Source organism: Barbus barbus (assembly GCF_936440315.1).
Source record: "Barbus barbus genome assembly, chromosome: 15".
Classification (NCBI taxonomy): Eukaryota; Metazoa; Chordata; class Actinopteri; order Cypriniformes; family Cyprinidae; genus Barbus; species Barbus barbus.
Window position 1 is genome coordinate 22,791,807 of NC_136743.1, and position 69,082 is coordinate 22,860,888.

Here is a 69,082-nt window from a genome sequence, read left to right on the forward strand (position 1 = left end):
TAAAAACTTTTTAAGTGTATAATGATCCTGGCTAGCATTTATTGCCTGTTATCATCCCAGCAGTGTGTGATGTTCTTCTTGTAATGTTTGTAATAACGAATGAGAGGGAGACAGAGAGGAAGTATTGTTTGACAGCAGAACAAGCTATCAGCCATATCAGCCCTGTTTGTCTTTAACTGAGGCAGAGTTCAAGGTGTCTGTACTAATTAAGTAATGTACAGCCTCATGTTTTCATGCCTGAATTAGACATGTTGGAATCAAGGCCTTCTAATTTAATCTCTCTGTGCTCCATTGTCTGGTAATTACCCTGCTTTCTAAAGTGCTGTTGTTTATGTCCCAGTGGAAATGCGGGATCTCTAATTAGAAATGGACAGTGTCAGTCTGCTGCGCCTGTGGTAGTGCTTAGCCTGTGAATCCCAAAGAGCCACAGTGAAATGAGGGGAAAATTGCTTAATGTCCTGAGAGGAAATGAATTCGGGCTGCATCCACATGCTACTGTCAATAGCTGACAAATAAAACTCTCCAGCTTGATAAAAGCCTTGGGTTGTGCCGCTTGCTTTATTTTGAGAGCAGTGTCATTTAATGTTGTTAGCCTGACCACACTCAATTAGCCAGCTCACCATCCTCTTTCGTTCAGACAGTCACCCATTCACTCATTTAGTCTGCATCAATTTTTTTTCTTTTCAAAGTGTCAGCTAGAAATGAATTTTATGGCATTATACAATCTTAACTCACTAAGATTGTATATTAAAGTCACACAGGCATCTATTATTGAGTTAAAGAGACAACAGGGAAATGTGATACTTAAATTTCTACCTGCTCAAATTCTCTGAATTATTTCATTTTCCAATCTTATATGTAAAATATACTACTGAGTTAATGCAATATTCTTTTCATTATAGTATAATAAAATCCCATTCACATACACAAAGCTATGTCTGAAACTAGACTGAAAGCTAAGAGACAAAGAGCTTTGCCATTTAGATACTTCATTATTCAATACTAGGTGCATTTAGCATCTCTCTATTAACAATAAATTTAGCACTGGCCTTAAAGGGTTAGTTCATGTGACATCAGTGGTTCAAACATAATTTTATGAAGCTATAAGAATACATTTCGTGAATTCTCAATTCTCAAATAGTTGAATTTTTGTTTTCTTTGCACACAAATAGTATTCTCGTAGCTTTATAAAATTATTGAACCACTGATGTTGCATGGACAATTTTAACAATGTCCTTATTACGGTTCTGGGCCTTGAACATGGTAGTTCCATTGCTGTCTCTCTGCAGGGTCAGAAAGCCCTCGGATTTCATCAAAAATATCTTAATTTGCGTTCCAAAGATGAACGAAGGTCTTATGGGTTTGGAACGACACGAGGGTGAGTAATTAATGCCAGGATTTTCATTTACGGGTGAACTATCCATTTAAGAACAAATGGGTATTATTCCTGCATCTTGCCAGCTGAGGAGACACAAGACAAACAATTGTAATATCTCCCTAACCAGATGCTAATGTTACCACAAATTCCTTAGAGGAGCAATATTGCTACAAGGAGGCTGTTAGTCACCCAAGCACCATAGCATTTGAGCACATCTACAAATGATTCATGCTATCTTTTTTTTATATGGCTTACAATTTTGAGAGAAGTGATTTGCTAAATAGTCCTTAAAGAGACAATGCTGCTATACAACATAGAGATTTATGGTATGTAAAGCAGTAGCGCTAATGTATGGTCTGTTGTGAAGCTATTGCAACTTACTGTGAGAAGTGCATGAGAAGCTCTTCCATCTAAGATGGTATTCGTTTTTCAACAAAATAAATTAAAGTCTTATATGTTATATGTCATTTTTTTTGGTTACTATTTATTTTAGATTTATTTCAAACAATTCACATTTCTATGCATGGCTTCTAACAAAAAAACTTTCAACAACAAACATTTACCTGTGAAAGTTAGATCATTACCTTTGTTTTCACTGTATTTTTGTCTATAAGACAATTGTAAAACTAGCTTACTATGTACTGACTACTTGTGTATTGTATTCTTTACTGCTTACTTTATTAAAAAAATGAAACAGTAGCTATTAGTATTATTGCTATTTTCATTCATGTAGCTCAACCAGCAGAGTATTGTCCCTGTTGAAAAAAAACAGCATATGCTGGTTAGTAGGGATGTGCATCTCCATAACTGAGGCCGATGCGATACGCATCTCGATGCATATAGCAATATGATACATTGAAGATACATATGAAGCAGCTAGCGATGCGATACAATTCACCCCTATTACGATGCAGTGCAATTCGATTTCGATTCAACACCAGTGCCGATCCTAGACTTCTGGGGGCCCTACGTAAAACTGTGGGGGTCTGGTTGGGATGAAAGAATGGATGAAACGCATTTGTCTGTTTCACTCAGTCTCGAATCACGCTCACGGAAAACGCTCGAGAAACAGTATCTCTTACGCGGTTCGGTACACTTTCAAATCGTTTTTTTTTTTTTTTTTTTATATATATAAGAGCAAGAGTACGACATTCACCTTACATGATTTGGCTGATTTTTATGTAGAGCGTGACAGCGCACCGCATTAAAAGAAATGATTATTCATGTTTTCATAATCGCTGGCCAAATTAAAAAACGAAACAAAAAAAACATCTTTGAGAGCAAGGGGGCCCCCTGGTGTTTCGGCGGCCCTACGCAGCTTGCGTATTCTGTGTATAGGGAGGATTGGCTCTGTTCAACACAATGCAGAAAAAAAATGTGATCGCTTTTATTTCTTTGGTTCAGACAGACAGCAAATCATAAATTAACTTGTGTCTTCTGACTTCTAACGCCTCGAGGCCCATTTCATAAAACAAGTATACCAAATAGGCCAGGCTTATTTCAGTTAGTCTGACTCATTGTCATAATGATTTGGTTCCATAAAGCAGTGGTTCTCGGCCCGCGGCCTGTCACGAATCCAAATACGGCCCACCATGCTGAATGTTACAGTCTATGTGCTGAACACAATTAAAAAACAACTTTCAGTTTTACAATTCATTTTAGTTTTTATATTAATTTAAAAATGTACTAAACAAATACAAGCTATAACATTTTTGTTATGTAAAATAATTTGGTTTTTCATATATTATTTTCAGACATGAGCAGACCATGTAGGCTACTCACGTAATTAGTGTTACGCATTTAACGAACACTTACAAGCGTGCACTTTGGCAGAATTCAATTCAAGTAGTCATCATCAGCCATTAGTTCTGTAAAATTGAGCATCAGAATGGACAAATTTGTTAAGGGAGAAAACGAAATGTGGAAAATGCCAGGGAAGGTACGCATTCAAACAAGAATAGTCGCAGCATCAGCAGTGAAGAGAGTGCTGGACTTTCGGCATCAACTTTCGGTTTGCCCCGCCACTCATTTGAAGATGTTCAGGCAAAAAGAAACACCCATAGGCTACTACACAGCAATCATCCTTAATTACAGAAATGTGGCAAAACATCTCTGGAGAGAACCTCAGATTATTAAATTCGAAAATGTTTTCCATATTAAACCTCTACCCCCACACTTGACTAGGAAGGAGTAAAAGTTCCCGTCTCTGTAACCCCTTATCTAAGATAAAACAATGTTAAAGCATGAGCGTGCAATTGGTTCAGCACTTGCCCTTGGTTGTCACAGTTATGTATAATACAATAGAAGTAAACATCAAAACATAAAAATTGTAACATCACAAAAAATAACAGTTGATCTTCAGCCCAGACACTTTGCGCATCGTAGAGGGCCACCCTTGGGCAGAGGTTAGGCTAGTACTTACACCCAGGGTATGGTTCATCTTTATACCTCTTCTTCATCCTCAGTTGGGGTACTATAGTCTTCGTCATTTGTCAATGTTCGTGACTTCCAGTTGTGTGTATAAGGCCAGTCCTGGTATTGTGCATTTTGATTACTCTTCAAATTCCATTTCTCATCATCTTGACATCTTAGCATTTCCATTTGCCTAGCTGTGGCTTTGACAACTAGTGACCTCAGTATAGGAAGTACACAGCAAAACAGTAATCCTCCTATCAATACTGCAACTTCTAAAAACATTCCTAATTTAGCTAACCATGCTCCCCATGCTCCTAACTTTAGATCAAACCAGTCCCACATTTTACTATCTGTCCCAGCGTTAATTTTAAATTCAATCCTTAGATTTTTCAATTTGGTCATTACTTCAGTGAATGCTCCTTCTGGAGCAGTATTAGTTGGTATAAAAGTGCAGCATTGATCCCTAAACATAACACACACGCCTCCTTTCCCAGCTAACAAATAATCCAAAGCTATTCTGTTTTGCCATGTCATTCTGCTTGTTGCATCCAATTGCTCTTCTAAAACAGATAAGGCCTCATTAGTGTAATTAATAAATCTTTGCTAGTTGTAATATATATAGTTTATCCATTCTGTATTTTTATTTTGCGTAATCCAAATGAATATTGATTCAAACCCTGATTTAACTTCATCTTTTGCTTTAAACTCATAAGGTATACCTCTTGGTTGACCAACTGAATCTATATAAACTGCAGGGTCTTTTTCATATACCTTTCTGTCTAACCTGTCCAACCCAGTGAGCCCCGATCTCCCGACGGATGCCGGCTAGAGCACTCCCGGCCAGACAACCTTACCTTTTCAAGTCCCATTCTCGGCGAGGCTTACCCGTCCGACACAGTGAGCCTTGATCCCCCGTCGGATGTCAGCGAGAGCCTTCCAGCCAGACAAACTTACCTTTTCCATCTGCTCGCGCCACAATATCGAACCCTCGTCGAACGCTACATACACATTCGGTCAAGCAATCTCAGCTTTCAGTCCGTTTACCGGCGAGGCTTAACCATCCGACCATCGGATGTCGCGAGAGCCTCCCGACCGGATAACCTTACCTTTTCCTTCTACGTCAGCGAAGCTAACCCATCCAACGGGTGAGCACGCCCACCAGTTGGATGACGGCAAAACGTCCCGACCAAACTTTACCTTTCCGTCTTTACCTGTCTGACACAAGTGAGTCTTTATCTCGCAACGGACGCCGGCGAGAGCACTCCCGGCCAGACAACCTTACCTTTTCAAGTCCCACGCTTGGCGATGCTTACCCATCCAACACAGCGAGTATTGTGCTCCTGTCGGGTGTCGGCGAGAGCCTCCCAGCCAGACATCTTACCATTTCATCCTACGGTTGGCGAGACTTACCCGTTCGACTCAGTGAGTATTGGGCTCCCGTAGAGCATCGTCGACAGTCTCTGGCCACCCACCTAATTTTCCATCCGATGGCGAGACCCAGCCGTCAGTCGCTACGGGTCTCGTCCGCCCACCGAACACTGTCCGAACTTTCTCTTCTATCCTCACACCTTTTCCCCCCGCCTCGCAAGGCTTACCCGTTCGATGTCCTGAGACTCGATCTCCCATCGGAGTCTGTGAGAGCCAACCCAGTTCCGGGTTTTCTTTTCTCCCTACCCGCCTGGCAAGGATTTTCCGTCTGACACCGTAGTCTTGTCATCCATTCAATGCCATTCGTATTGTGCTCCCGTCGGATGTCGCGAGAGCCTCCTTGTCGGACATCCCATCTCTTTTTATCTGCCAAGCCGATAGGACCCACTCATCCGACGACGGAGTATTGAGCTCTAGTCGGAGGCTTCATGGGCCCTCTCGGCCAGATAACCACCCTCTGTCTGCTGATTAGCAGGGGCTGACGGCCAGTAGGGCCCGTACGCCGACTCCGTGAACATGCTGCGTATTACTGATATTAATTATATGGCTCCGCGTTATCGTCCGGGCAGAACTATTGTTCCAGCCACCAAAGACAGATTCACAAATAACCTGCTTGATTTATCTCAACTGCTCTGTGTACCCATAAATACACATGAACTAGACGAAATGACTAGCAACATGGGCACTATCTTCTCTAATACATTAGAAGCTGTTGCCCCCCTCAAATTGAAAAAGGTTAGAGAAAAACGTACTGTGCCATGGTACAACAGTTATACCCATTCTCTCAAGAAAGAAACTCGTAATCTTGAGCGCAAATGGAAAAAACCTAACTTGGAAGTTTTTAGAATTGCGTGGAAAAACAGTATGTCCAGCTATAGACAGGCTCTAAAAGCTGCCAGGGTAGAGCATATCCGCAAACTCATAGATAATAACCAAAACAAACCAAGGTTCTTATTTAGCACAGTGGCTAGATTAACAAATAAACAGACACCGCCCGATCTAAATATTCCCTCACAGTTTAATAGTAATGACTTTATGAATTTATTTACTGATAAAATAGATAACATCAGAAATACAATAACAAATGTAGATTCTACTGTGTCTAGTATTTCAGCTTCATTCACCCAAAGAAACAGCACCCAAAGAAAAACTGCAGTGCTTTACAACTATAGGACAGGAAGAGCTAAATAAACTTATCAGTGCATCTAAACCAACAACGTGTTTATTAGATCCTGTACCCACTAAACTACTGAAAGAGTTGTTACCTGTAGCAGAAGAACCGCTTCTCAATATTATTAACTCATCGTTATCTTTAGGTCACGTCCCAAAACCATTCAAGCTGGCGGTTATTAAGCCTCTTATTAAGAAGCCATAACTAGATTCTAATGAACTAGCAAATTACAGACCCATTTCAAATCTTCCGTTTATGTTTAAAATTTTAGAAAAGGTTGTGTCTGCTCAATTGTGCTCCTTCTTGCAAAAAAATGATCTCTATGAAGAATTTCAGTCAGGTTTCAGGCCTCACCATATAGTACACAAACTGCACTTGTTAAAATTACAAATGACTTACTTCTTGCTTCAGATCAAGGCTGCATCTCATTGCTAGTATTACTTGATCTTAGTGCTGCGTTCGACACTATAGACCATGATATACTCATAGATCGATTACAAAACTATACTGGTATTCAAGGGCAGGCTTTAAGATGGTTTAGATCCTACCTGTCCGATCGCTACCACTTTGTTCATTTAAATGGAGAGTCATCACAATTATCACCAGTAAAGTATGGAGTACCACAAGGATCTGTCCTAGGTCCTCTGCTATTTTCAGTATACATGTTGCCTCTTGGTAATATTATTAGAAAATACAGGATTAGTTTTCATTGTTGTGCTGATGATACTCAACTATATATCTCAACAAGACCAGATGAAACTTCTAAACTATCTAAGCTAATAGATTGTGTAAAAAATGTAAAAGATTGGATGACCAATAATTTCCTCCTATTAAATTCAGATAAGACAGAGATATTACTTATTGGACCAAAAAACAGTACACAGAATCTCTTGGATTACAATTTGCAACTAGACGGATGCACTGTCACGTCCTCTAAAGTCAAAAATCTGGGTGTTATATTAGACAGCAACTTGTCCTTTGAAAATCATATTTCCCATGTTACAAAAACAGCATTCTTCCATCTTAGAAACATTGCCAAGCTTCGAAACACGCTACCTGTTACTGATGCAGAAAAGCTAGTTCATGCATTCATGACCTCTAGACTGGACTATTGTAATGCACTGCTAGGTGGTTGTCCTGCATCTTCAATAAACAAGCTACAAAATGCAGCGGCTAGAGTTCTTACCAGGTCAAGAAAATATGATCATATTACCCCAATTTTACAGTCTCTGCACTGGCTACCTATTCAGTTCCATATCATTTACAAAATATTATTACTTGCCTATAAGGCCCTAAATGGTTTAGCTCCTGCGTACCTAACTTGTCTTCTACCACGCTACAATCCAACCCGCTCCTTAAGGTCGCAAAACTCTGGACTTTTGGTAGTACCTAGGATAGAAAAGTCCACTAAAGGAGGTAGAGCTTTTTCACATTTGGCTCCCAAACTCTGGAATAGCCTTCCTGATAACGTGCGGGGTTCAGACACACTCTCGCTGTTTAAATCTAGATTAAAGACACATCTCTTTAGCCAAGCATTCACATAATGCATCTTATAATCTTGTACTGCAGTTATATCTTATCAAATGTACATTATTATTATTCTTTAGCTTGGGTTGAACAAATAATTTTGCTTAGATGGAACAGAAGCTACGCTAATTATGTCTCTATTTGTTTCTCTGTTTCTGCTAGGAATGACAGAAGCTTCAGTCTGGATCCAACCCTTAAATGATCTGAGATGACCGAAAACCTGAGGAAAGATAATGCCAACCCCTCAGAGGACTTCGGAGGATGCCAATGCTCAGACAACATACAGAATTACCAAATTTTGCCATAAGTTAAACATATTAAGGTTCTGCAATATATAAATATATTTGGAAACTTAAATTCCTGTAGAGCTGCTTTGCAACGATTTGTATCGTAAAAAGCACTATACAAATAAACTTGAATTGAATTGACTTGACAGTGTGAACTCATGAAATGATGTTTCATTAACAAAGTTCGGGAGGAGCACGTCAGACACTTAGCCTAATTAAAGACAAGTGGTACGCAATCAAGTTAATCAATACACAGATGTCATGAAACAGGTCCATGGACTTTCATTCGCTCGCCACCAGAGGTCACTCTTCCATCACATTGTCTCTCACACCACACAAACTGTTATACATTACCCTGGACTGCATTTCCCATCATCCATTGCACTGACGACACACACACACAGCTGATTGCACTAATAACACTCACACCTGAGAATTATCACACAATCACACATCCTACTTGAATGAATGAATGATGCATTTACAGTATATAGGGCTTTATTGTGTATTGCTGTACACCCAAAGCGCTTTACAATCATGTGGGGGGGTCTCTTCTCAACCACCACCAGTGTGCAGCATCCACTTGGATGATGCGACAGCAGCCACAGCACAACGGCGAATTTGGCCAGGACTCCGGGGTTACACCCCTACTCTTTACGAGAAGTGCCATGGGAATTATAATGACCACAGAGAGTCAGGACCTCGGTTTAACGTCTCATCCGAAAGACGGTGCTTATTGACAGTATAGTGTCCCCGTCACTATACCGGGGCGTTAGGACCCACACAGACCACAGGGTGAGCACCCCCTGCTGGCCTCACTAACACCTCTTCCAACAGCAACCTAGTTTTCCTCAGAGGTCTCCCATCCAGTTACTGACCAGGCTCAACCCTGCTTAGCTTCAGTGGGCAACCGGTCTTGGGCTGCAGGGTGATATGGCTGTGGCTTACTTAAACCATGGACTTCCTCTTCCTCTCTGCCAAGTATTGTCCTGCGTATAACACTCTCCTAGTGTTAGCTGCTCTACCGAGCCTTTCTGTGTTTATGTTTAGTTCCGAGTCTGGTTCTGCATTTAGCACTCTCCAAGTGTTAGCTGCCTTACCGAGCCAATCTATGTTCTCTAAGTCTAAGTTTAGTTTTTTTTTTTTTATCGTCTCATTTCCTGTTTCCTGCCCTTGTATTGTGGATTAAGCCTTGTCTCACCTTTTCAGACTCTTTGTATACCTCGTTTGGATTTTTGCTCAGGTTATCAGACTACCCCTCTTCTCAAGCCCTCTGGATATCGTTCGCCGATCTAAGACCCACGCTTGCCCTAAGGATTACTCCGTGTCTTGCCCCTGCCATACCTGTTTGCTGTTTATTGAACTATGCCTGTTTATGACTATGCCTTTGAATAAAGCTTGCACATGGATCCGCACGTCTTACATCTCGTCCGTCCCGTTACAGATATAAATACAGCTGACATACCTCTACTCATTTGACGGTTAATCAGCATCCCTCCACCACCCCTTCTCCACCAATATCAACAGTTCTCACCACACTATGGGGGATACTCTAAGTTCGGGCCATTCCTGAGCTCGGAGCCCTTCCCCAGGACAGCACGCCAACAACGTATTACCATACTCGCCAAATACGCATTGCGTTACTCGTGCTAAATATATGTAAGTGTGAACTCGTGAAATGTTACACTGGAAGTTGTAATCTACTGTGTATCGAGTCTATACATACAAGTCTATTACTCACAATTCATATGGAACACTCCTATAATCCCTATGTAGTTACCTCTGTAACAGATGTTTTATACTTGTACTACAATTGTACTGCCTGTGCTACAAAAACATTCTGGCTCTATAGCAAAAAAAAGTTACAGTACTGTGAAAATGTCTTAGGCCACATTATATTTGTTATTTTGGAAATGGTATAATGACTATTTCAGAGTTTTTATTAGAATACAACCAGAAAATACAGGAAATGTATAGGCAGCATTTAAAAAACTGAAATAAACAATATTGTGGCTTAAGACTTCTGCACAGTACTGTAAGTGCAAAAACATTAACGTTCAGCCCTGTGAACCTGCTAAATGTTCATGTTAGAACATACCACTTGTTTCTGCCCATTTCTGCTCAACTGTATCAACATCCGAGACCGTCCGATTACTTTCTGTAATAAAAATGCTTATTGCTTAAAAGAATTCTAATTTAGGCAAAAATATTTGTATAGTCATAACAATTTGTATGATTTGTAATAACACCCGAATGCAAACTGATGCAGATTTATATGAGGCAGAATCTCCTGTTTGCATGATAAATATTAAATATTGTTGTAATATTATTGTATTTTATGTATTGTTAAAAGTACAACAGTCTCATTGTTTACTTTTCAAATCGAGATCCGTCCCAGGCTAACGTACATTATTTACACTAGATTTGCTTACACTAGCTTCTCTGCTATTTTAGCCATTTGACATCATCATTGTAATCTTCCTGTATGGTGAGCACACAGCCCCGGTGCCAAATCCAACCCCCCTCCTCCACCCTGAAACGTCTTTCCAAAAAATTCAGTGAGTAATGGCGCCTGCGCGATTCAGCATAGATATATATACTGACTAGATGTCGCCTTGGGCCTCTAAGCATGCGTCAACATCGCCGCCATCTTGGGTCGGGGATCTGAAGGAAGCGCCAAAGTTTCCCAGCATTCAGATCAACTCTGAAGATGCCGGACTTTTGTGCTGTAGTAGATATTTTCATGAACTGGATGTTTTCAAAGAATGGTTAACCTGTTATATACTGTAGTGTAGCCTAATCATTTAATAAGCTGTTGTAAATACTGGAAGATGTTTTCACACTACGTACGCACGTTATGTTTGTTTTTGTGTTATATAACCATTTTACGCTGGGTCATTGTATTGCAGGCTTGCTGATGTACAAAATAAACCAGTACAATTCAAATGTTTTAATTAACATGTATTTTTAAGTATGGATATCACACCATTGTAGCCATTTTGTGTGCAGTAGACTAGGCTAAGGTAAATAGCAATAGTTAATTTTAAGTTCACTGAAGTGGAAGAATAATAAACTTACACCTAGTTTTGAAATAGATTACTATCAAAAGCTTCAATTTTCTCTGGACTCGATCATACATGTCTGTCAGTTGGAACAAACCAAAAAACTAAGAAAAATCATTTGAGATTTGGACGATTTATGATGATTTCATTTCTGCCTAGATGCAGATGTTAGGTTCCCCATCCTAACATTCTGAGGTCTGTTGGTCAGGAAGTCCATAATTGTTTTTTTTTCCCCGCTTTGTTTGTTTAACTCTTGCCTTTAACTCTTTAAATTTTGCTCTATTATTTATTTATATTTTATATATACTTTATATTATTCATGTTTTATTCATATCACTATCAGCATCCTTGTAATTGTTTTGTGCATTGTAGAACAAATTAATTAGTTATGTAGGTGTGTCTAAGTACTGTATTGTATATGATATATCACATATTTATGATAGAACATAGATTAATTATTTTACTTATATATAAGTAAAATAATTAATCTATGTTCTATCATAAATATATGTCTGACATTTATAATAAACCAAACGGCTTGAAAATCGGTTGAAAATTAAGCTAATTAAGGTGATTTTAATCGTTGATAGTTCTCTGCCAATGTTAACTAATGCAGAGTAGACGCGGCTTCCCCCGACCCAAGATGGCGGCCGCGCTGACGCATCGTTCCTATGGACAGCAGCGTCAGAGGCGAGATCCCGGCTGTGTCCAAATTCAGGGTCTGCATCCTTCGGAGTACTCATTTGAAGGATGTTACGTCACAGCGCCGCGACGAAGGCTGTCCAAATTCGTAGGATCCTTCAAATGCAGCCCACAAATACGTCCTCCTTTTCCCCGAATTGGAAGGATGGGTGTGGTGGATCCTTTCCCGTCCTACCTATCCCATAATTCTTTTCGGCAGAGCGTAATGGCGGACGAAGCGAGCAGTAGCGGAGTGGGAGAGGAGTTTCTCTGACAAAACAAGCTAAAGTTTATGCTTCGGCTCAATGAATTTGTAGGAGAAATTAGTAGAATACTTAAAAACAAATAAAAATAGGCTATAATGGCTTACCTGGATGTGACTGTCTTGTAGTCTGATATAAAAAACTCTCCGACAACGAGCAAAGAAAGTTCATAGTTGACACGTTTGGGAATAAAATAGGGGAAAAAATCAAATAAAAGTCTATATTAATTATACAGCGCTATTGTGGCTGCTGTGTGTCACATGACAAGCATGACGATAAAGCTGGGTGGCTTTATATCAGCTTTACAGTATTTAGACAGGGAAATAGTGTCATTCTCCTCTGGCCTCTATCAAAAGTACGCCTAGGTTCCTAACTGATGACGAAGAATTTACAGAGCAGCCATCAAGTGTTAGACAGTGATCTAGGTTATTGCATGAATTAGTTTTTGGTCCAATAATTAACACCTGTTTTTTCAGAATTTAGCAGTAAGAAATTGCTAGTCATCCACTTTTTGATATCAACTATACATTCAGGGCCGGAGTGGGACTAATTTTTAGCCCTGGAGTTTCAAGCCTTAGACCGGCCCACTTTTTTTATTTATTTTTTTGTTCTGGCCTTTTCAGTGCCTCCTTTGTGCTTTCTATTATCCATTTTTTATCTATTATTTTTTGCTCGCATATCTCCAACAACTAACTTTTTTTTTTTTTTTTTGAGCAAGGTGCAGCTGTCAGGGAAGTCAACAGATAATTATGTCATCATTAGGGTTGCCAATTAACTTCAGAAATGGAAAATAAGGGACAATTGTGATTCTTTATCTTTTATTCTTTGAGAAAATAGTGTTTATTCTTGTATTCTTTAAGAAAATAAGGAGCAGAATAAGGGATGCTCCAAATATTTGTTCTGTACCATAATGTAGGCTGTTTGCCTGAAGTTAAAAATAAGTAATAATCACAATTATTCTAAAAATAATTTTAATGTTATACAAAAAATGTCATTGACCTGTGTAAATTGTACCATTATAGAACTGTGAATTCACAAGTGTAGTAATTTAGGAGGTGAAAATACTGTGAAATTACATGCATACAAATGGCATGAAATTTGAAAGCATAACAACTGAAGGTCAATGAAACGTCAGTCAATAAAGCATTATTTTTTAAAACAATGGCACTTAAAGTTTTGAACTAAAATATTATTGCAACTATATCCTTTGAATGAATAAAAATGCATATTTTTCAATTAAAGAAAACTTAGAGAGTGTGGTGCTTCTGGTGCTTGGATTTGTACATTAATAATGAGGTCCAAGTTTAAGAATAGGCTACTAGAAGTTTATTTATTTTTATTTTTTTTATGTATTTTTTCTCTCTCTCTCTCTCTCTCTAACTCTCTCTCACTCTCTCTCTCTCTCTCTCTGTTTAACAGTATTACAATGAAATATGTCTTCCCTCAGGTAGATTGAATGTTTTCCTGCCTTGCTAAATGTTGGTCTCATGATCAATAAGTTGCTTGCATTGGCCAAAACTGATTTGACAGAGTCAAAACACAACCTGCACCAGGTTGCTGTTAGCGTGAGTCCCGCACGCTGTGAAGCAGGAGCAGCCGGCAGAGGATTCCGCTTGGTCTTAAAGCCTTCCGCAAACGGCTACTTCACAAAACAATGATTTGAGCAAAAATAATTATTAAATATCAATTTAGAATTTGTTATTTATATGGTCTGGTGAAAATAATAATAAGGGCGGAATGAAAATAATAGATAAAAAGAGGGGCTGCTATGAGTGCAGGCACTCTAGGGACAGCATCCATATCAACCCAGTGGCATGACAACACCGCGGCCCTCGCAGCCAAAATAACAGACCGGCCCACCGGGAATCCCCCCGGTGCTCCCGATTAGCCAATCCGGGCCTGTATACATTCCATTAGTTTTGCAAATCGGTATGTTTCATCGCGTCACGAAGAGATATAGAGCTGAGTATCATCAGCATTTTTCTCTAAGAAGGAACATAGTTGTGATGGTACTACCTTTTCTGATATCTTTGATAAGATATTAGAAAAGGGAAAGGGAGATTTGAGATTGGTCTGTAATTAATTAATTCTTTGGGGTCAAGTTGTGGTTTTTTAATGAGAGGCTTAATAACAGCCAGTTTGAAGGTTTTTAGGACATATCTTAATGACAATGATGAGTTAATAATATTCAGAAGAGGATCTATTACGTCTGGAAGCACCTCTTTTAGGAGCTTAGATGGAACAGGGTCTAACATACAGGTTGTTGGTTTAGATGATTTAACAAGTTTATACAATTCTTAATTTCCAATAGAAGAGAATGAGTGGAATTGTTCCTCAGGGGATGCGATACTATGGCTGACAGCTGCATGGTTACAATTTTATCTCTAATAGTTTCGATCTTGGAAGTAAAGTAATAAAGTCATTACTACTGTGCTGCTGGGTAATGTCTGCACCTGCTGATGTTATATTTTTTGTTAATTTAGCTACTGTATTGAATAAATACTTGGGGTTGTGTTTGTTTTCTTCTAAAAGAGACGTAAAGTTAGCAGATCTAGCAGTTTTTAAGGCTTTCCTGGAGAGAGTATTTTCTCTCCAAGCTATATGAAAAATACTTCTAATTTTGTTTTTCTCCAGCTGCGCTACATTTTCCGGGCTGCTCTCTTTAGGGCCCGAGTGTGCTCATTATACCACGGTGTTGGACTTTTTGTTAATCTTGCTTAAGCGTAAAGGAGCAACCATATCTAAAGTACTAGAAAAGAGTCCATAGTTTCTGTTACATCATCAAGTTGTTCTGAGCTATTGGATATGCTGAGGAATTTAGATAAATCAGGAAGATTATTTATAAAGCAGTCTTTAGTGATGGTTCTGAGATATCATTGCTCTGCTGCAAAATTTTAACACCACTGACATCAATTCCATGCGACAGTATTAAATCTAGAGTATGATTTCGGCAATGAGTAGGTCCTGAAACGTATTGTTTAACACCAATAGAGTTTAGAATGTCTATAAATGCTGATCCCAACTAATCTTTTTCATTATCACCATGGATATTAAAATCACCAGCAATTAGGACTTTATCTGCAGCCAGTACTAACTCATAGAAAATCAGCAAATTCTTTAATAAAGTCTGTATGGTGTCCTGGTGGCCTGTTTACAGTAGCCAGTACAAACATCACAGGGGATTTATCGTTACTTCAAACGAATTATACTTAAAACCCGACCTCTGAGAAATACTGAAAATATTTATCTAAATTGTAGCAACACCTCCCCCTTTGCCTTTTGGACGCGGCTCATGTTTGTAACAGTAATCTTGGGTAGACTCATTTAAAGTAATGTAATCATCTGGTTTTAGCCAGGTTTCTGTCTCTAATAGGCTGCCTACACACCAACAAATCTCTTTGCCCATATCCTCACTTTCTTCCCCTCTATCCCATAGTTTTATTAACGAGCTGGCCTTTTCTAACATTAGTGGTGCAATTTGTCAGAATGTCGTTCATTCTGCAACTAATCGAAATTATCATTTGCTTGAACTTTGGTTGCTAAATATTTCTCTCTTTTCTACTTAGAAGTAAATAACAAATATATTTTTTACAATAGGCTAACAGGGAGTCCTCCGATTTTTTATTCATATATTATATACAGTAGCTTTGCTTTTACTGCCAGTTGGCTATTACGTAATGGGCTTTAGGAGGGCTTTCCTGTGGTCTGGGAAAGGAAATGCAGAGGCTTTATTTCTTCTCATGTCACCGTATTCAAACTTTAGCCAATTGTTCTCAGCCCTTAAGTGTCACCCATGCTGAGGCTCATTGATCAAGCCTAATAATTTCATTTAGTCCTTATTGCTTTTGTGCTCTGAGAAATAGCCATCTGTCATTTAGAGCACTATTGAGTGAACAGGCGATCTCTGAAGTTGTCGGAATCACAGTGACAAAAGTGACTCATGTGACATATAAGATTTTCTCTCTGACACACTCACAAATCGTATTCCACTTAGGTGCAGATGGAAAAAGAAACACACATCCAAATTTACAAGACCAAAAGGAGTAAACTTACATGAGGCTATAGCTTGATTGTTGGGTATCAGTGTAGTGACTTGTAAAACAAATTTCCATAGATATATTTACAGCAGGATTGTCACAGCATGTGTGGGCAGAGAGGGCACAACAGATAACAGAGATAACAGGGTATACACACAACCATAAGTTGCGACGACCAGAGCCCAGCCAGGTTGAGGGCCCATGGCGGAGTCACTGGAGGGAGTAGCCATGGTGGAGGCCTGGGAGGTGGAACCAGGGATTCGAGCTCTTGTGATGACGCCAGCAATGGAGACCTAGATGAAGCTGAGCAGACACAGAGCCAGGGCGACAAAGAGGATCTGGAGGGCCAAGGTGTAGCAGCAGGCTGAGAACGAAGGTAAAGCTGGAGGGTAGGAGGAGCCTGACGGAGCCAGAGGAATGGAGGGACGAGGTGAAGCCTGAGGAGTGGAATCCTGAGGTGGCAGATGGTCGACGACTGACCAAGGTGGAGCCGGTGGGATGATGAGCCATGGTGGAGACGAGGGTGCTATGGAGCCAAGGCGGAGTCGATGGGTCGCAGGGCTGAGGTCGAGTCAAGGATCCAGTGGTTGGAGGCGGAGACAGGGGATTATCTTGAGCTTAAGACTGGAAGACCTGATGCAAACCCACATAGGCATTTTTCAGGGTGATAGAGCTGGAAGCTGATGAAAACCATTCATATTTTTGGATGAGGCAGGCTTTAACCTGGCCATGACATGGAGGAGAGGTTGAGAGCCCAGCGGTTGAGAGTGGCCCAGAACGATGTTAGCCTGGGGGGCCTGACCACCCCCCATTGAATGTGATTTTGAGGGGACCCCATAGCAAAATCATGGTTTCACAAATCGTGCAATCATCCACAGTTTATCACCTTTCCTTACTGTAACCGGACTGAAACGATTTTCTCAATTCAGGTTCACAATGCATGCCCCCTCACAAATAAGTCACTCTTCTCCAGGCCACAGATGATGTGTGCAATGATATCAGAGGAGACCAATGTCAGGCCTGTATTTGCCATGCCAGAAGATTTTTTTCAAGATATTTAGTTAATGAAAACATACAGTATGATGTGGATGAGAACCTGTGGCCAAATCCACAAGACAGGGTTGATAAAAACAGAAGTGCAGTGAGGAACATTCCAGTTGACATTTTATCGTAGGCCTACTGTCATTTTTTCTTATCTTTTTTCTTTACTTATTTTATCTTATCTAAAGTTTTTTGAAAACCCTGTTGTGAGTTGATCACTTCATCAATCATTTTGAAATGTTGTGTAGAACCATGAACCAGTAGAACCAATGAATGTGCAACCATAATGAAAGATACATCATGTGTTTTGAACAAATACATTTAATGACTGTACTAACAGCTACACAGTGAAACTATGGTATCTTGTGTGTGAGTGATCTAAAGTAATGTTCCTGTGATATTTCATAATAAATTTGTTTTTTTTTTACCAATGCTTCTGCAAATGCAAGGCTTCTTTAAAGATAAGAATGCAATATGCAAAGATTTGAACACTGGACAGCCTGTGTTACAAATAATGACTGTTTTGAGTTTTGTGTCTAGAGTTTTGAAAAATGGCATCTAGGTTCTAAAATTGGTGACAAAATGATTGTAAAAAAAAAAAATAATAAAATAAAAGATTTAAAAAGTTTTTATTTATTTATGAACTACTATATATATATCTATAACTCCACATGAAGCAGCTATTATGATAATCTTTTCTTCCTTATTGTAATATATTCCAGTGAAATGGCTTCTTGAACAAGAAAAAAAACATTGGCCATAAGTTGATTTTGTATTTTTTTCAGGAATTGACTAGATCATTGGATCGTTGTTGTTTACTAATTTCTGTAATCATTTATGTAAGACAGTTTGCTGGAGAAAAAGGATGAAACTCTGGCTAATGGACAGTCTTATTGACTAAAGGTTTTTGATTAATGGTTATATGTGTTTGATTAAATGATTATGCGAGTGCACATTAATTTTTAAATAATGACGTTACAGATAAATCATTTATAATACACACTGTCTGCAACATGCTATAACAAAACAAGAATTGTCAAATTTTATATTATGGTGACTTTAAGCTCATTTCATTTTGATAAATGTTGTATTTGCAGTGACAAAAAAACCTTAACCAATTCTCATATTCCACATAATACCAATATTATGCAAATTATAAACCCAAACTTTAATTAAAACATTTTTTATGAAGCAAATTAATTAAATGCCATTCATCCAATTCATCCACTAAAAAATATAGTCCCTGACATTACAGAAAATAACAAACCACTTTGTTTGCACTTTCTTTGCGCGTCGTATATAATAAATAAATTGACATGACCAAGATGGGTATACACACACGCACACACACACACAGACTGAACCATTATTCATCATTATTGTCCATTAGTTGTGTTCATGATACTGAATTAACTAATTTGTTACCAATGGTATCAATAATGTTAAGTGTAAAATAATTTCAAAATAATAAGTATGCTGTAAGCAGCTCTCACTAGAAGCAGAAAATATGATCATAGTAACCTGGTTCTGTCAACACTGCATTGAACATCGCATACATTTTAAAATCCTGCTTGCAAAGCTCTGAATGGTTTAGCTCCTCAGAACTTGAGCAAGCTCTTAATGCATTATACTCCTTTGCATATATTGAACTCTTAAAATTGTAGATAATAGTTGATAATACCTAGAATATCAAAATTAACTGCTGGTGCTATATCCTTTTCCTATGTAGCACCAAAAACTCTGGACGTCTTCCCAGTGTTGTTCGGGAGGCGGACAGAAGCCGTCAGTTTAAATCTAGATTAAAGACCCATCTTTGTAACCTAGCAAACACTATGGCACACTATAAGATTTCTATAATTCAAATCCATTAAAGGATTCTTATCCTGCATAAATTAGGTCAACCGAAACCAGGAACACTTCCCATAACACTCAATGTACTTGTTACAACGTAAAAAGAATGGCATTTATGCTTACAGTCCATACCGAGATCAGATGGTGGAGCTGCATCTAGAAATGACCACAGCAGCCCTGAATCTCAGCAGAAACCATGACAACAGGATGAGCCCTAGAGACAGATCCACTGTGAAGACCTCATCTACATGGCAGCCATCGATTTGGCCAGAGGAGAACTGGCCCTGCCATTCTTTCAAGGTTTTTTCTCCATTTCTGTCACCAGTGGTATTTCGGGTTTCTTGCCATTGTCGCCTCTGGCTTGTTTAGTTGGGGACATTTAGTATTCAGCAATATTTTTAATTGACTATATTGATTTTATTGGATGCATTATTTGTGTGCCACTGTTTACAGAGAGTGATGTTGTCAATAGACCTTAGTCAGATAGCGCCATATTTTTTTGTTATTTATTCATTTTTGACATAGATGAAAACAAGGTTGTGATGGATAGAAGTAGTTTGTACTGTTTGCACTGACTGTACTTTGTATTGATTATATTGTTATTTAACAACACACCGACTGTTCAGTTGCCAAAACATCTTTCCAAAAGACTTTCAGTAGACAAAAACTCCATAAAACAGTTTAGAACATTTTGAGTTTTGAAAATTACATGTGATCTAGCACATGCCACTATAAATGTATCCCTCACAGCCTCATTTTCATCCTCTTGAAAATTCAATATGGCATCTAACCTGGTTAAGGTCCATTGGGTTGAGATCAAGCGTTCAACTAGATACCTGTACAACAGTCACCTTTCCACATTTCCACTCCATGTTTTTTTTTACCTTTGCTCTTTACTTCTTTATAGATGATCTATTGCATGTGAGTTGAGTCAATAGTGTGGTGTGAAGTGAATCATTGGTTCATTTATTTTTACACATAAAGGCATGCCCTTTACATTTCACGGTGAAGTATAAAGGGCATGCCTTTATTTTCACACGAGCAGGAATGATAACGATCACTGGAGATCTAAAACATATTTTTACGCTGAGTGGCTGTCTACAGATGTACTTTTTTGTGATAGCATACAAGACGGTTTACTTTTCTAATTCAGAAATGAGGCATGAAAGCCCAAGTTAATTGGGACCAAGGTGTGAGAATGGAAACTAGTTATGTGTCGATCATTACACCTGATATATGTGGCAGAAGGATGTCATTAGAGATGTCAGCGGAGTGCAAATAATCTATACAAACAGCAATCATTCTGAAATAATGATGAGTTTAATGAGTCTGTTTGGCTGGCACACACAGTCATGAGGGGGAATTCCTGTCATAGCAGGCTCATTATATATAAGCTATGTAAATCTTTCCTTTGGCCCATTCTCAATTATTTATTTAAACCCTGTATGAGAGGGAAGAGCGTTCCACTGGGAACAGCATTACAAATAATTTTGCATCCACTACAAGTATCTTATCATAAACTGGTTGGTAAATGTCCATTAGAAAACACTGTTTTCTAAAGGTCATTAGAAAATTTTAATGATTTTCTTCTCAAAGATGAACTAGACTGCATGGAGAGTATTTCTATAACGCTACGGATGTAGTGTATATCTACTGCAGATAACACTGTGTCATATAAAACCCTGTCATGGCAGTTCCGCATTTTTAAAGGGACATTTATGAGGGGAATTTTTTTGCTTGGCAAATGTTTCTTGTGAGGGTTTAGTGAAGCAGGTCTCTTTATTTGGGGGCAGAGTGGCAAGCAAGATTTGGTATGAAGTCCTAATATGATTGCTAATTACACTTGTGCTACTAAAACTCTGTGAAGTTTCACTCATAACCTTATTTGCATATCACAGATCATGTGTAATTAAATAAACTGAAAGTCCATGTCCAATTTAATCATTATCTTTCACTGTAGTTCTTCTGTTCTTCCACCTCACTACATCTTCAATGGGCTGTGTGTGCAGGGTGACGGCCGTCCTTACTGTTAGCCTGGATTCTGGTATTGCCTACCTCTCCTGAGCGTCATTACTCAGCCAGCTGTCGTCTTGCCAATGAATGTAAATTAAGGAAAAGCTTGCATGTACTGAACAGAGCTTAATGATGCGGGACAGTGACCCATCCCTGGAAATTACTTTCTCAGCTTACGTAAAAGAGCACTTCTTGTTTAAGGAAATACACCAACCCATGACTGATATTTTATACTGGAAAATGTAATTAACACCACTAAATCAAAAGACACTTGTTTTACTGCCACTAGACAGTAAACCCTAGCCCATGTGAAAATGACCTAGATTAAGCAATCTTAATTGTAAATCACAGGTTTATTGATGAGTAATAATAAGAAAATAAATAGGGAACTTGCCAACTGTTTCTGGATGGATGGGCATAGGCATATTTATAATTATATATTATTATTTATGTTTATGCAGAAAAAAGAAATAGGTGCAGAAACAATAATTATTCAGAAATAAAAAAATGCAAATACAAAAAAATGACAAGCAACACACTGACACACTAATAGATTTGTTTATTTTGTTTATTTGTAAAATATACTCCCATAATCTGTTTAATTTAGCCTACAATTTTTTTTTAAGTTTGTTTAAAGTATGACGTTAGTAGCCAGAAAGAAAGAAAATATATATTAAATAATAAGTATACAGAAACATAAAATAATGATGTTGATAATTTGTTAATCGTTAATAAAGCATGCTCAGTAAATTCATCTGTTTAATTTTATTTGTCTAAATTACTTGGTTAAAAAAGAAGAAAAGCCACCAGTCCATGAGAAGCCCAGGAAGGAAGAAACGCAATGAAAAACCAGTGTCGTTTCATTGGTGAAGCACGAGCTCGTGGGCGGGCCCGCCTCTTACGTTTACTAAGCGCAATCGGTGATTGGATATTCGTTTAAATGCCTTTGGTCTGATTGGTCTGAAGTTTGTCACTATTGACCAATCATTGTCAAGCGGAACTATTTGAAAATCCTGGCGTGCGAGTCATAATGAATGAACAGCTGATGTTGTGCCTCGCTGTTTAAACGGTGCACGAGAAAGGTGAGTTAGGCTTCTGCGTTAAATAAACATGTACCTTTATTATCGATTACAAATTTCAGTTGATATTAATGTGTGTGAATATAGACTTTTAATTTTGCAAATTATTTAAATTTATAAACAAAGCCCTCTATTAACCGGTATATACCGGACTCGGTATTATTAAACGACAAATCAAGTCATAAGTTAAATCAATCAAATGATTTAAGCTGTTCTTCTATGTTCTCTTCAGATACAATGCTGGGACACATTGAGCCATCTGAGCTTCAGTGCACCGTAGCAGTGGAGCGCTTGAATCCTGCAGGTCAGGCCATCACACGGAAGCTCATTCGCAAAGCCACCGTCACATTAGGGCGGAATGAGTTTCAAGAGATGGTCCTGCGCCTTCACGATGGCAAAGCTCCTCAAAACTTCATGCTGCGCGATTTCCAGCTCTTTACGCGCTTTGCAAAGGATGGTAAATGTACTGTTAAATTCATCCCGGAAAGCACACAGGTTCTGGTATCTGATTGTCCACCGGATCGTTTGAAGATGTTTCTGAAGACGCTCAGCATCAAACATCAAGCATCCCAAGGCACCAAGCCTATGAGTGATAGGGATAAACTACGAGCTGGCCTTCCTAGAGCCTTTGAGACCCTAAGTCCACTCCAGCTTAAAGATGTGCAGAAAGCAAACGAGCTGAGAAGTAAATTGAATGCACCAATCCAACCCAAAGGTCCTTCAGAGAGATCTGTCAATAAGGTCTTGGGTGAAAGAAAGCAAGTAAAAAGACCCAGACCTGATTGTGACGCTAGTCAGGTATGTTCATCCATTTGTACATGACACACGTTAACAAGTTCTTACATTTTTGTTTTGACAAATCAGAAGCACTAGTATTATTATTTTTATTATTTTTATTTTTATTTATCTAATAGGTTAACTCCTCCCTATAAAAGTTCTTGACCTGCACTGCATTCAACAATTAAACTCTTAAAATTACTTTTACAGTACAGCAAATGCATATAAATGTATGTCTATGAAAATATTAAATTTGATCAATTTAGAAACCAATTAATTTTAGTAATCAAAATATTTCAATCATGTCTCTCTTTTTTTTTTAAATAAACGGTTTAATTCTGATATTCAACTTTTTCCATTAAGAATATCACCTCCCTTTACTTACTATCTTAAAAGGGAGGGGAAAATAACTTTATAACTACAGTGTGTGAAGGTTTGATGATCTTCTGTCATGCATTTAGCAGAATTATGTACAGTTCATAAATCAAGCGACTGCTGAAGAACATTTACCATTGGCTAGCTCTGGTACATTGCATTCAATGGAAACATTTGTTTAATATTGTACATGGTCCCTTCCAAATAAACAGTTATTTGTCTGTTTAGGTTAAAGCGCTTCACCCCAATAAGAAGCCTGTATTGGTTCTGCCTGTGGCACAAAAGCTCAGCAAAGAACAAACTGCAGTTCTCAATGCAGTCTTGAGTGGCAAGAATGTGTTTTTCACTGGCAGTGCAGGTAATTTATTTATCCATAACCACATTGTTTTATATAGAGCTCTTATATTTCATAGCATTTTGAACACCACTGTTCATGGCTTTATTTCAGGAACAGGAAAGTCCTTCTTGCTCAAAAGGATTATAGGCTCCTTGCCTCCAAAAAGCACGTATGCAACAGCGAGCACAGGTGTTGCGGCTTGTCACATAGGTGGGACCACATTGCACAGTTTTGCAGGTTAGAAAACATTTACAAGTTTACTATCAATTATAGTGCAGTGCTTTCTCCATTTCTCTTGATGCATTTCCTTGATGGTTCCTACAGACTGGAATGGGTCAGTAACATTCACATTTTCACTCATGTCTCTGAAAAAATGCAACTGCCAATAAAATGCAAACATGTAACGTGTTTATAAGGAAAGCTCTTTCTGTATAATTAACGATGGCAAATGTTTTATGAAATTAGTATCCTTTCACCCCAAACCAAACAGTAATCAGGTGATAGGGCTTTTATTTCACTATACACACTACAGAGTCACTTTCCTGAAATGGCATATGATCAACACATTTCTCATATCTATAAAGATTTGTGCTGTTGTGTACAAGTTATTTTTGTTTTTCTTGTTATCAGGTATTGGTTCCGGCTCTGCTCCTCTTGAACAATGTATTGAGCTTGCTCAGCGTCCTGGAGTGTTGCAGCACTGGACGTCTTGCAAACACCTCATTATTGATGAGATTTCAATGGTGGAAGCAGAGTTCTTTGACAAACTGGAAGCCGTAGCCAGGTGAACCACACTCAAAACTCTGTTCATGATACAGATTTATTCCAGTGCACTTAATTTTCCACATGGGTAAAATTCAATTTAACATCAATTAATGTAGTGATAAAGGTTATTTTTGTTGTTGTTGTTGTTTTAACGGTTTAGTAATTTCATTTAACGTGATTAGTTGCACTCTGGATTTTCTCCTGATGAACACCAGATGGCAAATTAATATTTGAATGTGATTTGGATCAGACCTTGAATAGCAATTGAATTGGAAACATTCCATCAACGATTCTCAAATCCCAGTCTAGTACATGTTTGTAAATGCTCATCTTTTCTAAAGGAGAGTAACAATACAAAATATTTCAATATTAGGCAGAGTATTATTAGACAAGTGGCATCTGTATATTATGTTTCTAGATCCATCAGAAGATCCACTGAGCCGTTTGGAGGGATTCAACTGATAGTGTCTGGAGACTTTCTTCAACTTCCACCTGTAACAAAAGGAAAGGACAAGGCGAATTTCTGTTTTCAGGTACTGCTTTCCTCATTTAAGGCTCGTTCACCAAGAATAATAACTATATTAGTTCCCACACCAACAAATTATAATTTTCTGTTTGTTATAAGCATACGCTGCAGTTACATTATAGCTGCCACTTCAAATGCTGGCGCTCTTTGGCTGTCAATATTTTTCTTCATCAGCTTTTCCTTCCAAGTCTGATGATATTGTTCCTCTGTGTCATTGTTATACTTTTCTTTTCTTATAGAATTATAATTATAGTTATCGACCTCATTGTGAACGAGCCTTAATGCTTGTCTGATTCAGCCTTGATATGACTATGCTTTAAAGGAAATGTTCAATCAAAAGAGAAATTTGGCACTTACTCACCCTCATGTTCCAAAGCCATAAGACTTACCTTCTTATTTAAAATGCAAAACATTTTTTTTTTTTTTTTTAATCTTGAAATATTTGTCCCTACATTGCTAGCTATTGACGTTTTATAAAGTTTATAAATCATAAAAGCAATCCATATGAATTGTTTTCCAAATCTTCTGAAGAGAATGGATCACTTTGATGAACAGATTTAATTTAGGCTTATATTCACATAAACATCACCTACATAGAGATTCATATAGATTTCTTTTAGAACTTTCTAAAGCACGTTTTGGTGGAATGGACTTTAAATTGTGGGACAGAAATCTCTTGGGATTTGAGGTTTAAGATGAATGAAATTTTAATGGGCTTGGAATGTGAGTAAATCATGAAACTTTTTGTTTTCAAACAAATTGTAAAGCAAAATTTGAGTCTACATTTCTAAGAATAAGAAGTTCATTTTTGCCTGCAGTCGAGAAGCTGGCGGAAGTGTATCCATATGAACATGGAGCTGACGGAGGTGCGCAGACAAACAGACAAGGCCTTCATCTCTCTCCTCCAGGCTGTGAGAGTGGGCAGGTACTGCGTTCTCATCACATCCACAGTTTAGTGTGAGTCACTGGCATTGAGTGTTTTTGGGATAAAGTCCATGTGGTTCAGGGTCAGTTTTTTTCTTCTACAACCTAAGGTGGTTCTTGTAAGAGGGATTTGAATGTTTATAGGTATTGTAGTAAGGAAATTCCAAGCTTCATCTTGTAATCAATGAAGCTGTCAATTGATTCAGCTCATCATCTTGATTGGTTCCATACTGTAGAGTCACAGAGGAAGTTACTGCACAGCTACTGAGAAGTGCCTATCACAGCATCGAGAGGGATGGTATCCTAGCAACCAGGCTGTGCACACACAAGGATGATGTGGAGCTCACTAATGAGAATAAACTCAAACAGTTACCAGGTTAGTCATACAGAAATATGCAGATGTGATTTTTGGTTTGCTGGTTGCGTCAGGTGGTAGTTGCTCTGGTACCACTGTCAGTGCTGTGAAGTGAATGGCATTGAGTTGAAATCTACCATCTGATTCATAAGAGACAACAAGGCACTAGAAAGCACCTATGACAATTTATAGGAGTAAATTTATTTAGTTTTTAAAAATCAGATTAGATCTGAATTGGATTCTGATCTGGTTTGACATCAGATGTAAATTACATGTCCATTTCTAAGTGTCTTAAGTGTTTCCTTTGCAGGGGTCATGCGAGTGTTTGAGGCTGTGGATAGTGACCCTATGCTGTTTCAGACCATTGACGCACAGAGTCCAGTGAGTCGGCTGTTACAACTGAAAGTGGGAGCTCAGGTAGGTGTTCCCCAACACCCCCTCTGGCAAACATTTGCTCTTGATTTGTAATGTCAAATGTTGCAAGAAACTTTTTTGCTACTTCAGGTCATGCTCACTAAAAACCTGGATGTCCAGAGGGGTCTAGTGAATGGAGCCAGAGGAGTAGTGGTTGACTTTCAGCCAGGCAATCAAGGTAAGACTGACTGTGAAATGGTGATTGGCGCTTCCCCCAACACATCTTATTTTACTTTGTCACTTTCTTTTATGTTATCATGAAAATGGGTAAATCTCAAAAGAATGTCCAGGTTTTATTTTATCACAATATCATAAGGAGCTATTGTGTAAAGTAATTGGAAGCCTATCTTTAGGACCATTAGGTTAATTGATTTGTGACATCGTGCTGTTGGAATGTAATTAGCAATTAGAACTAATTTAATTTACTCTGATTTTAATAAAACACTGGCAGTCGTACAAACACTAGCATGTTGTTGTTTTTACATATCAATTTAAAGCTTATGGATTCTTCTGCTGAAGTGGTCTCATAAGACCTGAATGTTACAAAGGATTTCCATTTCAAATAAATGCAGTTCTTTTGAGCAGCAATTCAGCATTTTAGAATGGTTTCTGAAGTATCACGTGACACTGGAGAAATGGCTGCTGAGAATCAGCTTTGCCATCACAGGAATAAATTAATTTTCATGAAAATATTAAAATGGAGAGAAAAAAACTTTTGTATTTCAGACCAATTTTACAGACCCCATTTACATATATACATATTGAGAATTAGGGTTTTCACTGCAATTTTCTTTTACATTTTCTTCACTGACTTGATTGAGACTTGGCTAATTATCACTCATTAATTTCTGTATCTGGCTGGTTATAGAACACCAGCATATTTCAGAGGGTATGAACATCTTGTGAGATGTTGTGACATGCCATCATTCCTGACCACCCCTCCCCTTGCAGGTCTCCCTCGGGTGCGATTCCTTTGCGGGGCTGTTGAGGTAATAAAGAGAGAGCGTTGGATGTTTAAAGCGTCAGGGGGGCTGTACCTGAGCCGACAGCAGCTGCCACTCAAACTGGCCTGGGCCATTTCAATCCACAAGAGTCAGGTGAGCTCTGCTCTCATGTCCCACCATGAGTCATTTTGCATAGGTAGTAAGCTACTGCGTCAAAGCTGCATCAACTGACTGCATAGAATGAAATCTAATTTTACAAAATTGTGCCGTTGATCTCGTACTGTTTTGAGCTCGAGAGGAAATTATCATGTGAAAATGCTATTAAAATGAAATGACTTGGCTCAGGAAGAGAGTGTGTGTGTGTTTGTGTATCTGTGAACAGATGCTCGGGGCTATGGTTCTGGTTTGTTTAGACTCATTAACTAGTCCCCATGTTTACCCATCTTTTCTGACTATGTGCCTTCTGCACTGATGAACTGTCAAAGTTATCACTGTTTAGCTCATCAGCTGTCTGGAAAATGTTTGAGAAATGTTGCGTATATATTTCCCAATGCTCAGTAGAGGAAGTGAGGAAAATATTAAATCAATTCCTCATAACCATGTGGGTCTAAATCTCTACATTGTAATATCCCACAAAGACTCAATGTGGTTTTAACACTGTAATTGTCCTAAAAAAAAAAAGAATTCAAATTTTATTAAAGGGATGGTTCACCCCAAAATGAAAATTCCTTGTTTACTCTACCCTTATGTCGTTCCAAACCTGGATGATGTTTTTTTTTTTTTTTTTAATTGTCTATATAAAAAAAATACAATGGAAGTCATTATGATTTTAAATGGTTTGTTTAAATTGTAATAAGAAAAAGGGGGAAAAAATTCATTTAGAGACTAAAATAATTTGGCAAAAGGTTAGTCACTTCTGATGTTTCATAATATCCTAAAATATATATTTTTATGACAACTGTGTGATTTATTGTTGGTAAATTTAATGGTTTATATCCTCGAGCTACAAGTTTAGTTGAAAATGAACATTCAACAGAAATGATGCTGAACATCCCCAACCATCAAATTTATCTAATCTTTTAGCTAGAGTACTAATTATCTACTGATGAACATACACCCTTTAGTACATGAGTGTTCATTCCTGCTCCTGGTGGGCCACTGTCCTGCAAAGTTTAGCTCCAATTAAACACCTGAAACCGCTAATCGATGTCTGACTAGGTCTACTAGAAACTTTCAGGCAGGTGTGTTCAGGCAAGTTGGAGCAAGACAGTGACCCTCCAGGACAAAGTTTGGACACCCCTGCTTCAGCAGCATCATTGCTTAAATTAACAATTTTCTATCTTGAGCAACCAGCCTACTTGCTTTGTCTTGATTAGCTTTGATCCAATACCAAAAACAAAATCAAATTTCTATGAAAGACAAGTGATTATTAAATGAAATTCATGGCGGATATCTTGATTGTTTGGTGTTTAGGGCATGACTCTGGATTGTGTGGAGATCTCTTTGGCACGTGTGTTTGAGAGCGGCCAAGCCTATGTTGCTCTGTCACGGGCCCGGAGTCTGGAAGGCCTGCGTGTGATGGACTTTGATCCGCGAGTAGTGCAGGCCAACCAAGACGTGCTACTCTTTTATAAGAGACTGAGGAAAGAGAGGCTCCTTATGCAGGTCAGTCCACCCTGGACAATCACTCTGTTCCTCAGATGAATACCCTTTTCTGTGTTAGACCAGACTGGCTCAATTTAAAAGATGAATCTAAATTATTTTAGATTGGCTAATAAAAGTCCCCCAGGTAGCTCAAATTAGTGGATGATTTTACAGTAGTTGTCAGAATTGAAATTGCTTTATTTCAAAAAGGTTTATTATTGGTCTCTGACTGTAATATCTTTTTCTTCCCTAGTCCTCAATGAATGACTTTATTGGACAGAGCTATAAGGAGAATTCCCGTTGGTGAGGTGGTGATGTGAAGCTCTCATTTTCATATGCACTGTGTGCATGAATGCATCAGCAACATGAAGTCATTGTAATTCAGTTAGCATTTCTTATTGGGTAAATTATGATATCCTGCTGTTCAACGGAGTGATTATTTATTTTTCTAAATATTGCTTAAACCCTGTTTCATGTAACCATGTATTTCTTTTAATAAAATTTCAGTGGTTTTATACATACAAATATTTCCCCCTTCATCAGCTTCAGTGAGCTGCGTAGTCTTGTTTGTTAAACTTCCATAGATCATTATCCTTTTAAAAAATAAAAATAATCCAGTATCCATACAGGCAAATGCGCCAATGTAGAATACACTTTCATGGGTGGTTCTTACTAACTTACAACACTGTTGTAGCAAAATCCAAACAATATTACATTCTCACAGTGACAGAAGATTTTCAACTTAAAGCAAGGAGAAACTAGCAACTAAAAATGCAGTGTCTACTGCCACCCTGTGCGACTTTGTGTAATTGCAATTAGGTCTACACGCAAAAAAATTAAATATATTTAATTCAACTCCTTTATTTACAGCAAATTTGTTAACATTTAAATATTTGTATTAACATAAGATTCAGCAAGTGAGACAAAGTGAACAAGTTTCACAGGCATTCGACAACTAGAAACTGAATGACATTTGAGATCCTGAACAAAGGTGTAGTAGTCAGTATCTGGCCAACAGTGATTCTTTTTTTTTTTTTTGGAGGAAAAGTTATGTGAACAAATACAAAAGTTGTAGGTCTTTGATGCTTGTGCTGTACATTTAAATACGCATCTGAAGCTGTAGATGCTCCACTGGAAATGTAGTATGATGACAGTGTTTCAGAGGGGGCTTCATTTAATTGAACTGAAGAGCTTTTGTGCAACCTGGAAGACAATGATGATATTGGAGCAATATTTTTTTAAAGGGAAAGTTCACCCAGTAATGTTCTAAACAGTTGACAGTAGCCACTGACTTTTTTTTTTTTTTTTTTATACAACCCGAATTCCGGAAATGTTGGGATGTCTTTTTAAATTTGAGTAAAATTAAAACTAAAAGACTTTCAAATCACATGAGATATATATATATATATATAAATAACATTTTTGCAACTGTTCAGATTCTTTTAACTATCATCTTCTGTATTTAGCAGAAGAAAGAAATTCATTAGGTTTGGAGCAACTGTGACAGAATTTAAATTTTTTGGTTGAACTATTCCTTTAAGAACACACATTTAAAAACTGATACTACTGTCCCAGCTATTTCAAACCAGGCCTGCTACAGAAGAATGAGGGGGAAATCAATCTTGCACTCTACCCTACCGGATACTGTGTTCAGGGTATGCAATGTATCAACAAAAGACAACAAAGAAAATCTTTTCTCAGCATATATTGAATTTTTACATAAACAATTCACCATGGTTTTGGTAGTTGGAAGTTTAAAAAAAATAGCTTTTTAGCTGCTGCTGAGTGTGACTTACACAATGCATGTAGAAAGTCGAAAAGCTCCTCTGTGCCGTCTTCCTCTGTGTGTGACCGTGTGCCAACTCTAGTTTCACAAGCTTCTAGCCGTTCTCGGGCATTTAAGCAATCTGCCGTCTGCTCACATTTGTCTTATTGTTTCTAGGGGATCCTGCAGAGGGCCAGACGCTGTTTAATCTATATGACACTCTCTCCTTCAGCATTTCAGTCTCTTTTTAAGTTATTTCAAAATTAAACCAAAAAGATGCATTTATTACAGAAGAATTTAATGTTTTGCCTATAGGTACATTCTAGATATTGTAGTAACGTACCACCATCTCTTCTTCCTCCTCGTGAAACTATGTAACAAATATTGTGAATACACAGTTTTGAGGACCAAAATGGTTTTATTGAATCTTAGTGTTTTATATAAACAAATTTGTCTTTGCAATGTAAACCTCATTAAGTACTTAAATACATTGATATAGCATTATAAATGTTGTATACAACACAACTCTATACAATATTTAATAGGAGCATCTGTTCTTTATTTACCAAGGGGTCCTTGAATATAACAAATATCAATCTAATATTATACTTTAACTAACCTCCCTGAAACTATAATTGAAGTGCCCTCAACCACTTTTGCTGACTATATGAACAGCATAAATAAAAAATCTCTTGATTAAACCTAAGAAAATTAATTCGGCAGAATTACATTGAAACTTACTGTACAACAAAAATAAAGATCTCTGTTGCTATAGAAACAGTCAGCGCGCTAAGGACTGCGCATGCGCACTGGCTGATCTAGCCTGAGAAATAAGCTTTTTATAACGCTATTTGAGCAAAAGAAACAACATGTATGACACAGCTGTTGTCAGATTTCATTGGTGATTTCAAATATTAAATTTAATCGTAAGCTTAGTTAACCGTTTTGGAGAATTTGATGGTTGCCCATTCAAAGAGATAGGAGCTGCACTTGGATGCCCGAGAGGCGCTTCAAAGATGGCCGCCGAGTAACAGGACTATAGATAGTAGGGGCTTACAAAGATCCTTTCTGGGACGTTCTTATCGCTTTATAAACACCCAGATTGTATTGTTGGTAACAATTTGTTGATTGATTAATTTTTTTTATTCATATAACAAATTCCTATTTTGGTATATGTATTTACAAGAAATCAGCATGTGCTCGAATATTATGAAACCGAGCTAATAATTGAAACCAGGATGTGAGTTCAAGAATGCGTTTATGCCTATTATTTGGGACATTGCTTAGCTAAATTATTTATTAGATGATGTTTCGGTTTTTAATAAAATAGCTTTATTATTATAGTGGATAAATCTAAAATATTATAATGGAACCAATGAGCACCAAAACAACGGACGCTTTTTGATGAAACACAAACATGGCAGCGTACGTATGCACGAGATTTTGTATAAACAAATATAAAGACACGATTAGATTTATTCAGCGACGGTATCGAGTTAAAACTAAATGGGTAAGTAAAGAGGTTGCATTCATTTTCTATATAAAAACAAAGTGTCAGAAGTAGATAACATAATATTATGTTCCTCTTTATTAGGCAGCAACAAGGCCCAAGTTTCCAGCCACTGAACTTGCTCTGCACAACTTTGACACAAGCTACAGTTTACAGCTAAGGGACCTATGGCCCTCTATTAGAGCTGCCATGCTGTGTGAACAAAAGTATGGAGCGCTGATAAACAGTTTCTCTTCAGCACCCAATGTAATAACTGAATTAGAAGCTCAAGGGTGTAAAGACTTCATCAGTATTGACTGCACCAGAAATGAAGTCCATCAATCTTCACAGGACTCCACGACTTCACACAGAGATTCAACAGAGCTGGATCCTGCTGCTCTTCAACCCAGTATAAGTCCCGATATAAAATGTCTTGTTTTCCCCAAAGGAGACATATCTAGATTTAAACCAGCTAGGTGAGAATTACTAAAAATTCTCATTTCCTCTGCCGTGTCCTAAGTTGATTATGTTTAATATATCTGTCCTATTAACTTAGACCTGACAGCAGTGGCATATTGGGATATTATCTTCTGGATGCTGCCTCAGTGCTGCCTGTTCTAGCATTGGACGTCCAGTCAGGACACACAGTATTGGATCTATGTGCAGCTCCAGGAGGGAAGACTCTTGCTCTCCTGCAGACACATTCAGTCAGTATGTGAACTGCCATATTGCCAACACTCAAAGCGTTTTAATGAAAGAGATGCAGATGATATATGCATGTTTTTCTCTTTTTCTTCAGATTATCTGTGGGCGAACGACCTGTCAGGTTCCCGCACAATACGATTACGCAGGACACTTAAGAGCTACCTGCCTAAAGAGTTCCTAGATGAAAATAAAATCCAAATCACTTCCACGGATGGCCGGCAGTTAGGCATGACGGAGGAGAAAAGCTTTGACAGAGTTAGTATTGGGCAAAATGTCTGGAAAAGAATGGCATGTTTTGTGAAGTAAAAGAGAATTCCATGCTATACTAACATACAAATGTTAGGATGTGAAATTAATCGTAATATGATTTGATAAAATTATTACATTTGCAATAATCATTTCTTACATTCCACTTCATCAAAATATCATTAATGTAATTAACTGCCTCAAATGCATAGTTATGTTGCAGTGTAGTATTTTCCATTATATAAAAGAAAGAAAGAAAGAAAGAAACATTAAAGCCAACATTACAACAGTAGCTGTGTTCAAAACCGCTCCCTATCCTCTATGCACTATATAGTGTGTGTCGCCATTTTGTTGTGTTGCCCGGATTATGAGTGAACAGCATCCCTGATAGCATGTAGTAATCGGCCCGAGCTCGGCTGCCCTTGGCGCTTCGGCTCAGACTCGGCATCGGCAAGTGTTATCCAGGCCTGCAGCTCGCTCTCACGCATGTGTTTGTAATACGGCTGTAAAGCACTGGGCCGATTCCTGTTCACCGTAACTGGCCCGAGACTGGCTGTGGAGTCCGGGCCACTTCTGGCAATGACTCGGCTCGGTTCAGTCATAGAATGGTTACAATAATATAGCAATAGTTAACATAACATTTTTTAACTAGACTTAATACCCTGACAGTACCTTACAATGTTAACTACATGTTTCGGGTCGTATCATTCATATCATTCCCTATATTTGTTCGCTCTTTTACTCCCACAGTGCACTCTGATTTCGAGTGTCCATCTGATGTACGCTTGCTAAAACACTATTTCCCAAAATCCAGTGCAGAGAAGACTTGACAGATTGGAACAGAGAGGGATTGAGCCAGTTTGAACTAGAGATGCAGTTTAGATCTTTCTTATTTCTGTTTTAACGTATATTTCATGCTGGTTCTACCTTCTTATTTATCATTACTTGTCAAGAAAATAAAGAGAGACAGTATTGCATAGCTGAATTTTAAAAATTGAATAAAATTACATGGATAAGGTCAAATAGTTTTATAATATTTAATATAAAAATATATTCTTTAGGCATTAACTCAATTTAATGTGGTTTTACAAATTTACTGAAGTGGCATTTCTATCTATCTATCTAAGAAATTCATACTTTTGTTCAGCAAGGACACATTAAATAAATAAAAAATTACACTAAAGACAGAAGAAAACAATGTAACAAAAGATTTCTAGGCTATTTCAAACAGAAAACTGTTTTCAACATTGATAATAATAAGAAATGTTTCTTGAGCACCAAATAAACATATTAGAGTGATTTCTGAAGAATCATGTAACACTGAAGACTGAAGTAATAACTGCTGAAAATTCAGTTTTGTCATCATGAATAATAGAACAGTTAGTTTAAATTGTAAAAATACAAAAATACTTGCTGAGCTTAAGAGACTTCTTGCATAAACAGTATAAAGTTTTGCCAGCCCCAAACTTTTAAATGGTTAGGTTATACCCACACGGAAATAACCTATATAAACATATAGGTTTTGATATATGTTTTTAATATATGTGACATATATAAAATTGGCCGTTTTCCTATAATATATGTACATATATGCACATATATGTACACATATATGCGTACATACATGTACACATATATGCATACATATATGTACACATATACGTGCATACATGTACCTATATAGGTACATATATGTGTGCATATATGCACCTATATGTTTACCTATATATTAGTAAAATTATTAAAATCCATAGCTGCTAGACAGCATAAATAAAAGCCCAAAATGTCGAAATTTACATTTACATGTACATATAGGGCTTATATGTGGATATAAAGAAGCAATACAGGAGACCTATATGGCCTTTATATGCACCTCAATTTTGCCTATATGTGGCATATATACGCATATATGCAGCATATATGTTATCATATATGTGCATATATACTGCATATAGGTTTCATATATGCGCATATATCCTCATATAGGTTCTTTCCATGTGGGTACTGCTGTACTTTACCAGCACCATGTATTTGCATTGTGTTCTCTTGATTGTCACACTGGTATATCCTTGTAGTTCATGTGTGATGTCTCTAATGTTTCAAAAATATTTAACAAATGCTATTTGTATGGTTACAGCATGCATATCTGCCAAGCATATGATAGCAGCACAAATCTGGGCATTGTGTCATCATTACCTTCAGTAACATTATTGTTCATCTTACATTGTAAATTCATCTTCTATCTTTTTACAGGTGCTTGTAGATGTCCCCTGCACTACAGACAGACACTCTGCAATGGTGGAAGAGAACAATATTTTTAAGAGGTCCAGGACCAAAGAGAGACAGAAACTTCCCCTCTTGCAAACACAGCTGCTTCTGTAAGTAATTTTTTAAATGGTTACTCCACCCTAAAATGAAAATGAATGTTGTCGTTAATCTCTTACCCTTAAATAACACTGTCAAGGCCCAGAAAAGTATGAAAGACTTTGTCAAAATACGGTGACACGGAGGAGACGAATTGTTGAATAAAGTCATTATTTTTGTTTTCTTTGTGTTCAAAAAGTATTCTCGTCGCTTCATAAAATTCAGATTGAACCACTGATGGCAGATGGACTATTTTTACGATGTCTTTCATACTTTTCTGGGCCTCGACAGTTTTATTTACTTGCCAGTCAATGGGACAGTCACAAGCCTCCCGGTTTTCATCCAAAATATCTTAAATTGTGTTCCGAAGACGAACAAAGCTTTTACAGGTTTGGAACGACATGGGGGAAAGTGATTAATGACAACATTTTCATTTTGGGGTGGAGTAACCTTAAAATGGTGCAAAATGCACAGCAAGCAATATAATGTTAATACGGTATATTAATATATATTATTCATTCAATGGGCATTTTTAAAATACTTTGTTGAATGTGTTTTGTGATATCGCGTGCATGTGTCCATGAAGACTGACCGCGAACTGACGTCTAATCAATCTGATGTTCCATATTCTGTCCAGGGCGGGGATCCAGGCCACAAGACTGGGTGGAAACGTAGTGTACTCTACTTGTTCCCTGTCCCAGCTGCAGAATGAGTGTGTGGTGCAACAGGCCATAAGTCTCGCTCAGCAGGAGCTGGGTATCACAGTGCAGGTTCAGGACCTCAGATGGTTTGCGCAACGCTTTTCTGACACTTTCCACTTTGCGCCACAGTTAAGTGTCGGGGAGTTGGTTTTACCACACCTGTGTGCTAACTTTGGACCAATTTTTATGTGTAAATTACAACGAATGAACTAGATGGACATTTAGAAATGAGCTCAACTGACATCATCATATGTTTGTGCTTCAGTAGTGCCTCCTAGTGACCAGACATGGAACTATTTCAGCCTCGAAACATTTTACTGGTGTACATAAAAATCACGTCATTGTCATTATTTTGTAAATTATGTTGTTTGATTATCAAATTTATTCAAGTTCAATATGGCGCAAAAAGACCAAAGCGGTCTTGTTTTTTACAGTTGACTCTTCCCTCCTGTGTAGAACATTGAAAAACTAAAGCCAGCGTTCATGCTATGATGACAAGTCAACTAAAAAATGATCTGATTCAGGAGTGAAGCATGCAGCAATTTTGAAAGTGTTTTTGAAAACTGAGAATCCCGTTTACTGTTATTCACATGTTCCAAGGTCTGGCCAGTAGGTGGCGTCCACGGACCGTTGTAGAACTGACTATTAGCTGTTAAAAGAAATAAATGAGACTGACATTGTCTTTCAGCATGTTTCAAACAGCACTGTCTTCCTGTCATGGAGAGGGCTAAAACATGATCATATAACTTTTTAATGTTTTATTTCTTTGTATTAATGGAGCAGTTCATTTGCCTGAAGGATGCACAGAAATTAATGAAGCCCATGAACTTTTTTACATTTAAAAAAATTAAATTTGTTAGATGCTGTATATAATCACCATTATTTTTAAGTTTTCATTATTTTTGAATAGTTAAAATTTTCATGTAGTCTCTCAGTTAATATGAGGCCTAAAAGCTGAATGCATAATAATTATTGAATTTTCAGTTCAATTATAGAATTTTTCAATTCAATAATAATAGTCTCACAAGGACACAACTGAATCTGGTTGAAAATTCATATATCAGCTGCCCACAAACACATTCAGTCTGGAAAATTTGAGTTTATCTCTATACACAGGCATTTTGATTGAGTATTCTATGGGGTTTATAATAACATATTCATTATAAGGATAAAGAGTATCCGTGAGCAAGACAAGCGACGCTCTTATGAATGCTGTATGGGCTGATGTGTCTGTAGCACTGCTACACCTAATGTTTGCACTCCGAATGTGTCGTTTAGATTTGGCATCAGAGGAGTGTTTTGTTTTCTGCTAGCATATAAAAGGTTCAATTTTCCCCCGTTTGTCCATGAACCTTGTGTCTATTCCAGGCAATGTAGCATGAAAAGGTGTGCGCATTTTAGGAAGAGGGGCTGACGAGAGCCATCGACTCCCCGCTATCATTAAGCTGCTCGGAAACTGTTCCATCGGTGCCAGAGTCGAGATTGGCCGAGCAGTCGTTTACTCGCCGGCTTCTCGTTGAACATTAAGGACGCAAGAGGATACTAAAATGGGATGCTTTCCCCTCGTTTTCCCCTTCGCCTTTTATTCCACAGATGAGTGCAGATAATTTTCTGTGCGATTGTGAGTGATTACTGTATTACCGCGGTAATATAGGGTTATTTGGGAATGCAAAGAGAATTAATGACACATAAAAACTATTTTTGCATTGACTGCTTCTCTCGGCCGGGATATTTCTCCATGCCTGCATCTTGTGATTACCTAAACGTATTGTAAATATGTGTTTCCTATGGGCTTTTACATAAATTTACATTTTTTAACACTCAGGAGACAGAGGGACCATTAGGGACAAGTTATTTTCATCTATACGTTTTATTCATTATTGACTTTGACACTGCTGAGGATGCTGGCATCTGATCATTTGGCGAGCACCTTGCCAATGATGTAAATCGGATGTAGATCTTTGTAATGACAGAAACATGTCGGGAATATCATCTGGACGCCGAGGCCTTATAATGACGGAATCTCAGATGTCCGTAGGAGGGTGAAAGTCATAACGGCTTCCCCTGGAAAAGGCAAACATGAGTGTTTTGTGGGGAAAAACTACTTATGATTCAATCACACAGCCCAGTATTCTTGCTGGAACTTTTGCAAAGTTATTTCAAAACTACAGGGCCCCTCCAAAGGGTCATGCTCACTCCTTTGATTCCCTCGTTTGTATGTTAGATTAGCGTATTGATTAATTATGAAAATACAACAATTAAGAGGATAGTCCATCTAAAAATTTGACTTCTGTCATCATTTACTGACCATTATTTTAAGTCCCATTTGAACTGTTGGAGACAAACAGTTCTTCAAAGTATCTTCTTTTGTGCTCCAAAGAAGAAAGGTAGTTATACAGGTTTTGATCAATGACTTGGGAGTTTTTCCAGTCCTATATGACTTTCTTTTTTCTGTGGAACACAAAATAGAATTTAGTAAGATCACAAAACGTTTTGGTTCTAGATAACTTCAGTCCATGGGAACAGAAATTGAATACAAATGAAAGTCTATCCATGAGTTCATTTTTATTTTTGTGTGGACTTGCCTTTTAACCTATGTCATATTAAACATTACAGATATTATGTATATATTTTATGCCTCCAGTCCTGAAACCTTCAAATGTAAGATGCCTCGGATATCAGTAAATCTCTGTACTCCATGCTTGTTCTAATGTCCACAAGCTGTAACATCGTATTCACATATAGGTAACGCCTGACCTTAGGCGCTTCGGTGATAAGTGTTCTGATTGTTGTAGGTGGTGTGAAGCTCTGGCCTGAGGCATATCCTACTGCTCGGATGTCTGTGGTATGAGCCGCATATCTGAAAAGCCCAGCATAAGGCCTCAGCACTCACTCTTCAGACTGTGGATCAAGGGTGGCCTGGCCTCAGGGACTTTTTATGATAGGAGATTCAACTTGGAGGCCAGATGCCGAAACCAAATGTCTGTGTGATGTAATTATTTATGTTTCATTTTTACAATTAAATTACAGATATTAAATATTTTAAAATGTAATCCAGGAATCAAATTCTTGCTAATGATTTAATTGTGAGAATCTTAAAACAGACACTTGAAATATTTTCTTTTTTAATTTGGGTAATTTTGCAACATAACACAATTTCATTTTAGACACACAAATGTCCAGTGAAACCGGTATCTATAAATCACATAATGCCGCAGACATTAGTTTGTATTATATGGATTTTTTTCAGTAAAACAGTAATATTGTATAATATTTTTACAATATTTGTTTTTTTATTATTTGAATAGATATTAAAATGTAATTTATTCCTGTAATGGCAAAGCTGAAATTTCAGTCTTTGTCACATGATCCTTCAGAAATCATTATAATTTCTTTTTGTTGATTTTCTTTTTTTAATTTCCTTTTTTAGTCAAAGAATCATCCAAAAAATCCTTTTCAACTAAGATAATATTAATTATTTAAAATTGAGCACCAATAATAATTGAGCACCAAATCAGCATATTAGAATGATGTCTGAAGGATTGTGTGACCATTAAAGAATTAAATTACATTTTAAAATGTCCAAATTAAGAGTTACATTAAATTATAATAACAAATCACAGTATTGCTAAATTTACTCTTTTAAATCAAATACTGTAAATTCACAAATATTCCCAACTTTTGACCGTACATTTAGCTATGGTCCAGTCCACTGTATCTATCTCTGAGGTGCATCCGTCATTATTGATGCAATGCAGCATTCAGATAATCACAGTTAAAACATTCTGCTGAAGCAGCATTCTATGAACTGTCCCATGATGCTTAGCATGAATTACCACACCATACATCTTCCCACTTAATCTACCATTAAGAAAATAAATCCTTGCAGGCAACATGTTTTGCCCGTGATTGTCTGCTTTCACAGTAGTGATATGTCTTGCCTAACTCTCAAGTGTCCGGTGGAGACTTAATCCATATGACTGTGTCCTGCATTCAAAGAGTGCTGAGCTTCCCTCCACATGCCCACAATGCCACTCTCCCCATCTGAAAGGTATCTGTAGTGTGGCATTGATGTGTAATTACGTGTGACTGAAACAGCGCCTTGGTGACAGGCTTTAGAGTGCTGCGGTTGGCTTGGGTGAGCTCTCCCCAGAAAAGAGGGGTTTTCTTTGCCCTTAAGAGGATTAAGTGGGGTTGTGATAACAGAGGGATAAAAAGAAGAGAATTGAATCAGAAAAGAGAGCTGGGACCAAAGAGGGCGACCTCTCGCAACCGAGTTCAAACACCTGTTGTTATCTTGCCATCATCAGTGCTTTCTCAGTCACGCTGCTGCTTTTCTCTCTCTTAAATATTTTAATTTACGATATTAAAACACCTTCATTTACGTTCAGGTCTAACATGCATTAATAGTTGGCATCTTTAATTTTTTTGGCTAATTTCTGAGTGAGCCGTTTTGGTTTCCAGGAGTGCTATGATGTGTATCTGAGCAATGTGCTGTTGGAGAGATTTACCTCAGCTTACAGCTTGGAGAGTATGTGGCAAAATTGCAGTGCCAGCGGGCTAAAAGAATGCTGGGAACGGGATTAGGATCATATTCTGGCAGTGCCTGTCACTTCTTGAATGGGCTGGGGTTCCTTATGGTGGCAGCTTTCATTCTCCATGCAGCTAAAACCAAAAAGGAGAGCATGAGGGAAAGGAGTCTGGATTGAATGGTACACTGTGATTTTTGTGCTAGGCATGCTTGAGGTACATTTTGTGCTTGTGTGTCTGTAACAGACTGTCTGACGGTGACACCTGATTAAACACTAAGGCGAATTTAGAAACCGCTTAATAATTGAATTCGGATGATGTGGAGCTTAGCAGTAACAGCTGTTTGTTTTGGTACCGTCTGATTTAAAACCCCCTTGTTGTGTTGGGGTCAGTTTGAATAGCATTCAATTTCAAAACGCTTGAAAAGCTGATTAATTTGTGACTATTTCCCGTGTAGGGTAATGTACATGCAAAGTGTCAACACATAGGTGTGTTTTGGAACGGCTGTATACATTTTGCTAACTTTTGTTTTGTAATATAAATGAGAACTTGTGAAATTTCATAAAAAATCAAATAAAATTCACTTTTTCTTTATACTGTTGAATTTCACAGTTAAAAAAATAGATTCGATTTTTGGATCTCTATTACTGTCTCTAACTAAACTGTTACAGCACAGAAAAAAAGTGTGTGAAACCCATTTACCCTCACAAGAGTTTGAGAAGCAGGCAGCTAAAATTGTGCGTCTGTGCAGCTAATTTTGAACATAAAAATATGTGGGTCAGCTTGACCCCCAACACAATACAAATAACATGAGAAATAGACAGGAATTATTAAATTACATAATGTTTTGAGTCTCTGACAAGCTACAATAGAGGTTTTCGTTTTTTACACCAATCTTTAGTGCTTTTCAAAGTGTCAATTTTAGGAAAATTGCATGGAAACCATGTAGGTCTATTTCTAACCTTGCGGGTCTCAATACATGTGTTAGTAAAGAGGATTTGAACTTGTTGTCACATAATCTGTATCAACCCCCTAGAGGCTGTTTGTTTTTGCATGCTTCTAGTTGGGGAGGCCAGTCGCGAAACTAGATAATAGAGATGCTATAGACACTGTTGACTTGCTTGAACATTTTACCCTCATATTAATTGCTGTTTTGCATTGTTTTTTTTCATAATGAAGCATTCTGCTCTCCCATGTGTGTTTTGATCTACTCAAAAGGTTGAATGTTATAACGCATTACAATCAGCTGTATTTAAATATGGCACAAGGCATTTTAAAATGCAGTTAGCAGCCCCATCAAGGGCACAGAGAACACGGAGGCAGTGGCATCAAGCCTCTGGTAAAACGCATACAGAGGGGAGACCCTCTTTATGTGAGCAAAGGGCTTATGCATTTTGACAAACCACACTGGTTAAGATATAATAGCAGCATAATCACGGCCCCAGGCTGTCATTCTTCAGCATAATGGCCTGCTTATTCATCTGGGATGGCTTATGTCCCCACGATTTTATTTCCCAAGATTACCTTGCTTTCTTGTTCTCCTAACTCTCGTTTCCTTGTTTTTTCTCGTCCTACCGCCTTGATTTTATTATCACCTTGTTTCTCAGCTACTTCCTAAGCCCCTAATTTGAACTCACTTTACTTTTAGTGAAAAAGATACATTTGTATTTTAATATAAAAATCTAAAAGAATATATATATATATTTTTTTTAAATATACTTTAATCTTACATTTAGCATGATCACAGTAATTTGGATTTATTTAATATAGTATTTTGATGGTAAAGGAGAGAAAATAAATATATGGTATATATTTACAAAGATGTCCAAGCAATGTTTTATTGAAGTTTTATTTTACAAGTTTTTAAATCTACAATTGACATAGGGAAAGATGTGTATATTTCTGGAACACTCTCCACCAATATAGGCTACAAATTCACCACTTTGTGTGATGTTGTGAGTGACTGTATATTGATGTTCACAGTGACAATGAAAGAGTTACAAAGACGACCAGACTGTATAGGTTAAATAATCTGGGGAGACGCAGGCGGGCTGTGCGGCCCACCCAGTACAATCTTACAAAGGGACAGCTACCAGAATCATCACAGGGTTAAATTCTTCTCAATCTAAAACATAGAACTTTTACATTTGCCTTACCAGTAAACATTTATAGATAGACTTTGTATTGTACATATTAAAATACTTTACAAACACAATGAGAGCTCAGCACTGAGAGGGAAAGAATGAGCAGAGAGGGGGGAAAAAGCTGCCGTACATTGAAGTGCTTTGCTTTCCACTTAAGAATTTCTCCTGTACTGGACTGTCCAGCATTTGACCACTATTAAGGATTGTTTCCAGTTGCAACATTTATATGCACTTAAGCACTAGTTTTCTTCAGAGTATTTTCCCTCTGCGTGTTAATATGGCAGTCTCCAATGATATGCATGGTCTATAATTGCATTTTTTCCACTGCCTGAGGCTACATGTAATTAAAAGCTTTGCATATGTAGTCAATGAAATCATTTCCTCATTACCCAACCATCCTCAATTTACCGTGGTTTAATCCTGACCATTAAACAGGTTAGGTTTAATTAATCTATTTAGTTGTGCAAGATTTACATTTACAAGTTGTGTGATGTGTAATTTGAGAACCACAATAATTGAATTAAAAGAAAGTTATTTTCAGATTCTGGCTGAGATCATCTCCAAAAAGTGCTTATATCAAACATCTACGCCCATCCAAAACATAAAAATAACACTAAATCTATTCCAGGGCCTGTCTGTCTTTTATGCAAAGCTGACAAATGTAATATCATAATGAATTAAATGAGAGCTTCATCAATTTTTTGTCTATTTAAGCTTCAAAACAACAAGCCCTCTAAATGAGTCTGAGATTTTCACTAGTCTCAACCTCAGTCCCATACTTTTCTGAGTATTGGCCCTAATTTTAGAAGTCCAGGTGGCATGTTAGTAGTGGAAGAGAGATGTTCCCTTGCTCAGGTAGGTTTCAGTCTCCTGTTCAGTTGGGCAGCGTGTCCAGGCCCAGTGATGCTGCGTGCTGCTTCGCCCGCAAGCGTAGGTTCTCAATGCTGGTGGTCTTGCTGTTGTGGCTAGGAAGGCCTCCAGAGGCCTGCAGCAGAGGGCTGTTCCAAACCTGTTGCGCGTGGTGAGATAGGGACTGATAGTAGGACTGGCAGGGGAGGGATCCCAGGGGTGCTGGCATGTTGACATTCATGCCCAGGTATGGTATAGACGACGGGGTCGCCATGTCGAAAGACGGATAATGAACCAGGTTGTTGGTAGCTGCCATGTGCTGGCGGAACTGCTCCTGCAGACGGAAGAGGCTGAGCGGTGACGAGGAGTATGAGTGACTCTGAGAGATCCCGCCGGTCACCCCGCTAGAGGAAGATGAGATAGCCGGGGAGCCAAGAGGAGAATCTAAGGACACAAACATGTTTGTCAAGATTTAGATCAAAATGCTTGTTAGTTATTTGCCACCCTCAAAATGTCATTCTGGTATTTGATCCATAAGAACTATTTTGGTTCCCCAAAGAACCTTTCAGTGAACAGTTCTCAAACGAATCATTTTGTTCTTAGTATATGAATAACATTTATTCATCCAAAGAACCTTTTTTTACTATAAAGAACATTTTGTGCAATAGAAAGTTTGGGATGAAATTGGAAGAGTAAATAGCAAATACGTACCTGGTTTGGGGCTGAGACGTTTGCAAAGTGGGGAAATGTTTCCAGGTGCTGGTTCTTTCTCAACCTTCAGATCTTCTCTGTGCTGCTTTATCTCTTCTTCTTTGTCAGTTGCGTTGTCCTCTGTAGCTGACTCGCTGCCTGACTGCTCTGCCGATGTCACATTAAGCTCAACGCTAAGTTCTGATCCCAGTGCGTGAGGAGCAGCCTCTGCTTCCATAGAGGAGGAAGAGGAGGATGATGAAGGTGGCTGGTTCTCAAGATTTATGCTGGAAGGGGCATCGTCCTTATCGTTTGTTGTTAGGGACCCATCTGTCGAGACATCTTTCTGCTTCTGCAGTTGCTCCTTTTGGAGGCTTCGCTGCTTCTTACGAAACTTTGCACGGCGGTTCTTGAACCATACCTGGTGGCCAAAAGACAAGGTGCAAATACATGATAAATGAAGGTATTAGTAGTCAGTACAGTATTAATAGTACATTAGTAATATGGTGAAATTGGTCATTTCTTACCTGTACGCGTGCCTCAGGTAGGTTGGTGCACATGGCCAGGCGCTCCCGCATCACAACATCAGGATAGTGCGTTTTCTGAAAGGTCTTCTCCAGCGCTTCCAGTTGCTGTGCCGTGAAAGCGGTGCGACTGCGGCGTTGTTTGCGATGTTGAGAGCCGTAGCGAGCCTCAAGGATGATATCTTGAAATGTACAGCCGTTGGAAGACAAAAGACACGGCATATTTAATTCAGTGTACAATCACAATTATTTGGTGTGTTAAAGGGAAGGAGGGAGAGAGAGAACGCACTTACCAGCCAGTCTCTCCGCGAGCGTGAGCGCATGAACGGACGGCCGATAGTCAGGCGCGTGCTGCGCCTGTTGCGCCGCCTGTTGATGCAGGTTGTACATGGCGCTCAATGAGTTCATGGCGTGGAGAGAGTATCCGTTCACTCCGTAGTGTTGCATGATTTAAAAATATCTGCAAAAATAAGAATGAGCTATAATGAGTTTTAACACTGAGCTTTTTCTATTTGTTAGAACATATTTTTACAATCACAAAAGTTAGATTGAGAGTTAAAGTCAAAGTTAAAAGTCAGTCTAGATGATTTCGATCTGAAGTGGCGTTGTGTGAGGAGGAAACTAAAGCAACAGCATCTTTTTCAGTCTATATGAGAGATGGACAAAATACGTACTGTCATTATGGTACACTATATTTCGGAAACATGGGCCTCTTAGAGTTAAAATGTTTTAGGCTATAGGCTAATTAAATCTACAATTGGCAATATAATAATTTGATGCTAGGGGCCAAGACCGCGGCTATAAAATTAAAGACAGAAAATTCCTTAAAATGCTTTAAATGCAGTGAATAATTCGCATTCTGAGATGATCAGGCCTTAAAGATCCTGAACACTTTACTTCACTATAAATCTGTGTTTATTTGTCTTCCTGTATCGTCTTCCTTAATAAATGGTCCAGAGTTAATTTGTTAAATTTATTGAAACATATAGGCCTATTTGAATGAACATCTCGCTTTCTTATGTGATATTTTTATGTGCGCGTAGTTAATCAATCAGTAGGCGGTTGTCAGTTTATGGCTCGAGTGTCAAGTAAAACACTGTTAAAAATCCGTTTATAGGAGCGGAACTGTGTTCATTAATATCCAATTATTGTTTTGTCCAATCCATTAGTCATACACAAGGAATTAATTGGTGCAATTATCACTTGTTTGCCTAATGAGCTCCGACTTATGCTTACTACATTAGATTTATAATTTCAGAGCCAAATGACCGTAGCGAATCCTTTAAAAACAGTTGTCAATGAATCATTGATTGATTTTAGTGAGATCTAGGCCTAGGCTACTTAGGCAATGAACGAAGGTTTCGATACAGACTTCATTATATCAGTTCTGTCATCGAAATTTAATTTCACTCATAATTTCGTATGCAAGGACTTGGAAAGACGATATTTTAATCGTAATATTTACAATTTACTGATGATTGTACGGGATGGTATTAATTTAATGACACTTAAGTCCATGAGGTTTAGTGTCCTGCTTCTCCAGTCATTTTTCACAGTCGATTTAAGATTTCCATAGATATAATGAAAGGCTCCAGGACACGATTAGATATGTATTAGTATAGAGGTGGTTGACAGGCACGGATATCTCCGAGGCCAATGCTCTGCGCATTATTAAGAGAGGAATATGTCCCGCACATGGCAGGTGTCCAGGGGCTTGTAACAGCCTCGAGTTTTAAACTAAATTGTATTTCCAACCAGCACTTAAATGGCTCGTTATTTACTTCGATTCAATTTGTTTGTAGCCTACATGAAATTAATGAACTAGGATACATGTAAAAAAAAAAAAAGCATAGGCTACTAATTCATCAAAATTAAATTACGTTAAAATATCTAACGCAATTTGAAGTTATGGGCTATTTTTGAGCAGTGCTGTAGCAATAATGTGTAATTATTATATAATAGTTCTGACACTAATTGGCAAACATGATGTAGCTTATTTCGCATTGTGACAACTTGTATATGTTTGCTGTATTTGTTTCATGATAATTCAGTGCCATTTTAATAAGACAAATTCAAAAATAATTTCCATAGCTTAGTGGTATTATTCAGATTTACCAATGTTTTTTAATTGTTCATATTTTAGTAATAATTAAATTACCATTAAATCGTAACCTATTTTGTTGCTGTTTTTGTTGTTATTATTTCTGCATATATATCATCTTGTTGCTTCAAGTAAAAATTATAGGCTATAAAGTTTTTTAAGTGCCGTTTTTCTTTGCGATAATTGCCTTTCGTTGTCGTCCTATGCAGTTGCGACTGCCGTTATGTCGATTCAGAACTTAAGGAAGGAAATTAGTTAGGAGGGCTTGTTTAAAGGTTTTTGTGTGCATGTACTATAGGCCACCGAAACGCTTACCCTCCTCAGTGTTGAATGACACCCGGAGTGCCCATTCCCAGACTATTAAGTCAGTGCACCGTCTGATGAATGTGATCAGAGGGCAAGAGGGAATAGTTTAATTCGCTTGGACAGAAGGTGCTTTGCTAAACATTTACTTTTCTCCCCCAAGTATTTGAATTGAATGGGGTCCGTTTCTCTCCCTCCCCTCTCTCGCGGCCCCTTATCCCATCGCCCCGGGGCCACGTTTTGGCTGAGATGTATGGCTTCTCTGCGGGTAAAATATGCATGTTGATCCCCATTTGGGTCCCCGTCTAATGGAAGTGCAAATAGGTTTCGACTGTGGAGACCTCCATTTATCATCACCGCTGACACGGACGGACGTATACAGTGAGCTTATATGTGTGTGCGTGGCTTCAAGAAATGTGTGTTTTCCAAGCAATATGTGTCTAAAGAGATGTGTTATAGGCCTATATTGACTTAATTCATTGTCATTTCATGTATGTGTATAGGATATTATAGCTGAAAAAGAATACACATTTTAAAATAGTAATAAAAACGAAAAACAACTGACCCGCGATCAATCTAATAGTGATTTAATACGACCAGATTATAACAGCAGCGATAATAGCCCTATAACAATAATAATGTATGATTTAGCCTACCATTCATGTTTGTGAAATATCTGTTTAAGCGAACTTTGCAAAACGTCAACATTTCGCCACAGGCCATCTAATATTTCGCACAAAAGGCATCTTATTTTAATACTGTGTCTCGCTGCTATTGTAGTCTGTTACTGCTGCGGGCAGCGTGGCACTCCATGCTTCGATTATTAAAACCTCATTATGCAAATTGGCATGTACAGTGCAACTTTTTGATCCGACTAAATTAGGAAAAATGTTAGCGTTAAAAACCCATTTGACCCGGGGGCACTATTTATCGTGTCTCGCATGACATATATTTATATTGTCACTTATGTCCGTATCCCTCACTGTCCAAGGCCCCCCTCGTTTATGTTAAGCGCAGAGAGGTTTATCTTACTCCATTTCTAAGTTGGCGTATCTCTAGTTGAAATGTATTTTATATCAGAATTGAATCATTCTGAAGAGAGGACAATAATAGTTTTAACCCACTTTTGAGGCTAATTTAAGTTTTAAGTTTTAAGGAAGGCGGCCTGGCGCACGCTTAAAATAAACTCTTAGCCATATGTTATGTCTTTGTCACAAATAAGTTATTTTTTATGTAGTTGTGCCCTCTGGAATACACTTTAAAATTAAAAAATGAATTTTATCATATAGCATTTTAAAATTAATGCTATATGAAAAATAGCCTATAAAGAAAATCTGCCAGAATAATTTAATATTATTTAAGCTAGGCTATATTTTAGATAGGCTATTACTGTACGGACACATTTAAATCTTACTGTTATTGGTTTATGAGTTTTTACGTAAATAATTGCATAAGTCGTTTCTTACCTCAGTCTTGTCCTTTATCCAGTGTCTTACACTGCCACTTGATATTTTGTTGCTTGTAGCCCGGAGTATTTCCCAGATGTCCTTATCGCGTTTCTCAAAGTCTAAGAGCCCATTCAAATGTATCCGCTAAGTATCAAGCGACTCCAAATCGTTCCTTGCGCGCTCTTCTCAGCACATTGCGTCCATCTATTGACACGCGCTTTGAGGAGGGATTTTAAAGAGCTCCGCGTAACATCAAGGAGGCTTGCTACTGGTCCTTGAAGCTGTCAATCAAAGCTCGACGATACTTTTCTGGCTGCATTTGGACTCAGAAACCAATAGACCCCTTACTTGACGTCTTAAATTACGCACTTGAGAGCACTAATGTCCACCTACAAACGCTTTTGCTTATGAACAATATAGCCATATGTTATGTGAGAATAAACAGAAACTAGCCTACTGGCATCGGTATAAATGTTTAGAGCAGGAACAGAAGAGAAACGGCTCAAGTGATGGCAGAGAGTTTGATTATGAACAAAAAGCCATTAAAAGGTTTTTTTGTTGTTGTTCGTTTGCTTGCTTGCTTGTTTGTTTGTTTTTCATATAGCCTAGCTTATGGATTGTATTGTTTGCTTGATTTTGGAATTTATCGTTTGTTAAAGTCATGCAAGAACCCACATTTTTAAACTAGCAATAACAGCAGATCGCTAGAAATGGACTTTATCGAACTCAGTTTTGCCAAAGTTAGTATGGAGTAAATGCCATAATATGAATATTTTGCTTTCTTACATTGTTCTCACGCATCGACTTGTTTTGGTACTTCGTGAACATAGGAATATTTCTATAGAGGTCACGGTCCCAAGACTTTTTTATTAGACAAACGAATAATAAAAAAACCATGCATTGGTTTTGTTTGCTTTTCGGCTTTGTCATGCCACTGCAGGAGAGACTGAAGGGACTTTAGAGATCTCTAATAGATGCCAGGCTACTGCCTTCACAATCTCTCCCGGCCTTGAAGGATTTGGGTGAGGATAAGGGGAGACAAGACGCTATTTCAGCCTCCAAAAAACCTCTGTCTTGAAATGACTGCCGGTAAGAGGATTAAAACAATAATGCCCTTCTCTTCTTGAAGGGTTTTTAGAAAAGATTTCTTCTCCCGGAGGAAAACCGTTTAGGTTGGAATTAAGGGCAGCGCAAAGTAGCCTTTTAATGTAAAGCTTGCATAATTTGTTAAAGATGCTCGCAGAAAGCGGGCCAGGGTGAAAATCCCTAACTGAATTTTATCTCTGACCATAGTTATCATCTAGAGGAATTTGAAACGAGTGGAAATTGAAAGAAACTGAGTTTTATCTCATATTTAAAATATTATCGTTTAAAAATTATATTGGTGTTGTCGACTATAAAATACGTGTCTTTATGTGTTCAGGTATGTTGATAAATTGGTCCTGCATTGTTTTATGCTAAACATATTATGTACAGCGTAATTAAGTGTTTCTGTTTAATCCTTAGGCAAATCAAATCACTTAATCTGTATTGTAACATTCACATGAATTGTTCGTCTCTAATTAATCCCCTAATGTAGAATAATTATTAATTTCAAAGTATTATAGATTGTCGCAGCAGATAAAATATGTAACATCATTTACCAGTTCTGCTCTTTTTATATTATAATTTCCAAATATTGTAACCACGCAAGAAAAAAACACAAGAAAATAAGTCATAACTATTTGACGAATGTTAAAAATAATAATTAATTAATTTTAAAGAATCCAAATCATTTTTAAATATACTGTACAGATTTGCTTACCAAATATAAAATTTAGCCTATAATTCAAGTGAAGATTATTTTTATTGCCAATATCAAAGACGCTTCACACGGAGTTAGTTATTATTATTGTTATTATTAATATTCATTTTTATTTTATTACCTTTATGGAACCAAACCTGTGTCCTTTCTCATCCTTTCTCTCCACTTGTTTTTTATGGCCTGAGAAAGAAAGAGGATTAACTTGTGAACCGATGGAAATAAGAACTTTAACGGGAGGTAAATCTGGGCAATGTCTCTTTGTGAGGAGCGTTTCTAAAGCAATTAAAGTGAGAAAGAATTCCTCTCAGCGCCTCTTCCTTAAATCTGCTTAAACGAGGACTACTGTCCAGAACATCTGAGGGCTTTAAATGCCTTCCATTTAAAGTGGCACAGAGAGAACCCCACCTTTAGAGCTGCAAAAGGAGCCCTCAGTTCAGTTTTACTCAAAGTAACTGGTTTTTTTTTTTGTTTGTTTTTTTTTGGACTTCAGTTTCATTTTGCTACACTTTCGTGGGGTTACTACATTTCTTTTACGGTGCCACCTGCTAGTTATTACTGAAGCAATTAATTACAATAGTAATAATAGTAGCATTGCAATGTAAAGTCCCCGCGCGCGATGATATAGGCTTCTACATTTATTCGGAATCTATCACTGAATTTATTAATAAACCGAAGGGGATATCTTTCAGAATCACTTTATTTAGAGCGAATCCCGCTGCCTTTCACAAACCGAGGGATAATATCTTAAAAACGAGTCAATCATATGGCTGGCTTTTATTTACACTTATTAATTTCACAGTCACTCTTAGCTTTACCAGGAAATAATGAAATAAAGGCATTAGGTGTCACAGCGCGAGATGGTTGTTATTAGCTAATTAATAGACCTAATGATGTTTCTGCAACTTCATGAATACATTACGTCTGCAATCCACAAAGCTGTAGCCTCTCAGGCTCAATCCAAGGGTATTTCAGCATCTGTTCTTCCCAGAGCAATTAATCATTTTGATGTATGGTTTAAAATCGACTGCTTCCAGGAGACCTTTTTGACAAGAATAACAAAGCAATTTGCCAGGAGCCATCTCTTAGACACGTTATTAGCAGCACCTTCATCTTAAACCCGTTTTTTTTTTTCTTTCTTTTGCTAAATTAGATACCTGTATTAAAGGGGCAGTGCTACTTTTTAATTTATCTTGATTTCTCCACACAGCTCCACTGATACCTCTGGAAATCACATCATTCGTGACAAGATCCCAGGATCTTCTTAACAAATCCCCATGCTAAAAGTTTTTGACCTGTCAGTTCTGTCAGAAGCTGTGCCCCTCTATTCTCTCTCATTCTCCATCTCTTTACTGTCTTCAGTCTCTCTTCCCCCCTTGTATTTCTTCACACTCTCTTTCTCCCTCTCTCTCTGTCTTACTCACTTTGGCCCGGATCCCCAGCACAAGGGGCCCCATTGTATAGTCCTAATCCAGAAGCAACACAGCTTTAGCGACATGGAGGGATAAAAGGCCCATCAAGCCCACAACTTTATGGGGGCAAATCTCTACCTAATCCCTCGCTTTATCTAAACAAAAGCCCCTCTCTCCTAATCCACCTTCACTGCAAAAAATAAAAAGAAAAGGAAAAAACAAGAGGCGCTAAAAAAAATCTCAGGCTTGGGTTGAACTGTGAGTTAAGAACCAGGAGTCATTTTAGTAAAGAAACTAACCGCTTCTGACAAGCTTCTGCTACTGACATAAGTCAAGTCAAGTCAAGTCACCTTTATTTATATAGCGCTTTTAACAATGTAAATTGTGTCAAAGCAACTGCACAATATCAAAAAAATAAAAAAGTGTGTCAATAATGTAAAATGAAAAGATTAAAAAAAGATTTTCAGTTAAAGGCATTTCATTATTGAATTCAGTGATGTCATCATCCAGCTCAGTTCAGTTTAAATAGTGTCTTTGCAATCAGGTCGACAATATCGCTGGAAATGAAGTGTCCCCAACTAAGCAAGCCAGAGGCGACAGCGGCAAGGAACCAAAACTCCATCGGTGACAGAATGGAGAAAAAAACCTTAGGAGAAACCAGGCTCAGTCGGGGGGCCAGTTCTCCTCTGGCCAAACGAACCAGCGGTTCAATTCCAACTGCAGCAAAGTCAGATTGTAAGGGCTCAACTGGTTCCAGTGGTCTTTCCCGATGGCTGTCTAAGTGGGGTCCTCACTGGGGATCTGTCTCTGACGCTCATCTCTGTGTCCTGGTCTCAGCTGATGTTCAGGGCTGTAGAGGTCGTCTCTGGGTGCTGATCCACCATCTGATCTGGATACAGACTAGATCTGGTGACTGCAGTGACCATCTGGGCTGGATACAGAGCAGATCGGATGGCTACGGTGACTGCGGCTATGTCCCCGGGGCTCATCCAGGTGTCCGGCCTCCGCCGACGATCAGGGCCACATACATCATCTCCTAGCGCCGATCCACCATCTGATCCGGACACGGACTGAGAAACAGAATAGAAACATACAAATATTAGCGTAGATGCCATTCATGATGTAACGAGTACATCATGTGTTATAGGGAGTGTTCCCGGTTCCGGTTGATCTAATTAATGCAGCCTAACAATCCTTTAACGGATTTCTACTTCCTGGTTCTAGTAAGGATTCTAGCTGCTGCATTTTGGACCAACTGTAATTTGTTGATCAAGCATGCAGAACAACCACCCAATAAAGCATTACAATAGCCTTGAGGTCATAAATGCATGAATTAGTATTCCTGCATTTGACATTGAGAGCATAGGTCGCTATTTAGATATGTTTTTGAGATGGAAAAACACAGTTTTATAGATGCTAGAAACATGGCTTTCAAATGAAAGATTGCTGTCAAACAGCACACCAAGGTTCCTAACTGATGAAGAAGAATTGACAGAGCAGCTGTCAAGTGTTAGATAGTGTTCTAGGTTATTACATGTGGGGTTTTTAAGTCTGATAATTAACACCTCTGTTTTTTCAGAATTTAGCAGTAAGAAGTTACTCGTCATCCAGTTTTTTATATCGACTATGCATTCCGTTAGTTTCTCAATTTGGTGTGTTTCACTGGGCTGCGAAGAAATACAGAGCTGAGTATCATCAGCATAACAATGAAAACTAACACCATGTCTCCTGATAATATCTCCCAAGGGTAACATGTAAAGCGTGAAAAATAACGGCCCTAGTACTGAGCCTTGAGGTACTCCATACTGCACTTGTGATTGATATGATACCTCTTCATTCACTGCTACGAACTGATGGCGTTCAGATACGATTTGAACCATGCTAATGCACTTCCACTAATGCCAACAAAGTGTTCTAGTCTATTTAAAAGAATGTTGTGGTCGATGGTGTCAAACGCATCGCTAAGATCCAGTAGAACTAATAAAGAGATACAACCACGATCGGATGATAGAAGCAGTTCATTTGTAACTCTAATGAGAGCAGTCTCAGTACTATGATACGGTCTAAATCCTGATTGGAATTCCTCACAAATACTATTTTTTTCTAAGAAGGAATATAATTGCGAGGATACTACCTTTTCTAGTATCTTTGACAGAAAATCGGTCTGTAATTAACTAAATCTTTGGGGTCAAGTTGTGTTTTTTTAATGAGAGGCTTAATAACAGCCAATTTGAAGGTTTTGGGGACATATCCTAATGATAGTGATGAATTAATAATAGCCAAAAGAGGATCTATGACTTCTGGAAGCAGCTCTTTTAGTAGTTTAGATGGAATAGGGTCTAACATGTTGTTGGTTTAGATGATTAAAAAAAATTATACAATTCTTCCTCTCCTATAGTAGAGAATTAGTGAAATTGTTCCTCAGGGGATCTATAGTGCACTATCTGATGCAATATTGTAGCTGACGGCTGCATGGTTACAATTTTATGTCTGATAGAATCGATCTTGGAAGTAAAGTAGTTCATAAAGTCATTACTGCTGTGCTTTTGGGAAATGCCAACACCTGTTGATGCTTTATTTTTTGTTAATTTAGTGGCTGTATTGAATAAATACCAGGGGTTATGTTTTTTTTTCTTCTAGAAGAGACGAAAAGTAATCAGATCTAGCAGTTTTTAATGCTTTTCTGCAGGATAGGGTATTTTTCCGCCAGGCTATACGAAATACCTCTAGTTTTGTTTTCCTCCAGCTGCGCTCCATTTTCCGGGCTGCTCTCTTTAAGATGCGAGTGTGCTCATTATACCACAGAGTCGGACTGTTTTCTTTGATCTTCCTTAAGCGTAAAGGAGCAATTGTATCTAAAGTGCTAGAAAAGAGAGGGTCTATAGTTTCTGTTACATCATAAAGTTTTTCTGCACTGTTGGATATGCTGAGGAATTGAGATAAATCAGGAAGATTACTTACAAAGCAGTCTTTTGTGGTAGAAGTGATGGTTCTACCATACTTGTAACAAGAAGTAGAATTTACAGTTTTAGCTATGTGGAGTTTACACAAGACTAGATAATGATCTGAGATATCATCGCTTTGCTGCAGAATTTCAACACCACTAACATCAATTCCATGTGAAAGTATTAAATCTAGAGTATGATTTCGACAATGAGTAGGTCCAGAAACGTGTTGTCTAACCCCAATAGATTTCAGAATGTCTATGAATGCTGATCCTAATGCATCTTTTTCATTATCGCCATGGATATTAAAATCGCCAACAATTAAGACTTTATCTGCAGCAGTAACTCGGATAGAAAATCAGCAAATTCTTTAATAAAGTCTGTGTGGTACCCTGGTGGCCTGTATACAGTAGCCAGTACAAACATCACAGGAGATTTATCACTAACACGTGTTTCTCTATAATGTTATATGCAGCACCATAACTTCAAACGAGTTATACTTAAAGCCTGCCCTCCGAGAAATACTGAGAATATTGCTATAAATTGTAGCAACACCTGCCCCTTTACCTTTCGGACGTGGCTCATTTTTATAGCAGTAATCTTGGGGGGGTGGACTCATTTAAAGTAATGTATTCATCTGGTTTTAGCCATGTTTCTGTCAAACAGAGCGAATCTAGATTATTATCATTGATCAAATCATTTACAAAAAGTGCTTTTGTAGAAAGGGACCTGATATTCAGTAATCCAAGCTTTATCAATTGTTTCTCTGTATTGTAAAAAAAAATTATTTGTTGAACATCAATTAAATTGTTACTCTTAATTTGGTTTGGACGTTTTCTGTATTTTCTAGTTCGGGGAACAGACACAGTCTCTATAGTGTGATATCTGGGTGAAGGAGTCTCTATGTGCTGAGAATTAACTGACTTCTGTGACGTAAGACGGCTAGCAGACGGTCGGTTTAGCCAGTCTGTCTGCTTCCTGACCTGGACCCCAATTAGTCAAGTACGAACTCTAAGACTGTGTGCCATATTTCTAGAGAGAAGGGCGGCACCACCCCGAGAGGGATGAAGACCATCTCTTTTCAACAGGTCAGGTCTGCCCCAAAAACTCGTCCAATTGTCTATAAAGTCCATGTTATTCTGCGGGCACCACTTAGCAGGGGCGTGTCTACGTGGTGGCCAGGGGTGGCACCGGCCCCCCCTGAAATTTGGCTGGCCACCCCAGGTGCCCCCCCCCCCCAGATGTCTTGCGATAGGCTTGTTTTTAGTTAATTTCTAACTGCATCTGGCGTATCTTGGCATGTGTAGGCAGCTGCCTAGGGCCGCTTTCTTCTCTTCTTTATTCATTTTAGGCATTTTAGCGTGATCTAAATGATAGATGTCGAGAGCGCATAATGTTACGCGATCATGTAATGCGCGAGCACGAATCTCTCCACTCGCAAGCGGATTTCCTTCACTCGCACAAAACTGAACGTGTGCTTTTAAATCTACATTGTTCTTTTATGAATTGGCTCGGGTCTCACTCAGATACGTTATCCTCGCATCACTGAAGACCAGAAAAGCTTTTTTTTCTAATTCAAGTGAAGAGTAGGCTTTTCTCACTAAATGGAAGCAAGCTGAATATAGTTAGCCTTCTCTAGTTATTAATTTTATTAACACTTATTTTAGTTAAGTGCTTAAATTGTAAATATGCATTTATTAAATTATTTTATGTAGTACATTTGTATTTTGTTGTTTTTGTATATAGTTATAGAAGCATATCAAGGTTCCAGAAATAATCACTAAGGCTGCTTCTGAAATAAGTGGGGGTGCTCTCTTAATGCACATTTTCACATATTTTGTCCATTCTATTGCTATCAATATGCTGCTACTTCGAGAGCGAATCCCGCATAAATATGCAGATGTCATTCCCAAAACTTTGCAACGTGTGTGTGGGCAAAAAACAAAGTTCTACATTTTAAATGGATAGCTTAGAAAGCTCGCAAAGAGTGCTCATAACCAATAAAGCTGTCACTCTTTGTTCATCGCGATCTCACAAAGTTCTGTGAGGACCAATGAATCTCACACTGTGCAATTAATAGCCTATATAATATAGGCCTATTAACATCGTGTATCCAACCCCCCCCCCCCCACCCCCCCCACCCCCCACGGCCGCCCTCTTTTAAGGCAGTGCCCCAGACTGGCCCCCCCATTTAAAGTGCTCTAGACACGCCCCTGCCACTTAGACATTAAAAAAGTAAAAATGAAGCCCATGGACACAGTAGTGAGATAAACAGATGAATAACTAAGGGTAAAGAGAAGTTTTCACATGTGGACAGTTTTCACTTTTTCTAAAGAGATTACAGTTATTAATAAATTTACAGAGTTCAAATGTGATTTTATTACTACAAAAATTCCTCCATCATTTATTGATTATTTTAAATATAATGTAATTTAAATTAATAATTTTCCACTTTGTTGTAATTGTGATAACGTCTGTTATAATTAATAGGGTGCTTTCATTATTTCAATAGACTGGACTCAAATGAGATCATTATCTTCAGTATAGGTGCTGTTGGCTATAATTGGGTAATTAAGGGGATAAAGTGGCTGCTCTTCCTCTTTAGTGCTTTGATGACTATTGAGTGAAAGAAGCAGCTTCTAATAAAACACAGTGAACAGCAACCTGCATGAATTATTGGCATCTCATTTATAATGTCTACCTTCAGGAATATTTATATAGCTGTAGAGAACCTGTAGAGCTAGAGGACATATTTGTTTCTGCTTCACAGTGGCTTTTGAAAGCAGATTTTGCCTGAGAGCATTATCTTAATAGTTAAAGCTAATTGGCAGAGGCATGAGCATTTTAAGGCACCCAGTCAGTTTGATTATATTGATGAGCTGACGTTCTAATTTTTCAGCAGCAGACAGCTGTAGCGTGGGTTTTGTGGCATTCACAGATCACCTCAGATATGTAGGATTAGTTGATCAGCCCCTGCTGCTAAAAGGGATTGGTGCACACTCTTAATACAACTAAAGTCCTCTTCAGATAAAAAGAGGGGTTCAAAAGTTGCAAATCTGCCCTTGACGACAATACGCTTCCCATTAACTCCTTGCCCCTGAGTATGGATTGCTCTCCATTGCACGACTACAACATCTGTCTTTACTTTCGCAAATCCTTCTGTATCAGCTCTGGGCTTTGTATTATCAGTCAGTAATCTGGCTCTCAGCACTCTATGCGTATTGAGGCACTTTGGCGAAGTGGTTTAAAACATGACTCAGGATTCGAAATAAGCGGACTCCCTGCTTCTGACTGAAGTTTTCATCATCCTCTCAATGAGTAGCTTTAAGAGGATACCTGAGAAGAAGCGTTGGCACCTCAGCCATAAGTACCCACATTGGATCTGTGCTAGGCGGTCTTATCCTTTAAGAAATGAAATAGTCTCATAACCTGTTTCATGAGTGTATATTTGCTGCTGTAGATGATGAGAAGCGATCGAGTCGGCAGGAGGGCCGATGACTATCTCAGGTGCCTGTCGTCCACACGATCGGCTTTAACGTGTCTCTGGCCGAGCGAGTAGACAGTGACTATGAGCTGTTTGCGTCATCAACGCGTTACATTACATAGCGCACAGATTTCGTCATCTGTAAAATAGCTAGCTAACTGCTGGACCTCGGCTAAGTGCTTCAACAATGCAGTTCTGTTTGATGAGCTCTCCACAGGGGTCCCCATTTAGACCTTATGGCAGCGTCTCCCTTTGGCACCCACACCTTAAAGGAGCTAATACTCTTTTAATAGCGTAAACAGAGAGAACAATTGACTCATTAGAGAGTCAACTAGGCAAATCCGCCACAATCTATTGAAAATGCTGGAGAGGGTGGCACCTGGAAAGCCCAGATTTGAGTCTTCTCATAACAGTAATACTTCCTCTTCTCCATTCACTCCCGATGCATAGTCTGAACCACCTCCGTACAGGATTACCTGGCCCCACTGTAAAATGTTTTTTTGCAGTATGGCTGCCTGATGCTTAGCCTCCCACAATAAGTATAAATCCTCTTCTTCTGTGGGAATTACGGGAATGAGCATAAGGGATTATGTTATTGTTGACCCATAATCTGGTTTTAACATTTGTTTTACAAATGGCCCTTTTAAAAAGCTTTTCCACTGCTCTTGGCATTGTTAAAGCTCCTGGTCCTTACATCTTGTTTCAGAGCATTATTTGACTTGTACTATAAATGTCTGCCGCTTTAAACCAGAATCCCTACGTTCCGCTCTATTGTACTGAGAAGTGAAAGAAAGATTTTTTGTATTAATTAAACAATCCTTAAATAAATCTTTGTGTAGTTCTAGGATGTGTCATAGTATGCATCAATATTTGCATTAATTCTGTCATTATTTACTCACCTTCATGTCGTTCCAAACCTATATGACTTTCCTTCTTTTGTGGAACACAAAGGATGAAATTTTGAGAAACACTGAGACATTTTTAAAATAGAAAAGCATGAGGGCACTTAAATGATGACAGAATTAAAATATTTGGATGAACTAAAAATGGTTTAAATATTAATGGAGACACCTTTTAATCGCTGTCTCACATTAAGAGTCCTCCTATTGATATGTGGCGATAAACATAATATCTAAAACATAAAGCCATGTACTGAGTTTCAAACATATTCTTAAACCATACCTGCATGCATAAGAACAAATCCCTTATTTTCACTGGCATGCATGTAATCCATGAAAACTCTACAAAATCTGACATCTAGCACTGTGAGAAATCACATATCATTAGCTAATTTGAAAACAAAATTGCATATATATTTTTTTCTATTTTCCTTGAAGAACCAAGCATATTTTCCACTGAGGCCCATTGATTCTGGCCAGATCTATTTAGCACTAATCAAGATGTCTATATAGACTTTCAATGAGAGCCATGCTATAGAAAACCTCTCATCTCTTTCTTATTAAGCTAATTTGCAGAGACGATTGGAAAAGGTAATACTGGCCAAAAAGACTCCACATTAGAGGGTTTAAATGTCCTAAAGAGGAATGATCAATACTCATATAAGGGAATTAAAGCATTTATTTCGAGGCTAATTGTTGATTTCACCCCTGATCTTGCTTCATTTAGCAATCAAGTGATGTTTTGGTGGCTGTAGTCTAGATTTCTATTTTGTAGTCTGGTTACACTTTAAGGTGACGAGTAATAAATAGTTCTGAGTAATATTAACTACTTACTAGGGTTAGGATTAGGGTAAGGTTTAGGGTTAGTTGCTTGTAATTATTCATAATTTATCGTTTTTACTATAGTTAGTACTTAACTATGTCACCTTACAATAGAGGGTTACCTTTTGTCTTTTAAAACACTTGCTGCTTCACAGATTGTAACAGACGCGGATTGGCATGTGCTACTGTCACTGTAACCAATAGTCAATGAACGTTAGTGATCAGTCATCAAGGAACTGGCACAGCTGTGCCTTCAGCCCCGTCCACACTAATGCACTTGGCACTGATCCAGAGCCTGATTGGTGGAGAGCACCGTGTCCAAGGAACCTCCTCTCTCTGCATCCGTCCCTGAGGCCCGCTTCTTATTTCTTCTCCCTGTGATGGTGAACAGAGCCTTGCTGGGCCCAACTGCCCATGTAAAGAGGTGGGCAGGTCCATCCCAGTGGGGTGGGAATGAAGTGACAGTCCCCCTCAGTTGCTGGGAGCTTGTCAAGGCCTTGTTAGCTCCTCCACCTCCCCATTGCTCCTCTTCCCTGGTAATCCTCCAACACTCTTCCCCAGCAGGGAGGAGACGTAAGGACAGAGGGAGGGCCAGAATTAATGGACATGTTTGTTTACCTATTTGTCCTTGACATGATCAATTGATCAGGAGGCTAATTCACTGCCTCCGTGGGATCATTAAATTTCCATTTAAATTGCAAATGGATTTCTACCCAACCTCACCAGACCACCACCTCTATTTATGTACTCGCATACGCACTTCTGTAGGTTTTTTCCTGTTAGCGCCTCTATTGCTGTTTAATGAAGAGGGCTACACTTTTAAAAATAAAGGTTCCAAAGGGAGTTTTCACAGCAATGCTATGGAAGAACAATAGTGGGATTCCCAAGAACCTTTAAGTGAACAGTTCTTTAAAGAACCATTTTTTTCAGTGTGAAGATCATTTTAAAAAGACGAAGAACCTTTTTCCACTAAAGAACCTTTTGTCTAGTGAAAAGTTTCCATGGATGTTCTTCATGGAACCATGCCAATAAAGAACCTTTATTTTTTTAAGAGTTGCAAAATTGATTAGATTGTCCAATTTGCCTTTACTACCTCTTATAAAAATGTGGATGAAGAGCATTTCCACAATGCTGAGGACACTCGGGTACTGTATCCTAGTTCACAAACCTCAAAAGACATCTTTTGTCTGTGTGTATAGGCATAATGTATTGTCATCTCTCTTTTTTCATTTAACAAAACATCCCCCAGGAAGAGGGGCAGTGAATAGATCTGTTCAACTCATTTGAAAACATCAGTGATGATAATTACCCGTATCATGAAGATGTCAGTCATTTAACTGGCAGTTAATTTGCTTTTCATGCCAACCCCCTCGAACACTCACACACACAAATGCATGCTCTCAGTCATCTATAGCGCGTTGAGAGGAAAATGTGTTAATTCCTCTAAGGAAAAGCCCTGCGATTAAACAACGCTACAGAGATTACAATGAATGATTACAGTTTTATATTTGAGTGCTGAAGAGCCCTCTTTTCCAGTGGGGACATGGACTGAATTAAGTAAGTCTCTAATTCGAGCAGAATAAATGCAAAATTTTAGTGTCTGATTATATTTTTTTTGGCAATGTAAAATTCCTCGTATGAGGTATTGAGTACAATTACGTATATTTCACACATCATTGATTATGTATATTACGTATATCAAAGGTACTTTTTATCCCTGTGTTCACCAAACCCATCTTGAGTGTTTGCTGTTTCATCTGAAGCCAGTCCCATTTGAAGTTCCAGTCGTGTCTGATAACTGAATATGCTGGAGATTGTTTTTGGATAAGCTAGGAGAATTTTCCTTGAAACCCTCCCAAACAACATGTGGTGATGTAGGTGCTGTTTGTCAATTTTTTTAAAAGGTTTTCTGAACCCGAGACTCAACTATTTTCTGCAATTCTCCAGTTGTGGTGCTTGGAGAGTCTTTAGCCACTCAAACTCTCCTCCTCACCGTGCATTAGGACGATATAGACACACATCCTCTTCCAGGCAGTTTCGTAACATTTTATGTTGATTGGAAATTCTTAATTATTGCCCTGATGGTGGAAATGAGAATTTTCACTTCTCTAGCTCTTTTCTTAAAGCCACTTCACTAATTCCCCCATTTTACATTCTTATTATACAATGAAAGGTTAGATATTTGTGAATTTTTTAAATAAAAAATCAAAAGGATTAACAATGCAGATAAATTTTCACAGCCGCCTTTGATCGAATTTACCAAGTGTGCCGATATTTTTGGCCATAACTGTAATTAAATTAAAGAATGACAGAAGCAGTGCAGTGTCAGTTGTTAAAATGCATGTTGTTTAATGTTTAAAAAACAAATCACCCTCATAATGTGGCAAGGGATCTGGGCTTATTGACCCATACATCTATATCACAGACCGGATCCTTATCCATAGAGTCATTACCTAATGTTGGTTCTCCGGAGGCTGTGAGTCAGTCATCAGTGTATGTCAGGTGTTTTTCCCGACACTGTCATTTGCCCCCATCTCTGACACATGTTGGCCCTGAGCCAGATAAAGCCGTCCCTCACGCACTCTAATGGGACTGATCTGATAACCCTGTAAACCCTCCTCTAATATCCCTTCACCAACACACACCAGTCCGATCGAAGCCTGTAAATTTGATCTCCGTCTAGCCTGCCGCTGGGCACAAGCCGCGGCCTCTCCCCCTTCTTCTTGTTTCAAAGTCCAGCCCTTCCTGACACATCAGTCAGGAACCCTGTTGAACTTTGACCTCTCCCACTTGGCCCTGTTATTGATTTCTTTTTTTTTCGCCACCTCATCGTGCTCAACCCGGATGAAAGGGGCAAAAGGGAGAATTAGTGAGTGAGACAGAAGGGACTCAGAGGATATGGAGCGATCGATGCCGAGTGATTTTGAGCTTACAGCAGCGGAAAAAAATGTAGACAGGTAGAAAGCGCTTGAGGCATGACAGATAAGCATTAACAGCGCAGGACTTCAGCCAGTGGACAACTAAAACCAAAAACAGGGTTGATTTTCTGAGCTCCATTCTTGGCTTTGGTCAAAAGGTCAGTCATTTCGACAACAACAAGCCCTGTGAATAAACATGTTCCGCGGTGGCAATACAGATCCCCAATTCCAAGGATGTTTTTCATAAGTGCAGGTGCAAAAGCCTCCCGTGAGGCTTTAGGTCACACAAATCTTACATTGCTCTCTCCCTCAGTGTGCACTTGTTGAATCACTGGCCTCCTCCGTCAGTCACGTGGTTCAACTGGTCCTGCTCAGCTAAATAAAGTTTGTCATGGCCCTGTTCACCGGCACTCCAGGGAGAGTGTGGACTCGCCTGGAAACGTATGCCGGGGAAATGCACCGCACAAGCTGATTAATGTCATATCGTACTTTCTCTGAGCTCATATTTAACACCTCGCCACAGTTCCCAGACAACCTGCGGCACAGACTGACCGTGTCCACATGGAGGAGATGCTTACTCTATGTTTGAGTCTGTTGAAGGTTGCAGGCAGCCCGGTTTGGCTTCTCCCTCTCTTGATCTGGTTTGGGATTGGCTAAAGTATTGGGCGGTGACACAGATACGCATAATCATTTTAAAGGATTTTTTGGATTAGCTGATTAGTGACTTTAATAAGGCAAATTTATTTATAAAAGCAGTTTTGCACACAATGGTAATTTAAAATGCTTTGGCATAATAAAGAGAAGAATAGACAAGAAAAACATGAATATTTCAATTTAAAATGGATGAAAATAATTAAAAGAACATTTTATAAATGAATATTATATTCAGAAAAATCTTATGAATTTGTATATATACACTATAGTTAAAAAACTACTTAAATGTATTTTATTCCTGTGACTGCAAAGCAGTTTTGCTTAATATTTTTGTGAAACTGTCATACTTTTTTCAGGATTTCATAAATAGGAAGTTCAAAAGGACAGAATTTATTTGAAATATTACAGTATATATTCACAAAAAAAATCCAAAGTCTTTAATTTTCAGGTGAATGATTAAAGCTGCTGTTTAGTTCCACATAGATATAGAACAGATAAATTCTTATGCATCTCATGTGCATCTGGAAGATGAGTCATTGTTACACAATCCACAATTTCGTATTGTTTGCATAAGCCAATAAAATACAAGAATATGTTCCTGTTTCTAAACTGACCAAATTGCCAATGCACAAAAGCCAGTGTTGAACGACTCTGTGTTGCATTACATTTTATTTATTTTTTTTTACCTAACCTAATACCTTATATTATGTCCAATAAAATTTGGACTTCAGATACGGATTTCATAATTGCAGAAAATAAATATGGAGGCACAGACCATGCAGTAAATGTTTTCAAACAGCATATGTGTGACATCCAATGAAGTGTAGTATCTGAACTCCATGAATATCCCAGAGAGAAGTCTAAAGCATGCTACATATGCTTAGCAGAGACCCTAATATCTCCAAAACCCCAAGCGTGAACTGATAGAGCAGTTTTATGTATGGAGACATGCCTCCCTTCCTCATGATTCGTTCCATAAGCCAGTCCTCACACCTCTACACTCATCCCAACTGTGACTGGATTCTGCAATCTCACCCACCCAGAGCTGTGGATTAATGGGCCCTGGATTTCCTCACACCTCACAGACGCGTCACTGAAGAAGAGACTCCCTCTGACACTCAATACCGATATCAAAAAAGGCCCTCGTCCTATTGGCCCTCATTAGAGTGATCCAGAGGCCAAATCCCTCAAGCTGTGAATAATAAAGACCCGGCCTATAGCGTCGATCGGTTTTTAATATATTGGTCCTGACAGTACGGGGAGATTCCCTCGCATGCTTAAGGCACTATCAGGCACGGCCCAAAACTGATCGTAATCCTCTTAGCTGTCAGCCTTATTAACCAATCGACCCATTAGACATGAAAGAGGGGCCTACCAGTCGAAGTAAATCTTCACTGCCATAGTGTACATTTTTATTACAGTTTTTGAGCTTCCATTATGACAACTGTGTCACAGTCTGTCCGAGAAACATTTGACATGAATTGCTTTGGCTTCTGCTCTCTTCCTAAATCCTCAGATAAACTGAAGTCATTTCTCCATGTATTTTCTACCAGTTAATTAAATTTTACATTGTTTGCAACAGGATAATGTTTTAATCACATTCAAAGCATGACTGCAATCTAAAATACAAAAATGAAATGTGACAGCTGATTGTTTTAAATGAAAGTGCCGTCTCCTCCCTGATGCCCCACCCTTTCCCCTACTCTAGTGCTCCCCACACTCACCCACCCTCTCTAGGGGCAGATCAAACCCAATCCCCCAGTTCCCTGCTAATTGATATTTATGTAATTGAGTCAGGCTGGGATTTCCACCGAGAGTTGGGTGTTCTCTGTGGCCTTCTGTCTCCAATGGCTTGAGAATCAAATAGATTTTAAAGCAGCAATTATAAAAGCCCCTGTGTCTAATTCAGAAACACACAGTTTGCATGTGCAGAACTGAAAGGCAACTTTGAGAACTAATGGGGGTTATGGCTGATGTATTCCAGTTCACTCCCAGCAGACACTGGTTTATGGCCTCTGAGACTGAGGGGTGGATGTGTCATATTTAGTTACTTATATATTGAAATTCCTCCACATTTTTCAATCCTGGGACAATCACTTGCTCCCCATATGTCCCCTTGCGTAGAGAAAAAAAAGTTAACTCCTAACTTGGATTTGTCTCTGAATGACTTTCAGTTTTGAGGACTTGATTTGCAAATACAGAAATTCTTAGGACTTGACTTCGACTTTATTACCATTTGACTTTGAGCTTATGACAAAACTATAGCCTCGTTTTTAGCCTAGTTACACTATGCGCCTAATAAAATGCATAATACATCCAGTCACACCTAAACTATAAATAAATTACTTCTTTTTATATTTTACTTGATCAGATATTCATCAAAATAACCTTTGGACTTTTAAGCTACAACTTTTCATTGTTTATCACTGGACAAGCCAGTCTTCAGTTATTAACATCTAAATGATTGATATTAGCACCAATCTACCATCTGGTGGAGTTCAGACCAACCTGGTAGTCCTTAAACAATAAAGAGACAGGTTTGTCCTGGTAGACCACTTTGGTCCAGCAACAAAATAGTTAACATTCCTAGTTCCAAAAATGGAATGCAATTCACACTTTTCAAGCATACTTTACAAAAATAAAGTTTATTTTTTGGCATTGATGGTTCCGTGAAGAATTAAAACGTTATATATATAAACTAATATATATAAACGTTTATTAAAAACTTTTAACAGTTTAAGTTAGTTCCGTTATTTCTTAAAACTTAAGACTTAACTAAAAACTAAAGTGACTGATTGATGAGTTTTAATCATTTGTAATGCAAATTCAGAGCAGATGCCTCCTAGCTAAATAGCTGTATAGTTACTGTCAATTGTCAGATGACTATTATTATGTGGTAGTCACTTCTCATCTGATTACCTCTTGGGAGAGGGTTTATTTTAATTAGAATCTTAGATTAGATTAGATTAGATTAGATTAGATTAGATTAAGATGATTAGTAAAATCCGGGTCTAGCATGTTGATGTGTATGGGAGAAAAGGGGTTAAATTGTGAGAGTTGCTGGGTCACACACTCACTCCCTCTGGGGAGATTTTATCATTAGACAAGATAAACACTATGTTTTCCTGACTCAAAACTGTGATAATCCTGACAAATTCCCATGAATCTTGGGTATTAATGATGAATAAGTCTTAAATCCTGGTTTATCTGGCAGCTTTTCTAAGGCTTTGGGAGGAATGCACAAAATAGAGAAAGCCTTTCGCAAATGTGCTGAATGTGACTTAGAAAAAAAACGTAAAGCTGTTTTTCCAGTGCGGTCTGTTTTTAATCTGAGCTGTTAATTGCTATTGATTCAGCATGGATCAGTTTTAAAATTAGGTAGCCTTTACAAAGACTCAACATACTGTATATCCATTCATTTTAATTTTGGTTTGTCTAAGTCTGATATTCCATGTCATATCAATTCTAAAGGCCCGTTCACATCAAGGATGATAACCATAATTGTACAATTTTAACCCTACAAATCCTACTTTGACACATTTGATATGCAGTTTCCCTCTCAATTATCAACATGATCAAAACTTTGCTGAGAAACCTGTTGTATATCAAATTTGATACATCAGGCTTTTGAGGAACTTTTATTTGCATATTTTTTGCTTAGTTTGGGCCTTAATGTGGAATAAAAGTAGGGTTTTTTTTTCCATCCTTGACTATGAGCTCCATATTCGCCTATATCATACTATATAAGCCATAAAAGCCTAATTTATCAAATATAATATAATATATCAGGCATTTCAGGGTTAATAATCTAATTACTTAATCATCTAATTCTATGAGAATAGGGATGTCCACACCACAACTATAATATCAAATCAAATTCAAATCAAATTTTATTTATATAGCACCAATAAAAACAACAGTAGTTGACCATTGTGCTGTACAAAAAGACAAAGGAAATATACAAAAAGAGACAGAAGAGAAAAAAAGACCGCAAAGCAGTATAGGGGGTTTACATCTAAAAACACCAATCAGAAAATTCGACTTAAAAATCAAAGACAGTTGTAAGCCTGAGAGAAAAGGTAAGTTTTAACTTGGATTTAAATTCAGATTCTGTGGAAATTAATCTTATGGATAAAAAGAGACTATTCCACAATTTTGGACCAGCAATAGAAAAAGCTTGTTCGCTCCTTGATTTAATAATCTAGCAGAGTTGTTTAGATTCAAAAGATTAGAAAGACATTTTGGACCTACTCCATTCAGAGCTTTAAAAACAAAAAGCAGAGTTTTGAAATCAATTCTATAACAAATCGGCAGCCAGTGCAAAGACTGTAATATTGGGGCTATATGATCAAATTTCCGAGTACCAGACAAAAGTCACTCTCTCAAACTCACTCAAAATCACTCTCTCAAACTCTGCAAATGTTAAGAATTAGTAATAGTAATAGTAAGGACACAGAGCAGCAATAATATCATTGAAATCACTTTCAGAACAATTTTTTTTCCAGCTGATGAATAATAAAAATCAGCATCCATCTGGGTTTTAAATAGCACAAGCATTTAAAAAATATAACTGCAGCATACTAAATAAACATAACAGTGTGCTGGTGTAGGCTCAAATTTAGTAATAGTTGTAGTTCTATCATGACAACTTTCGGAGGGTTTGGCATGGAAATGCACATGACAATGTTAATGTTAATGTGTTTGGTCTTGGCGGAATAGATCTGCTGCACTGCTGCTGCTACCGAGACTTGCTACTACCAATACATCCACAACATGCTGCTGTGAGCATGTAAGAAATACTGCTGCTGCACATATAACACATATGAATAACCTCCATATGTATAGCATACATAAATCACCCCATAGCAGATCTATACAGGTGGAGCTGGGGAAGGTGGAAGGTGGAGTTGAAGCACGCTACAACTGCTACAGCAAGCTTTAGCCAATTATTTGAATGCTCAGCAGCAAGATCATGGGCTGCTAATACGAAAAGA

At 38.1% G+C, this 69,082-nt stretch overlaps 3 protein-coding genes across 3 annotated transcripts; 2 read left to right on the forward strand and 1 right to left on the reverse strand.

Moving 5' to 3' along the window:
* Positions 1-22,156: 22,156 nt before the first annotated feature.
* LOC306880825 (ATP-dependent DNA helicase PIF1) lies at positions 22,157-29,919 on the forward strand. Its single transcript, XM_079434598.1, has 13 exons — positions 22,157-22,236; positions 22,466-23,031; positions 23,614-23,743; positions 23,834-23,959; positions 24,353-24,506; positions 24,906-25,020; positions 25,832-25,938; positions 26,174-26,313; positions 26,603-26,709; positions 26,797-26,884; positions 27,658-27,803; positions 29,124-29,315; positions 29,548-29,919. The coding sequence occupies exons 2-13, from the start codon at positions 22,471-22,473 to the stop codon at positions 29,599-29,601; spliced, it is 1,920 nt and encodes a 639-aa protein (XP_079290724.1). The 5' UTR covers positions 22,157-22,236; positions 22,466-22,470; the 3' UTR covers positions 29,602-29,919.
* A 2,133-nt stretch (positions 29,920-32,052) lies between these two features.
* Positions 32,053-39,614, forward strand: LOC306881133 (5-cytosine rRNA methyltransferase NSUN4-like). The gene is made up of 6 exons (XM_079435052.1): positions 32,053-32,569; positions 32,654-33,024; positions 33,105-33,259; positions 33,348-33,508; positions 35,753-35,877; positions 36,501-39,614. The coding sequence occupies exons 1-6, from the start codon at positions 32,477-32,479 to the stop codon at positions 36,775-36,777; spliced, it is 1,182 nt and encodes a 393-aa protein (XP_079291178.1). The 5' UTR covers positions 32,053-32,476; the 3' UTR covers positions 36,778-39,614.
* Positions 39,615-42,925: 3,311 nt separating this feature from the next.
* Positions 42,926-45,761, reverse strand: LOC306881028 (diencephalon/mesencephalon homeobox protein 1-A). The gene is made up of 4 exons (XM_079434869.1): positions 45,595-45,761; positions 45,305-45,483; positions 44,799-45,198; positions 42,926-44,531 (listed from the first exon to the last, which is right to left on the reverse strand). Exons 1-4 carry the CDS (start codon positions 45,746-45,748, stop codon positions 44,113-44,115), a joined length of 1,152 nt encoding a protein of 383 aa, XP_079290995.1. The 5' UTR covers positions 45,749-45,761; the 3' UTR covers positions 42,926-44,112.
* Between the last annotated feature and the right edge of the window lie 23,321 nt (positions 45,762-69,082).

Excerpts from the sequence above, each read along its gene's own strand:
- LOC306880825 (XM_079434598.1), top strand. The coding sequence starts at position 22,471 with ATGCTGGGACACATTGAGCCATCTGAGCTTCAGTGCACCGTAGCAGTG. Across the intron at positions 23,744-23,833 it reads GTTTTTCACTGGCAGTGCAG|GAACAGGAAAGTCCTTCTTG; the intron begins GTAATTTATTTA and ends GCTTTATTTCAG. Across the intron at positions 27,804-29,123 it reads TTTCAATCCACAAGAGTCAG|GGCATGACTCTGGATTGTGT; the intron begins GTGAGCTCTGCT and ends TTTGGTGTTTAG.
- LOC306881133 (XM_079435052.1), top strand. The coding sequence starts at position 32,477 with ATGGCAGCGTACGTATGCACGAGATTTTGTATAAACAAATATAAAGAC. Across the intron at positions 33,509-35,752 it reads AGGAGAAAAGCTTTGACAGA|GTGCTTGTAGATGTCCCCTG; the intron begins GTTAGTATTGGG and ends ATCTTTTTACAG. Across the intron at positions 35,878-36,500 it reads TTGCAAACACAGCTGCTTCT|GGCGGGGATCCAGGCCACAA; the intron begins GTAAGTAATTTT and ends TATTCTGTCCAG.
- LOC306881028 (XM_079434869.1), bottom strand. The coding sequence starts at position 45,748 with ATGCAACACTACGGAGTGAACGGATACTCTCTCCACGCCATGAACTCA. Across the intron at positions 45,484-45,594 it reads GCTCGCGGAGAGACTGGCTG|ATATCATCCTTGAGGCTCGC; the intron begins GTAAGTGCGTTC and ends GTACATTTCAAG. Across the intron at positions 45,199-45,304 it reads TACCTGAGGCACGCGTACAG|GTATGGTTCAAGAACCGCCG; the intron begins GTAAGAAATGAC and ends TTTGGCCACCAG.